Here is a 72,089-nt window from a genome sequence, read left to right as displayed (position 1 = left end):
GAGCACATTCATTTTGTATATTTTTGGGGACTTGTACGTGATCCATGTGATACACTTAGATATGCCCTTTTGAATGAAATTTGGGTCATGATGCTAATATTTTGTAACTTGATTTTGATGAATGACTTGACTATTTTGGGAGTGTCCATGCCCAAGTCTTGTAATATATCAAATTTAGTACTTGTGTCGAACTTGGGAACTTAACTAGTTTGTATTTGAGATTGGGAGTTGAATTTCATGCTTCGTATGAGCCTTGGATGTTGTAGCATGAAAAATATTTCTCTACTAAATGTATGATAAATTCTAAAGTATTGATTTAGCTCAAAATAGGTGTTGTCCATTTTTATGGTTGGATATTTCTATTTTGTTTTAGGTGGTTTCTTTTAGATCCTACTATGTTGAGATGTCATTTTTGGAAACTTATTCACATGGGTCTATTTTCGCTATTAAATTACTGCGAATACCTTATTAAATAAATTTTTTCTGAACGTTGTAAGTATGAAATTTTCTTTTGTTTTGTAAGTGACATCCTCCCAAAGGGGTTGCTACATGACGAGTACCATAATTATGTTAGCTATCTTCATTTCCCTTTTTCTTTCCTTGAGATGACACGAGTTCCATAATGTATTCGGAGGCTACGACCTTACGTCACTTCGAAAGGCCCGATTACTTTTCATTGATTCCTCATGCATTATATATATATACACCGTGTCGCGCTAAAGTCGGCCGGGCAGACAAGTAGATGTGCTCACCACTGCAGTGGGCATGTTATGATGATGTTTCCCCGGATGCGGGATGATGATGATACAATGATGGCATGATGATGATGCTATTATATATATGTATATTTGCATATGATTTTTCAAACGCATACCTTGCATATTGTATGTCCTCAGATGTCCCATGTGGTTACTATTTTTTCTATCCGTTATTTACTTATATTCATGTATTCCTGCTTTACATGCTCAGTACTTCAATCCGTACTGACATCTCATTTCACGGGATGCTGCATTTCGTGTTGCAGGTCATGGCAGAGTATCTCGAAGGCTCTTGGTAAGATGATACAGTCAGCAAGCTCCATTCCTTCGGACTTGCATAGGTTAAGTATATATATGGCATATATGTTATGTATTCATTATGTCTTACGAGTATGGAGGGGCCCTATCCCGATCAGTATGTCACACGTTCACTCTTAGAGGCTCATAGACAGATGTAGGTATGTGTATATTATGTGTGGCCTTGTCGGCCCCAGTAGAGTTATGATGTCATTGTTCTAACCTTGCCGGTCATATGTTATATGTATAAGGATAGTGGCGGCCTTGTCAGCTCGCGTATGTATATGTGTCTATATATGTGTGTGTGTATGTGCGCGTGCGCGCGATGTCTACTGTCATGTTGGGCCTTTTCTGCGGCTGATGCCATAGTATAGTTTTGAGATATAAATTATGCTTGTAAGCACGCCACGTGACGCTCAGTGAGTCAAGCCGGGTGCCCGTTATGCCCCTCGGTTTGGGGTGTCACAAATTGGCTTTCAATTAAGGTCAAAATTGACCATTTCAATTGTAGCCATTATCAATTTTATAATAAACAATTTTAGGGAATTAAGCATTTAATTAATTATAGTAAAATCCTAATAAAAATGGGAAAATCAAGAGTTGAGGGGGTAAAATAATTAATTCTTTTAATTAATCAAATTCCTTGAATTAAATAGAGTAAATAAAATAATTGCTAATTGAATTTTGGTAATTTAAACAATCAAATAAATTAACTATTTAAAAATCGCTTTCTCTTGGTTAAATCTAGAAAATATATCACAATTGTTGCAAAATATGTAAATTGTTATAAATATCCCAAGTAGTGGATATCCATTAAGTTATAAATATCCCAAAATATCTCAAAATATCCCATGTCCTGTTGCTCATATAAATAGGATGCACAGATGCAATGTTGAAAGGGCAGAAGTCATATAATCTGATATCTCTCTACATATTTCTTCTGTGTATTTACTTCATAGTTTTATTTCATAACACGCTATCAGCACGAGCCTCAACCATCTTGAGCAAATACTTTGAAAGCCTCGAAGTTGCTGAAGGCCTTATGCCAATATTCTACTGGAAGGTTAGTTCGCAAATATGAATTGATTAAATGAGTTTATATCCGTGAACATCAGAAGTGGTAATATTTTTACGGGCTTATTGTGTTTATGATTGAAGATGTGTTAGAGAAAAATTCTCCACATTATATGTATGCTTCGATTTGCTCCTGAAGTAGCAATATCTTAAAAGAGGCTATAAGCTATCACGATTTGATATGCTTAAGGCACGTTCAGATAATTATGTTTTTTTCCTGAAGAATGAAAACTTTTGATAAATGTTGCAAATACAGATCCATTCTCTGAAGTGAATGTGATAATATGTAGTAAAGCCTATAAATATAAACTTGCATTTGATTGTGAAAATATCATGATTCATCTGCAGAAGAGATAGAATAATTGAGAAGAAATATTCTTAATATTATATGCTTTACTCTTGAAATACTAAACTCATAAATTTGCTCTTGGAGTAGCAAACTTTGAACTCTACTCCCGAAGTAGTAGAACTTTGAGCTCTACTCACAAAATAGTAAGACTCTGAATTTTACTCCAGAAGTAGTAAGACTCTGAATTTTACTCCTGAAGTAGTAAGACTTTTAATTTTACTCCTGAAATAGTACAACTCTGAAATCTACTCCCGAAGTAGTAGAATTCAGAAATTTACTCCTGAATTAGTCAACCTTTAAACTTTACTCCCGAAGTGGTAAAACTTGAAACTTTACTTCCGAAGCAGTAAAACTCTGAAACTTTACTCCTAAAGCAGAAAGAATTACCAAAATATATAAGAAATACTCTGAAGCAATGTCTTCTTGTGTTTGAGCAAAATAACGAGCTATTGATAAACGTCGTATTTCAAGCACATTTAAATAATCAGGTTTCATTTCCCGAAGTGAATGAACAAATACCACAACTTATCTCCTGGAGGGATAAAATACAAGGAATGTAGATGTTATATTCTGGTGGTATGAAATTCAGACATTGCTACATGTACCTGTCGTACGTCAAAACATATTTCTAAGGCAAAAGGAAGTAGAGTAGAATGCTTTCTCCTATAACCACATTAATATATTATGGTTAGTTGTTATTGATTTCCTTGAAGGAAATAACAATTAATGTATTTATTTATGAAGGATTTGATTATTATGTGTTTGAGCTTAGATACAAAATACTCAGTTAATGATGAATCTCCCTGAAGGAGATGTTTGAAATATTGAAGTCTAGAATTCAATGTTTATTTCGTGACACCAGTAGTGTCGAAATTTGCTTTAATGGTACCAGAAGTATTTAAGAAATATTTGGTAATAGAAATTAATGATCAAAGGCTCCAGAAGAGCTAATTATTTATTTACAAGTATCATGACACTAGCAGTGTCCAAATAATATATGATTAAGGTAAACAAATTGATGTCTCTCGAAGAGCTTATATATGATAGTACCATTCATCTCAGATCATAATTATTTTGATCGGAAAATAAATTATAGTAAACCTGAAGTTTACTAGCGAGAAAAATGATCATCATATTGAGACTACAGATGATTGGAAGATTGAATATCTCCAACTTATTACGGGTAAGGACACGTGTGTAAAGCGTTACCCGAGCATGATGAGATCGCATGTCACAATAAACCAGAAGTTTTGACATAAAATTTCATGCAATAGTAAACCAGAAGTTTATTAAAAGAAATAACACTCGTCATAGTAAACTTGAAGTTTATGGGTACAGATAATTTTATCAGTTGACAAGACCATTTTGATCGTCCTGATTTAAATATGATGTGCTAATTGAGTATTAAAAACATATTGAAGAACTAGAAGATTCTTCAAGAATTTGTTTGTGTTGCTTGTTCTCATGATAAATTGATTACACCAGCTAATGTTGGGACTGAATCCCCAAAATTCTGAAAAATATAAAAGGTGAATGTGGGCCCCTTCACCTGCAATGTGATGTCTTCAATAGATGCATCTATTTAAGACAGTCACATGTATGTTTATTGTCAACTGGCAGTTTGACATTTATAAAGTTGTTTGCTCAAAATAATTGAGTTGGAAGCACAATTTTCAGAATATGTAATCAAGACAATCATCTTGATAATGCTGGTTTATATCTAAGTTGGTTTGGCATTGGATGCCTCCATAATACAGCTAAACCATTGCTTATGAGAACAGAGTTTCAGATGTTGGTCTGAGATATGATATATTGCATACAACAGCACTTGTATGCTTCAGATCAATAAATTTTGATAAATTCTCCCCTCATATTTGGTTCAGGGTCAGGAACTAGATATTTTTCCATCTTTTAGAATTTGATGTGCGGTACATGATTAATGAATATACCATGATGCACACAAATGGATTTTCCCAAAGAAAATGGGGACATATGTCACTAAAATAAGGGGGAGAGAATAAGCAGCTAAGAAATATGTTGTGAATTATCATCAGTATGATCCTCAGATAATTCAAGTCAATTGCTGGAAGCATTTGCTGACCCAACTATTTCATATTTCATCTGCAAAATGCTCTTAATGTTCTTGAAGGACAAAGTCTACAGCGTGCATGGAGCATGGTAGACCAATCGGTTTCAAATATAATAATCCTTGAAAAAGGGAGGAGCAAATGATCATAATAAGAAGGCAATGTGCTCTTGAAGAGCTACGACATAACACTTCATAAACCTTATGGGAGGTTCAGGTACCTGAAAATAATGAAGTGATGAGATCTCAGTAAGTTATGTCGAATTGCAAACCGATACAACATGATATCTTGTCGACAATATAAAATATAACGCACAATATTGTATAAGGTTGTGAGGATTTGATTTCTACGTCTCTTAAAGCATGTTGGCGTAGAATAATTACCAAGTAAAATGATCCATCTTGGTTAACGTAATGTTTATTGGGCCAGCAGTCCAAAAAACAGAAGATGTCACATTATTTATACTGATGGATGCTGTCACGGCCTATGTGGCTTACTTGATGAAATTTATATGAAAATTCATGAAGGATATAAAATGCCTGAAGCATTTGGCTTAAAGTCTCGGGAAATGTATTCAATCAGATTACAAAGATCATTATATGATTTAAAGCAATCAGGGCGTATGTGGTATAATCGCCTAAGTGAGTACTTGATAAATGAAGGATATATAAATGATGCCAATTGTCCATGTGTTTTTATTAATAAAACAAAATCAAGGTTCATTATACTTGCTGTTTATGTTGATGACATAAACCTCATTGGAACTCCAGAAGAGCTCCAAAAGGCGATTGAATATTTGAAGAAAGAATTTGAGATGAAAGATCTCGGAAAGACAAAACTCTGTCTTGGTCTGCAAATTGAACATTTCGCAAAAGGGATCTTTATACATCAATCTGCCTATACTGAGAAAGTTTTAAATCGATTTTACATGGACAATGCGCATCCTTTAAGTACTCCTATGGTTGTTCGCTCACTTGAAGTGAGCAAAGATCCGTTCCGACCTCAGGAAGAAAACGAAGAGCTACTTGGTCCTGAAGTACCATATCTTAGTGCAATAGGTGCACTTATGTATCTTGCTAATGCTACAAGACCTGACATAGCATTTTCTGTTAATTTGCTAGCAAGATATAGCTCTTCTCCTACACGGAGGCATTGGAACGGGATTAAGCATATATTGCGATATCTGAAGGGAACTAGCGATATGGGTCTGTTTTATACTAACAAAGGTAGTACAGATCTTGTTGGTTATGCAGATGCAGGTTATTTATCTGATCCACATAAAGCTCGATCTCAAACGGGCTATCTGTTTACATGCGGAGGTACTGCTATATCATGGCGATCGACCAAGCAATCCATTGTTGCTACTTCTTCAAATCATGCTGAGATAATCACTATTCATGAAGCAAGTAGAGAATGTGTGTGGTTGAGATCAGTGATACATTTCATCAGAGAAAGATGTGGCTTGAAGTGTGATACAAAAATACCCACAATATTATATGAAGATAATGCTGCATGCATAGCTCAATTAAAAGGAGGTTTCATAAAAGGAGACAGAACAAAACACATTTCACCAAAGTTATTTTTCACACATGATCTCCAGAAGAATGGTGATATTGATGTGCAACAAATCCGTTCAAGTGACAATCCTGCAGATTTGTTCACTAAATCTTTGCCAACTTCAACTCTTGAGAAAATGATATTCAAGATTGGAATGCGAAGACTCCGACATCTGAATCTTGGTCTTCGTCAGGGGGAGTGAAATACGCGTTGTACTCTTTTTTCCTTAATCAAGTTTTGTCCCATTGGGTTTTCTTGGTAAGGTTTTTAATGAGGCAACTCTCAAAACGTATTTCTAGATATATGCACTCTTTTTCCTTCATTAGGACTTTTTCCCACGGGGTTTTTTTTAATAAGGTTTTAACGAGGTACATCATCTATTAATGGACATCCAAGGGGGAGTGTTATAAATATCCCAAGTAGTGGATATCCATTAAGTTATAAATATCCCAAAATATCTCAAAATATCCCATGTCCTGTTGCTCATATAAATAGGATGCACAGATGCAATGTTGAAAGGGCAGAAGTCATATAATCTGATATCTCTCTACATATTTCTTCTGTGTATTTACTTCATAGTTTTATTTCATAACATAAATAAATTTCTAAATGATTTATAATATTATAGAAATTATTTTACCAAAATAAGCATGGTAAAATATTAGCTAAATAATTTTATAAAATTATTTTGACTTCTAAAAATACATATTTCACTACCGTTATCATCCAAGGACTCTGGATAATTGAAATAAATTGTAAGAGGTCAAAAATTAGGTGCTAATAACATACACCATTTCCTTTTCCATAGTAGTAGGCTAACTCAATCGAAGGGTTCTATTAATGACAACGTTTTATGTAGGCTAGCAGGCAAGAGATAGACCATTAGATCAGGGGCGGCTCATACTATAAGTTACTGGGTTCTAAATTAAAAATGTGTATATATTCAATGGATTTCTTAAGACAAATATAGGGTTTTGACCAAAGTTACTGGGTTTGACCAAACCCGTAACACGTACACTGGCTCAACCCCTGCCTACAATAGTGGAAGCAGAGGCAGTAGAGCCGTGGTGAAGTAGCGACAGCGGTACCGGGAGCAGGGGAAAGTGGCGGAGGTTAATTTTTGTTTGGGAAGGAAATTTTGTTTTACTAGGAGAGAGATGAGAGAATATCAAAGAAAGAAGCTTTCTAACTTTCTACTATTTTATTCTAAGAAAATTTCTACTTTTATACTTAATTAAACAAATAAAATAGTCAATGTTTATAAACCAAAGAGTGTCAACTAGTATGTGTTGTAGTCCGCAGGTGTATTTGTGTAGAGACTGAAAAGTTATGAAATTTAAAACAATGCTCATCATGCCAAATTCGATCCCTGGTAAACAGAGGAAAACTAGTTCCATTGGCACTACGACTACTTTTGTTATGACGGGTGGCACTCCAATATTTTAAATTGTTTCTTATATAAATATAGATATATTTATAGAGTTTCGGCCGAAGCTTGCAGGTGGCATGACACTTCATACCTCCTTAATACGTAGATTTGCCCCTACTTGTCCCAATTGATCAATCTTTTCATTTTCATTTGGGACATTCTTACAAGTGATATGTATGTTGTCCATGTCCTAGGAAAAGAAAAATTGACCAATAGAGTCTCACATGTTATATAGGGTCTGTCAAGACGAGTTAAAGTTACCGCTTCATCTTAACTCAGAGACGATGTTACATTCAATAAAGGATTTTTAGTTGAACACTATTCACAAAAAAATTACATTATATTTATAATTTAAATATTTTTTTCATACATATTTTAAAATCTTCCAACACCCTTAGAGATTTATAGCGAAACTCCTTAATTTGTCACTTCCGTAAACTGTTTTTGGATGCATCACAACCACCCGGTGTTTTGCCATTTTTCTCGCCCAATTAACACCACTTCAAGACGTTGTTTAAGCCTTGTTTTGGGGGTACAGAGAGGGAAAGTGATGGATATGTGTAGTTGGACCAACTAGTTTACCAATATGTCTGAAATATACACAGCATATACACTATCAGTGTATATGATATGTATAGGTATGTGTTATAGGCTATGCGTCCACCAAATACAATATGAAGAGACCCGGTTGAGTACCAATTCCCTTATGCAATGCAGTAAGTAAAGAAGGCACTGTTTTTATCATGGAAAAGTCCTTGCTCAAGGAATTAAAAATCACGACCTACCCTAGTAGGATTTCAACTCCACTAACCGAGCAACTTCAGATTACAACCTATTGCAAACTAGGAATTAACTCCCATAATCCCTCACCCTTACAATAATTGCAACCTAGGAACTAATTCTCATAGTCTCTCAACCTTTGCAATACACCGATTGCAAATACCTCCACTTAACTAACTCTAGCCAAGGAAATTAATGCTGACTACCTCTAACCAAACCCAAATAATACACCTTAGACTAAACTAGCCAAGGTTACCACTTAATAGATTGAAAAGTAAACTGCCTAAAAACTACTAAGAATTTAAAATACCTACAACAGCTTCTTATAAGAGAAGAGTAGGTTTACAAGTTAAAGCACATGAAACAAAGCTTAAAATAAACTAAGAGAATAAAGCATCTTCAGTGTTGGAAATAGGTCCTTCAGTTTGTGATTAACTTTGTTGAACACTTAGAGAGTCTTGTGACGGCTGCACCTTTTGGGTGATTTTTAGGTTTTCCAAGTGGTTCACAATATGTTGCAACATGTTATATATATAGTGGGAAGCATGTGAGACAAATAGAGACCCCTCATTCAATATTTGACCTAAAGCATGGGCCAGCTCAACTGTCGTACATGTGTACATTGAGTAGCTCGACTTTACAACTATCTCTGCATACCGTGCAAGATGCACAGAGAGTAGATCACAGACTAGGTCTATATCTGGTTCTGAATCAGTTTTACAATCATCAAAACATAATGCACTTGAGCTTATACATTTTCCCTTTTTTGATGATGACAAACTTAGAGACAATGTTCCCCTTGAGAACCATATCCCACTTGTTCCCCTTGCGACGCAAACCATCCATTATTTTGAATGCACCTGAAACATGTTAGCAACAAAATACATTTTCGCTATGAACCAGAATACCAAGTTACCCACTAAATGGTCCTTCAGTTTTGGCACATATCAATCTTCCAGTTCTTCCCCCTTAGTCACAGCATGCCAGCCAACATATCCAATGCATTCTTTCTTACAACACAGTGATCCCATCGCCGCATTTTCACTTCATGTGCACAATATTTATCATCTCTTTCTCCTTTTGGCATCATCAGAAAAGCAACCACAATGCAGCCAATAAGAGGTATAAGCAGAGAATATTACAAGCAAAATCAACACGAGCAAGCAAGCAATAGTGCATAAAATAATTGTAAAAGCCCAAGACTAGGACGTAGTTCAAACAGTACAAGCCCATGTCAAAGTAAACTACTAATATGCCAGTCAGACAAGAAAGATAGAGAACATGGGGGTTAAGACATCAACCAAGGGAAGGGACCAGAGACTTGAGGGAAAAGCTATGAACTGATTACTTGGGGTGACCCAAGGCTTGAAGAATCTTTTATCAATTTTCTCAATATATGTGCCCTGATCTTGGAGCATTTGGTTCCTGAGATCTTCCACTTTGATCTTCAACTGATCCGTCAAAAGAGCATTCTCACCTTTCAGCTGCTTAATTTCTGCATGTGCTGCCTTTAGGGATTTTGTGAGAACATAGATGGTGGAGCCTGCTCCTTTAGGCGCACACTCGCAATCTTCCAGAGTAGCCATAGAGATCATATTCTCTTCTGTTCCAAAGATGACTTTGTCAGTCCTCACATTAAAGCGTCTAAGGACCTTTGTCAGGAAGAAGCCATAAGGAAGATAGGATCATTTTCACTAGTGCTCACTGTATTGATCATGATTGTCGGTAGATTGATCAGTTTAAGAGTTGACAAAGCTTCCATGAGTATCATATGTTCTGAAGTGACACTGACATCCCTTCTACTTCTTGGTATGAGCACTTTGTCCACAAACTCAAAAACCAGTTGACAAGTGGGGTCGAGATCCCTTTTGAGGAGATTTCCTGGACCGACTGACCTGCCTTCCTTAACAATCATATTTTTTAAGGAGGTGGAAGCCTTTCCAGTCACATCACTCTTCAGTTGGTACTCCCAAGATTTCGGCTAGTACTGCTTCAGTCAACACAAAATTTGTCACATTCACTGTTAGGGCCAGAGCACTGTCATCAAGATGAAGTAGATTTTGTATACAGTTTCATTACTTCAGCTTCATACACACAAGGAGCCAGTGGAATAAGAAGATGAGTCCACTTTTAAAATTCCACCATCTCCCACAGTTCTTTCATCCTAGTCTCCTCTTCTAGGTTTACATCAACCATCATCCTAAAGAGAATCTTCTGTGTTTGGAGATGTTCTTTTCTCAGTTCAATTTCATGTCTCTGAACAGCAGTTGTCCTCCATTTCTTTTGCGAAGCAGATTGAGTATTATTTTCTTCTCCCCATCTCCCCCTCTCCTCCTAGTATTCCTTTTGATTTCCTTTTCTTGTTTTCCTTCATACCCCCAGAAATCTAACTGCGCCCTGAACGAAGTATGATATCACCATCAAAGTCAACATTTTCTCTTGAGTTTTCTTTTAAGGCACCAGGTGCTTCAGCACAAATGGGACATCAAGTTTTCTTCTCAGGGTAAGAGACGGGTACGACATCTACATCGTTTTCTTTCCTGTTAAGATTTTTGGCCTGTTGTCCTTGAGAGTTGTTGATGTTATCTCTTCCCATTTCAACCTTTCCACTTGTTTCGCCCAATTATTTTGAAGAGAAGTCTGACGATATCAAGTTTATATCTATATCACTTTCCTTAAGATCCAAGGGTCCTCTTAGCTCGAAAAAGCCAGATAAAGATATAGATAAACTTTGGTTAGAGGAGATTGAGTGCTCTGAGGATGTCGGTCGGGAGTTCATTTTGATTTGGCTTGAAACAGGATTGATATTTGTACTTGGTAAGAGTGATGACAAAAGAGAGAATGAGAAGTTTGACGGTCTGACGATTTTGGTAAGTGAAAAGAGAGAAAGACACGAGAGATGCATTTAAGGTGTCCGAGATGACATTTTAGGACAGGTGTGAGAGACAAGACAGATTGGGTCAGAAGTAAAGCGTCGATTGAAAGACTTAAGGTTTGAAATTTGAATTAGAAGATGCTTGACCGACTTGGAACTTAAATAGTTCAGAACATATGAAGGTATGGAAAGAACTACTAACCTGAGTCACAGAGAGACCGAGTCTCTGGATAGTCTTGACAGTGCTGAGCAGTAGTTCTGTACTTTGTTCATATGTTGTCTTGTACCTCCCATGTGTGCATACCCCTTCTTCTGTCATATCTACCTTCCTTTTCTCTCTCCTCAACCTGCACATGATATCAGTGTTTGGATTTGGGAATCCAAACTAGCTTGTGTCCCTTATAGTTATAGAAGGGATGGATCGAGTTCCTTTTCGCCCAAATAGGTAGCACATTCCCCTTCTTCTTCTGAGTTCATTTCTTTTGAGAAGCAGTTCCTTTCGTTCCCAAACTTAATTTCTTTTTTATGAAGTCTCTGTTCCTCTGAAAAGATTTAATTCTTGCTTTGCAAGACTCTTTGTAGTGACCTGCTTGCCCCCATAAGTGCACAACCAATTTTCAATGGTGGAGACATACTTGCTGTGGGGATTGTAGGGTGTCTTCTTGTAACAAATCCCTTCCCTATCGCTTCTTTTACTCTTGTACATAGAGGTAATTACGTCGGAGGACTAGGTCCACTTGAGAGTTTTACCAAGATCAAACTTAATTCTGTTGAAGTCTTCCTTAAATTGCTTGTTTCTCTCGACTTCAGTAGTGAGACTTAGTTTTTCCTTTTTGATCTCATCTTCAAGATCCAAGTAAATTTTACTAGCTTCACTCTTCCCTTCAAGAGACGCTCTTGTATCCCTTTTATTTGACCTTCCGGGATAATATTCAGCTGATTGGTCTCATCAACCTGCTCTCTCATCTCTCCAATTGACACCAACAGATTATCTCTTTCAAGTTCGAAATTAATCATTTCAAGAGTTAGTGCATCTTTTTCATCAATAAGGGCATGATAGAAATCAATTAACACACCTGACAGTAGTTATACCCCATTCAAACAGGGTCCAAATTGAGTACAACATATTGAAGATTCCTATTTTGCTTTGTTTTAAGGAGTCGCCACCTAATTGATTTTAAGGTGAATTAGGGCACCTAATTATTAACTAAGGTAAAGCTAACTAAACCCCGTTAATGGTCTGCTTAAATTTTAATTCTAGATAAGGGTTCTAATTATCCTAAAGGGAAAGGGTTAGGCATCCTTTAGAATCCGTTAACTACGGTTTACCGGTCAACTTAGGTTAATTAATTAAGACTAAAAATGGCTTACAAATATTGCTAAAGTGTCACACCCCAATTTCGCTAGGGTGTGATGGGCACCCGGCCCCACATCCGAAGCCGAGAGAACCCACAGACCTTTAGAACACACATAATCCTAATGGACTTTCTAAATCAAATAAAAATAAAATACACAATAAACTCTCAAAATATTCTTGTCCGATGTTTTCCAAATCAAACAGAATCTATGATCATGCAGAATTTAACACATAGTACAGAACGACATATCGGTTGATGAAGCCGCATACACAACTGACATACTATACCCACGACTCTGTCTGCAAAGTCTCTAACATCAATCCAGAAGAAGCACACATACAAACTCTGACTCGGTGGCACCCCAGGAACAAATGGAGCTTACCAACTCTGCTGGAACATCCTCTAAAATAACTTCGCATCATCCGGGTGTACCTGCGCGGCATGAAAACGCAGCCCCCCGAAGAAAGGGGGTCAGTACGAGATAGGTACTGAGTATGTAAAGCATGAGATACAATAAACAGAATCATAATCTGAGCAGGGAGTACAGAAAAATAAGTGCAATAACTGGAATATCAAAATGCTTACTCACAAAACATAGGTAATGCATGTCAGAACATATGCCATGTCCGGCCCCATTATGGGACACGGTGAACAGAACGTGGGCGCCACCCCGTCACTGGCGCCACAACACAGCATACTCCAGAGTAGGGAATAGCTCCGTAACATATCATATCATATCAGAATGTGCACAGGTCAAACATGTCAGATGGCCATATCATATCATATCATCATATATCAGAACATGTGTACATGGCACAGCATACTCCACAACCCATGTACATGTATACCTACCCCCTCACATCGAGGCACGGCGAACAATGCAGTGGAACACGCGTGATAACATATCCTGGCCCGAGCTCAGTGAAGGAAACATTGAGGCATCCACGAATGGAGTAGTGAGAAACTAATGCAATATAAAATATAACACATTTACGGAGACTCAATAGCATAATTCAGATGACAAACCATATAAAGAAACTAAACGGTAATCATAGCGTATGCCTTTCAGATATCACAATAGCATATGTCAAAATAAGCTTTCTGAAATCATTTTCATGTTTCAAAATATATTATGGGACTTAACAAAATGAGTCAAACGAATGTCACATAGTAGTTAGAAGAGTAACCAAGAGTTTTACTTTGAAATTGTTTTTCCAAAATAAGTCAAACGGAACAAATCAGAAAAATCTGGGAAAGTGGGCCCACCTCGGGTCAAATAAGGTGGCGCACATAATTTACGTATGTTACACTTCATAACGTTACCGTGAGAGTTCTAAGGTAGTCGGGTCCTATTTGTGCAAGTTCTAGACATTTAGGCACCTTTTCTAACTATTCATAACGTATTCAATTCAATTCTACTAAATGAAAAAGGGGCAAATTCGAACGTAGATTCCGAAGAGTAGAGTCGTCCCCGAGGCTCGTATCAAAGCCTATCATACCTAGGACATGCCAAGAGAAGGAAAGGTAAAGCTTTACATACCTTATTCGCTCCTTACGCCTCTCCAAATTCAAATTCCGTTTCATCCAAAATCTACATTTGGTCACATTTACCAAATATAAATCATAAGGTTTAAAAGTTCAATCTTAACCAATACTTGTCTACAGAAATTTGGGCAGCATATCCCCTATACATATAGCATCCTCGAGAATTTAACTCGGCCAAAATAATTCAACAACAACACCAACAACACCAACAATCATTACAAAACACAATATAGCATAACTAGTCTTCTTTCCAACATAGTGCAATAGCTTTCATTCCAACTTCACATTTTCAATTCAATACCAACATTCTCATATTCATTTACTAATCAAGATCACTCCAATACAATTCGGAATATTTCATATCATTTTACAAAATATTCACAAAATATACAAAATATACAAATTTCCCACCAAACCATAATCCATCCAAAACTTCTAATCTTCAACATACATATTCATAACATATTTTCACCTTCCAATTTCATCAACCATAATCATAATTCACATCTTAACAACTTCATTTCCATAATATCACAAAATCATTCTAAAGTGACATAATCTTCTACATTCCAATTCAATACCAACTTAAACCATTTAACCTTCATTTACATTATAAGAATCACAACAACATAACTAACATATTAAACAAAATTAGTTCATTTCCATTTTTTTCCTCCAAACCACACGGCCACATTCCATATTTCCAACTTCCACCAAATTCATTCAACTTTCATTTCCAATATAAATTTCACCATAACCACAATTAGAATACAACATAAAATTCAACTCATATTATATATACAACAATATACATACACGGCTACACCCTTACATACATACCCACTTTGCAAACTTCCATATTTCCATAATTTCTACTCATTTTTACATACTACAACATAAACAAACCTTCACAACATAAGAAAAAAGAATTGATTCTTATTTTTTTTTTTTTTACAATCTTCTTCACTTGACCAAGTTGTCAACTTGAAGAAACAAGTGCTCTTTCTTCCAAAGCAACTACACCAAGTTGTAAAGGACCCTTAAATTAGTAGGAATACCACAAGAAAATAATTTTTGGAACAAGATTTCAAGGGGTAAATTTTTCTATGCCATGGCCTTTAGTTTTTTTTTTTTTTGCTCTTCTTTCTTTGTTTCTCTCCTTCTCAATTTTGTCTTGAAACTTCTAAGGATAAGACCCCTTATATTTAATTTAGCACATGGAAAATTAATAAATTTTTGTGGGCTTGGGCCATGCATGGCCGGCCACCCTCACTTTTGGGCCATGCATGGCCGGCCACCCTCACTTTTGGGCCTAAATTTTCTCCCCTTTGTTTTGGGCCAACCCGGTTGGTCCCGAGTTGTGCCTAGCCCACTGACCTTTCGACCTTAAAACGTCCATATCTCCTTGTACCGACGTCACCTGGGAACCCACGACCTATGGTTGGAAAGATAATTTAATTATCTACAACTTCTATTTCTTGGTATTTTTCCAAATTTCAAACTTATAATACCGTTTTTGCCCCTAAAAGTCAGGTCACCCGAAAATGTTTTCTTAAAAATATTTGTTTGGAGGACTTCCACTTTGATTTGGCCCAAGGGTCCTTCTTGAATTGTGTTTAACTCCACATATGTGATTCATATGACTTTTCAGATGCTCCAAAAAAAATCTCGATGTGTGGGCCCCACCTCAGCTTACAAAAAAACTGACGTTCAAAAATACGGGATATAACATAAAGTTTTAAAGGAAAATAATGTTGGTCAAAATAAGATTTACGGAAAATAAAATAAAAAAAGACTTTAAAGGCTATTTTAAAACAAGCTTTATAAAGGTTGTTAAAGAAAGAGTATAATAGTGTTATTTAAAATAATACTTATAAATATTGCTAAGGCTTTTTAAAAAAATGCAATTTAGAATAAGGCTTGTACCAAATATAATAATCTTGCATAAAAGAAAACTTCAAATGCCATTTAAAATAAAAATTATAAATATTGCTAAAGCTTTAACTAAAAAATGCTATTTAAAATAAGATTTGCATAAAATATATAAATAGAAGAAAGTGAGTTTATGCAGCGTTTTAATAAATATTTGAGATAATTCAAGTGGCGAGGTATTAATTAGTTTTGCATTTTAGGAATATAAACAAAAATACAAAAATAGCTGATGAGAGTTTTCTTTATTATTTATTAACTATACTTTAAAAATATGCGTAATTGACTCAAAACTTAAAGAGTTATTTATAAAATGTATTTGAGTTTATGTTTACGTATTAGTGATGTTTTGAAATTTCTAAGATAGTAAGAACAAAATATGATTCCCTTAACTCAAAATATGTAGTCATGCCATTTTGCAAATCAATTATTCCAATAAAAATAAATACTATATATGCTATAAATATAAAAAGAAACGTATGGGGCTAATGGTGAATTTCTCTCTTAAATTAACTACCCATTATGCTAAAGTTAACCCACTAATTTTTCTAGAATTCATCTAAGTTAGGAAAACAAAACAAAGTGATGGGTTAGTCAAATAATACAAGTTAAATGCACAAAACAAAATAAAGGCTGAAATAAAATTAAATGGGTTCGACTCATTTTCCAGGACTGCTGCGGATCTGATTGCTATTGGGCTTCGGCCCAGTAACACTCTTATATATTGCTGCTGTTGTCATGCTTATTGAGCTTTGGCCCAGAATTTATGTTTTCCATTTTTGCTGTAGACAGAGGGCTGGACGGAGAGCGGAGTCATGTTGGGCTTTTAGCCCAACGCCAAATGCGGAGGAAACGAGTCCTCGGACTCGTATGCGATAGTCATGCATAAAAACGAAAAAAAAAGGATTAGTACCGTGAAGATATATAAGACGCGTTCTTCAAATAAAAAAAAAAAAAGCAAATGGCCGAAACAAAGCAAGACATCATAATCGAGCAATCTCAACAAACAAGTGATATATATATATATATATTGTGTATATTTAATATACGTATATATATAATTCACGGACAAAATGGCGGATGGTGCACACATATATGTCACTGGGCCTTCGCAGCCCAGCAGGGTAATAAGGCAAAAAAAATGGCATTTCAGCTCCTTTTTATTTCAAAAATTCATGCACTTAATGAAACCTCACTTATGCAAATTTCACATTAGGCAAGGACTTCTAAACTCTATGGTCCGGAAGGAATTCATTCAAGCATTGACATAACACACCAAACAAATAAAAGACTTCACCGAACCTTGTATTTCAAAACAGGGACGAGATGATGACAAAAAGGGGAACAAGAAAGTAGAAGTAGCATTTTCCCTTTTCATTTTTAAGCGTATGAAATGGTGGCTGACCTTTGAACTGTAATTACCATGAAAACTATGGAATCTTTTCTTTATGACATATTAAGTAAACCAAATAGGGGAGAAGAAGATAAGAATAGCTTATACGGAATCGAGAAGTTGAAAGGTTGTGATCATGCTAAGTCCAAAGTTAAAATCCTTTCTCTTATTTTTTTCTTTAAAGGAAAACAAGCTGGATTCATAGCCATTCCTTTTGCTTTCCCAGAACAGATTTTAGTACTAGAAACATATTTCAACGGGGCAGTTCAAAGACAAGGAAACAACAATCCAGTACTCTATAGAATATTTACTAAGTAAACAATCCATTAACATCTTACTAACTCTTAATTCAAACAGGGGACTACCCATAGTTAACGCATTACAACTCCCAAACAAACAATGAAGAAAACTTCAATGCAGCTGTCCAAGATTCAGAACAGTGTCTAATAACGAACTTCACGCTTAGGACAAGACTGTACCCAACTTAGCTTTAAAACGAAGAAACAATGAAGCCACTTTCATCTTCAAGAAACTGACTTTTCAGCCTAGTGATACGAATTCCAATTTCAATCAACATAATGCATCGTTTTGGAGCACAATATCTAACATGTCATGGGATATTCCAACAAAAAGCACAAACCATACTGGGCACACGCATCTTTGAACCAAAACATAATATTTCCAGCATTCATTAACTGATTCAAATCACAGCTATGACAGACTTAATGACATGCTCTTATCTGATTCAAGAAACGCGTCAACACAGGACACATAACATACATGAATGACGAAAGACCATGCTTAAAACAGACCAGACCAGCAACCGGTTATGCTAAACAAACTAAATACCTTAAATCTACTGGACAACAAAATGCAACCAAACTAAAGCATATTGAACTGAACCAAGACAAGAGGGTAACTTCAAAAAAAAAAAAACGAAACTGAACAAACAGGGGGGACTAATTACCACAAATCGTGCTTAGTAAACTTAACAAAACAGGAAACCCACCAACATAATCTGAACATGATAAACTAATCAAAACAACAAAAAGGGCAACCAATTTCCATAAATTAAACAAATAAAACGCGAAATAAAAGAGAAAGGGAAATTACCTTCTTCGGGTGCAGCGAAATGGGTATGGGGTCTCCGATTCACCCTCGAACACTATCAAATCCGAGCTTGTGATACTCGGATTCGAAACCAGCCAATGCAAACGAAAACAAGACAAAATGACTTAGTACTCTTGACTCGATATTCAGCACTGTTACGACTACCAAAAAAAAAGAATTGATATTTTAGGGAATTTTAGGGTAGTTGAAGGGAACTCCTTTTTTTTTTTTTTTTTAAGGGATTGAGATGGCTGGCAGAATTCTCATTTTTTTAGGGGGTTTCGGTGAGGCTTCCAACTCTCTGCCAAAATAGACTCATGCTTTTGTATTTATAGGATAGGATTAGGTTTTCTACGATTCAAGGTTTTTTGGGCGGGATTTTGAATTAAGGGTTCAAATCTTGAATCAAGAATGCCCGTTGGAAGGTTTTTGGACGAACTTGTAGACCTTCACGTGATTTGGCCAGATTTTGCTCAAAAGGACCGATTTTTCTTTTGTCTTTGAAGATCTGTTGTGTTTCGAAGCAAAGAATTGAAACCCTTTACGCAGAACAACGCAGGAGCAGCAGATGTGGTGACAAGCTTTGTGCGAAAATAGGCTAGACCAATTGTTCAATGGTTAAAGGTAATCTGTATTGTAACCAAAATGGAGGAGAGAGAGGAGCGGGAAGATATAGAAAAGGGGAGGGAGGCGGATGAGAACGAGATAGGGTTTGGTTGGTGAAGTAAACCGAATGGGCCGGGGCGGGTCGGATTAATGGGCCGGGTATTGGGTTAAAAATAGTGGGCTGGGGAATTCAGAGTAGGGGCTGGGTCGGGTAGATAAATAGTGGGCTAAGTCAATTAAATGTGGGCTGGGAATAAAATGTGGGCTGATTGGTCCGAAAATATCTATGTTGATTGGGTTCGGATTTGGACTAGTAATTTGGCTGATAAAAGAAATAATTTGCGCTTCTAAATTTAAATAAAGACCCATTTTGATTAATTATATATTAACGGGTGCCAAAATATTATTTGATATAAAAGTCGTAATTATTAAGTGCTCAGATAACAATAAAATTATGACGTCATAATAGCCGTGCAATAATATTTTGAAAGGTTCAACAGTAAGTAAACGCTATTATTTAACTGTGCGAAATAAATGCGATGCGTGTGCATAATGCGGTATAAATGCTGAAATGGTTACACTGCGAATTATAATAATAATAATAATAATAATAATAATAATAATAATAATAATAATAATAATAATAATAATGATAAGGATAAGTAACAAAAATAATAACAGCTAGTGACTGCAATAGAATAATGAAATGCCGGTATTAATAAAAGCTAATAATTATAGTAAAATGTAAACAATTTTTTTTTTGAAGTTGCCCAAAAATGCTAGAAGCGTAAATAGATATTTCGGAGGAAAGGTGGGACAAAATTGGGTGTCAACAATAGTGACATGAGTCTATTCAGAAAGTAGACTATCAGGTTTACACGAGTCTATTCGGAAAGTAGGCTTTCAGGTTTTTCTTTACCTCCAAGAAATTTACCTCTTCCACTTCATCACTATTGTCTGAATCTAACTTTGACATGAGTGCAAAGATAGACTCATACTTGGAGGCATCATCTTTAATGACCACCATGGATGTATCCCTCTGTCGTCCTCATTTTCACACTCAATGGAGGAGTCCCTTAATGCAGCAAGTGCCTGCTTTACTATTTCATCAGCAGCTTCCTTTCTTCTGAACCTTTTGTCAGGAAGTTGGTTTCTCCTTGCAGTTTGTCATAACTGTCCTGTTTACTCAAAGAACACTCTTTGGAGAAGTGACCAAGTCTACCACGCCTATGGCAGAGATAAGTCATTTCCTCTGGAATTTTTGGTAGAGCTTCCTGCCTTCGAGATTCCACCACTTATTCGGATCAGTTTAATAAATCTTTATGTGAGATATGCCAACTCAGATTCATCACCACTTGAGTCTTCTCTGGTAGCTTTGAGAGCAAGACTTTTATCTCTTTTTACTTCATTATTTTCATTATTCTTCAAGGTCATCTTCATCTCATAGGTTTTAAGGTTTCTAATGAGTTCATCGATCGTCAGCTTAGTGAGGTAAGGGCTTCAGAAATAGCACTTACCTTGTTGTCCCAAGAATCCAGCAAAACACCAAGCAACTTCCTCACCAGTTTAGTAGTTGTGATGTCCTCTCCTAGAGAATGAATCTCATTAATAATAGAGGTGAATCTGGTGTGCATATCATGAACATCTTAATTCTCCTTCATTTTAAAAGTCTCATACTCTATGGTGAGCATGTCGATTTTAGAGTTTTTCACCTGCGTTGTTCCTTCATGAGCAGTTTGAAGAGCTTCCCAGATTTCTTTAGCAGTTGAACACACTGAGACTCGATTGTATTCATCAGGACCTATTCCACACACAAGGATCTTTTTTTCTTTATAATTTTTCTCCACTGCCTTCCTGTCAACATCATTGTATTCTTTCCTTGTTTTGGCAGTGACGTTAACACCATCTTCACTTGTGTGTACTGGAATATAGGGGCTATCACAGATGATATCCCACAGCTCTGAGTCTTCAGCCATGATGAAGTCGCGTATTCTGGTCTTCCACCACCCATAGTATTTTCCGTTAAATCTGGGTGGCCTGGTGAAAGATTGACCTTCTTCCATATTGGGTGGAGCAGCCATTTTACAGATCCTTTCTAGGTGCTAACCTTTTAGAAAGCATCTGCTCTGATACCATTTGTTTTAGGCTATGCGTCCACCAAATACAATATGAAGGGACCTGGTTGGGTACCAGTTCCCTCATGCAATGCAATAAGTAAAGAAGGCACTGTTTTTACCATTGAAAAGTCCTTAATCAAGGGATTAAAAATCACGACCTACCCCAATAGGATTTCAACTCCACTAACCGAGCAACTTCAGATTACAACCTATTGCAAACTAGGAATTAACTCTCATAATCCCTCACCCTTACAATAGTTGCAACCAAGGAACTAACTCTCATAATCCCTCAACCTTTGCAATACATCGATTGCAAACACCTCCACTTGACTAACTCTAGCCAAGGAAACTAAGGTTGACTACCTCTAGCTAAACCCAACTAATACACCTTAGACTAAACTAGCCAAGGGTACCACTTAATAGATTGAAAGGTAAACTGTCTAACAACTACTAAGAATTTAAAATACCTTCAACAGCTTCTTATAAGAGAAGAGTAGGTTTAGAAGTTAAAGCACATGAAACAAAGCTTAAAACAAACTAAGAGAATACAGCATCTTCAGTGTTGGAAACGGTTCCTTCAGTTTGTGATTAGCTTTGTTGAACACTTGGAGAGTCTTGTGACAGCTGCACCTTTTGGGTGATTTTTAGGTTTTTCAAGTGTTGCACAATATGTTGCAACATGTTGTATATATAGTGGGAAGCATGTGGGGTGGATAGAGACCACTCATTCAATATTTGACCTAAAGCATGGGCTAGCTCAACTGATGCACTTGTGTGCAGTGAGTAGCTCGGCTTTACTGTTGTCTCTGCTTACCGTGCAAGATGCACAGAGAGCAGATCACAGACCAGGTGTTATATCCCGCATTTTGTACATTCGGATAATTCAAGATAATAGCGGGAAGCTATGAGCAAGGCAATATTTTTGATTTTGTTCAACATATATGTTGGTTATGAAAGTATTGATGCGGAATTACCGAGGAAGGCTAAGGGAAAATTTGAAAATTTGGAAAGGTAGTTTTCATGAATTACAAAAAAATGGCATGAAATAAAATGGGCTTTGAATGAAAAAAAAATATAATGGGCTTAAGTGAAAAGGCCAAGGTGGCCGGCCATGATACATGGCCCAAGGCCCATGTGGAATTAAATTGGTCAAGTAATAAATAGACAAAAGGGCCTATTATTCATCATACATTCAAGAACATTCAAGAAAAAGAATTGAGAGCAAGAAATAAAGGGCCTATTCGGCCAAGCTTAGTGGAGAAAGAACCTTGAGAAAAATTTGTTCAAAAATTATTCTCTACTAATTGGAAGGTCTCTAGCAAGGTGAAGAGGTCGTTCGAACAAGTAGAACATTTATTGTTGCAAGATCAATATTCTAGCCAAGTGGGGTGTTGAAGAAAAAGGGTAAGAATTTAATCTTCCTTATTATGTTAAGAATGGTTTTGTATGTTATGATAGGTGAAAGTGAATGAAATTCATGAAGATGTGAATACTAGGGGTAGCCGTGAATATGTATGTGTAGTTGTGGCCGTGTGTGTGTGTGATGTGTTGTGTAGGAAAAGTGAATGAATTTCTATATAGCAACTTGATTGTTGTGATATGTAGAAATGAATGAAAAACATAGAATTAATGTGTGTTGTGTGTGACCGTGTGGTGTTGTGTATTGGAGAAGGGACGAATTAATTTTATTTAGTGTATTAGTTGGGTTGTTGTGGACTTTATAATGCAAATGGAAGTTTAATGATTCAAGTTGACACTGAAATTGGTTGTAAGTCGTTGTAGGAAATTATGTGATTTTATTATAGTTATATGTAATTATAGAAGTGGGTCGCTAAAGTGGAGTTGTGGTTGTTGTTGATGAATTTGAAAAAAGAAAAATATGTCGTCGTAGTTTCGTTGTACTTATAGAAGTTTTGGGTGGAAAATAATGTTGATGGGATTGTTTGAAATATTCTTGAATTGATTGTTGATGTTATTGGCATAATTGTTAGTAATGTTGTCAATACTTTGGCCGAGTTCCATTCTCGGGTTTATTGTTGTGTTTTTGGCCGAGTTGAAATCTCGGGGATGGTATATTTACAGGGGAAATGTTGCCGAAATTTCGGTAGAATATAAGTGAACTCATTTGAAAGTCTAAAGGCAAGTGAATGACAATGAATCTAATGGTTATGTGAAATCTTTTGTATGTAGACTAATGAGCTTGGATAAATAAGGCGTGGCACAGGTATGTAAGGCTGACCCTTTCTTTCTTTTGGCATGATCTGTGTGAAACTAACATGATAAAGTATATATATGACTTCAAGGAAACTCTTATTCTTAGAGCCACTAGGATGGCCAACGTTCTTGATTTCCATAAGCTGGTTCATATGGTTTTGATACATATCCATGATTTCCGAAGTTCTATTCGATATGTTCCCGAGTCTGTCTACGATTCTCCCATGCTTCTGGGTATGAGTATGCTTGATATGTTCGAGCCCACTATATGATTGAACAGTGAGATGTGCATAACGGGTTTGGTTCCTAAAAGAGTTCTGTAAGTTCCAATGAATCTTTGGCATGTTCTGATACGTACATATGGTTCCAAGAGATATATTTGATTTGACCCATACGATACCCGAAAGGTACTTGATATGATTGTTGCTTCGGTTTTCCAAAAAGGGCTCCTGAAATGCTCGTAGAACGTTCTGTACTTCAAACGACCATAACTTTCACAAACGGAACCGGATTGCCCCGAAACTTTCGTAGATGACTCCCTAAGGAAAAATGTTCATGATTTATGTACGCCCCCTCGACTTGATCCGAGGTGGGCCCACGATTCCCGAGACCTATTTGTACTGCCCTATCTGACTCGTTTCTGTACAATAATTAAGGAAAACTTTTGGGCTATGGTTCTGAGTTTGTTATGATTCGTATGCATTCTCTGATATGAGTATCTGGAAATTCTGATACGAGTATTTGGATAAAAGCATTCGGATATGAATACTCTGATATAAGTATTCTGGTAAAAGTGTTCTGATAAAAGTATTCTGATCTGGGTATGTTATAAGAATTATGAGAAGAGTGATCTGTCATGAATAATTTGCCACGAACATTCTGATAGGAATATCTTCTGTAAACTCTGATGCTTTGGTTGTCATACGACAGCACGTACGATTATTCTATTGAGTCGTCGGATGTCGGTAAGTGTGTATGTATTGAGTCTTGATTTGTATGCATATGTTATCATGCGCACTCATTTGCATTATCCACCGAGTCCCTTTACGGGTCGGGTACGGTATATGTGTGTGATGATATGATTATGGCACCGAGTCCCTAATTGGGCCGGGTACGATATATGTGCACATGACTTCATTTACCGAGTCCCTTAATGGGCCGAGTACGATATGTTTAAATTTACCGAGTCTCTTAATGGGCCGGGTACGATATACTTACATTTACCGAGTCCCTTAACGGGCCGGGTACGATATGACTACATTCACTGAGTCCCTCACTAAAGGGTCGGGTACAGTATGAATATGTATATGTATATGCATGCATGATGATATGGAAGTACGATGACATGATTTGATCACCGAGTCCCTTAACGGGCCGGGTACGATATGTGATAGTGATATGCATGATTTATGTTCTAAAGGTAATAACTTTGGTATTCTGGACACTGTGTATGTTTCTGTACTCCACATGTCAATTACGATTCTTTTATTATGATTCTTGCCTTACATGCTCAGTACATTTTCCGTACTGACCCCCTTTCTTCGGGGGCTGCGTTTTCATGCCACGCAGGTACATACAGATGAGTAGAAGGTTTGTTAGAAGATGTTTTAGCAGGATTGGCGAGCTCCATTTTCTTCTGGAGTGTTGCCAAGTCAGAGTATATGTATGCTTGATTTCTGACGTTAGAGACTTTGCAGACAGAGTCGTGGTATTGGTTGTCAGTTCTGTAAGCGGCTCCATCAGCCGATGTGTCATTTGTGTTACGCTCTAAGTTTTATATGATTTACAGATTTTGGTTGATTTGAAGACAAAGAAAAAGAATATCTCTGAAAGCTTTGTTATGTATTTCATGTTTATTGGATTTAAAGGTCCAAAGGGTTATGTATGTAATAAGAGTCTGAGGGTTCGCTCGACTCCGGATATGGGGTCGGGTGCCCATCACACCCTAGTAAGGTTAGGGTGTGACACCAGGTCTCTATCTGGTTCTGAATCAGTTTGACAATCATCAAAACACGAATGGGCTTGAGCTTATCAGTATGTATATAGTATGTATAGTACAGTATATTATATGTATAATATATGTAATTATAGTATAAGTGTACACAATCTATATATGTTGTACATACTTTGTAAAGTAGGTCGTCCAAAGGTATAGATCTGTAATTTTCCATATTAAAAAACCTAAAGAAGTTGATCTTAGCAGTGACACCATCGAGGAAGGAAGAGAAACGAATAATTAACTAGTACTAATTAATTAGATTAATTTAGCGTTCATAGTCAAGTTAAACATATATTTTCGCCTCAACGACCAACTTCGTGTCTTTGCTTTATTTCTTGTAGTGAAAATGATCGAAATATTTTTAGAACTTGAAAGTTAGGTGGTAATTGTGTATTTTTAATTAATCTTACTTTTTGGGTTGATGGCTTTTTGGTGTCTCGGTTATTGGTAGATTTTAATTTTGGTCCTTGTGATGTTTGATTAAACATATTTTATTTTTAATTTATAGAAATGTGCACTTTTAATCTTTTTTCTAGTGAATATTCATAAATTTACCATAATTATTAATTGTTTAAATGCTTAATCACTGTATTATGATAAGTTTGCGTTGTTTACTTCAAATATGACAATAATATAGTTTTATAAATTATCAAATATAACATATTGTCTACATGAAGAGACACAAATTACACAAAATTGAAGGTTAAATATGAAGTTTATTTCTCAAATGGTCTTCAAACTTACGGATTTTTCTTATAAAAGTAACTAAACTATTTTTTATAGTGCCACTCTAAACTATAAAGTCACTCAACACTTTGGTAACTTATTTGCTCAAAAGAGAACGACTACTCCTAATGTTGCATTAGTATTAAATAATATCTTCTTTAACTAAAAATAATTAACTTGGCTAAAGAGGTTTAAAGAGTAGCGAAAATTGTGACAAAGAAAGCATACACATACGGCAGGAGTGGCATATAATAGTTCATTTTGCAAAAAAGTACTGAGGTTCAAAGTAAGATGGTCAAATAATTTTCATCTTAATCCAAACAATTTTCTTTCTTGTTTGTACAATTTAAGTTTAAAAACAACAGTACTTGCAAAGTGTTACCAGTAACAATTTTTATAATTAAAATAATTTTAATTTGTACAAACAATCTTAATCAAAGAAGACATTTATTTGACCCTCCAAAAATAAATAATGGACTATTATTTGACTGTTGAGGAAACATAAACAATCTTCAAAGGGAAATACACCTTTGCTCCAATATTTTTATTAAAATTAAACATGGCCATTGACTTTACACACGTCCAAATTTATCATGCGTGATAATAGTGAAATGACTTTTCCAAATACAGAATAACTAGCTTGAAAGTTATTCCCTAATTCTTTCATGAAAGAGCATTTTGATGCACCTAATGCCGTTGCACTTGCGGATTCACCATTTCTTTCTCCTTTGACAAGTGGCGCAAGAAACTCTCCTCTATCCAAGAAGAACTCTGCCTTAACAATCTTGTTACTCTCTTTGTCCAACTGTATAAAACACACATTCAATTATTTCAGAAAATATAATTAGAAAAAGAATAAATAAAGGACTTAAAAAAGGAAGATAGTTTTTGGTAAGTACATACTTCAAAAATGCCAATTCCAAAGAGCTCTACAAGTTCTCCTGTTGGAGCATGTCCTTTAAATGGACCTTCCATGTAACCCCAATGCCTAAACTTGTACACAATTTCTGGTGGTCCTGAAAATACATGGAGGACTTCGATGGCGAATCCTCGTATGAATATTGATCTGAAAACTCTCTGTGATGATTCAAATGTTTCCTCATCTGGATTGTAGACTCGAAGATTCTCCGGCAATGAAGTTTGGAGGAATGTATTATAGCCACCACCAAGCTTCGCTGATTCTTCCGGTGTTAATCCTTTCCTTCCTATAAAAATTATTAGAGAAAATTCTCTCAAATAATCAAGTTTCGGGAGAAATGGGTTTTTTGGCCCTTTACAAACTTTTTTTAGTTTTATGATTTTTTTACAAGAGATCTTCATTTTTTCACATAAGAGACCTGGAAAAAAAAAAATTCTATTGAGATCTTATTTTCTCGAGAAAATATTGAGAAGCAACAATCAATATAATCAAAGAACAAACAACAGTAATAACAATTACGTCTCAAACCCAAATAAATTGGGGCCATCTATTTAAATCTACTTCAGTCTAATATTATAAAAGTTTAGTTTTTCTCGCTCTATATTTCCTACTGACACATAAATTTGTGACACGACTAATAAATTTGTGACAAGTGTTGACACCCAATTTTGTCCCGCTTCTCCTCCGAAATACCTATTTGCGCTTCTAATATTTTTGGAAAATAAAAATATATATATTATGTTTTACTATAATTATTAGCCTTTTATCAATACCGGCATTGCATTATTCTATTACAGTTACTAGCTATTATTATTATTATTATTATTATTATTATTATTACACCCCCAATATTTTCGGATTAACCCAAAACAATTTTCATAGCCCACTACCCATTTTAATTCACCCCAACCCAATTTTCAGACCAGTCCACATTTTATTTTCAGCCCACATCTTCAAACCACCAGCCCATTATTTTAAAACAATACCCAGCCCACTACCCGAATTTACCCGACCCGGTCCAGCCCATCCCCTTATTTTTTTAAAACCCTAATCCCTAATCTCTTTCTCTTTCTCCTTCATCAGCCGCCTCCCCCGCTCCCTTCTCTCTCCTTTCTCCTTTTTCCCGATCCCTTCTCTCTCTTCTCTCCCGCTCCTCTTTCCCCCCCATTTTCATCTGTTCCCCACTCCTCTGTCCCCCACTTCTCTTTGTCCCCCGCTCCCTTCCTCTTCACGCTCCTCTCTCTCTTCTTCACAACAAACCCTAGAATCGCCCTATAAATAATCGTTTCCAAGTCAGTTTGAAGGAGGATCTTTTGATTCATGAAATTCCCCTAGAACCTGGAGGATTTTGGATTGGTGAAAACCACCCAAGAACCGAGAGGTTTTCGATTAAAAAATTCCCCAAGGAAACTGAGGTTTTTTTTCGATTCAGAAACCCCCCTAAGAAATACCTTAATACTTCTTGATAGTCATTTCGAAACACAAGTCTTTAATTGTTCCAGTTCCCCTTCGAAATATCGGCTTTTAATTTCTCGATATCGTCACAAAATATTAAATCCTGTTCTGTTTTTGCTGTGGGTGTTCGTTTGAATCCGAGCATACGCAAGTTCGAATTTCAAAGTGTTTCGAGGTACATCGGAAGCTCGAGCCCCATTTCGCTGCACCCGAAGAAGGTAACTCCCATTTCTCTTTTAATTTTGCATTTTTCTGTTTCTTTGGTGGCCATGTGTTAGCTTAGTTTTGTCATTTTTGCAATTAAGAGTGTTTATATGATGAATTAGTTAGTTAAATAATGTTTTTTCCTGTGTCGGTTTAGTTTAATGGTTAAGCCTATTTATATGTTTAGTTTTAGTTTCGTATACCAGTGTAGCTTAGCTTAGTTTTAATATGTCTTATAGGTTATTATAGCAATGTCTGTTCTCAGTTGAGTATGGTTTAGGTGTTAATATAGCTTGTTTTAGCTGAAAATGCCTTGGGAGCTATTTGGATTAATCTGCTTATGTTAACCACGTATTGTATGTTAATTTTTGTTGGATTAGTTATGATCTATAGGCTATTTTGTTAGAGTTGATTAGGTTAGTTGTTATATGGTATGATTGGAGCATTGTTAGCTTTTAAATGTTGTTATTAATATGTGTTAACTCAATCTTTATTTTTATCATTTGAACATATGATTTAATCCTGCACATTGTCAGATATGGCCCTTGGTTGATTAAAAGTGATCTCGCAAATAATCTAAAAGTGCTGATGTTAGGTGTCCTGCCTGTTTTTTCTATGCCGTTTTTCCCTGTTAAGTTAATTATGTCTAAAACTTTAGCCATTTTGCCTCATTTTTTTGCTAATTTGAACCCTTTTGGCAAATGACTAATAAGAACTCATGTTGTACCGATTTGCTCCCATTCTGTGCGCTAATGATCCTGTTCTAGCTTTGTTTGTTTATCTAAAATATAGGACTGAGAGATCTGTTTGCTGTGCTATCGGATTTACGTTAGGTTTGATCCACATGGTTGAGAATATACTAAACAATACATTCCATTATTTATCTGTCTTAACCAACATATGAATGGATTCTTCTGACTGTTTCAAAACATATCTATATTGGTTTGAGTTAAGACTGGAGTCATTTGCGACCTGGGATGTCTAAATACTTCGAACTGGCTTTAAATGATGTCTGTGGTTATGTGACAGAAAATTTGCTTAGTTATGTTTAAATCCAGAAACAAGGTTTAAGGGTCGTACCATAAGAAATCAAAACTTCCTTGTGCACTGAGTTTTCTGTGTGTTAAATTTCACACCAAAGTGGTCTAATTCCTACTTTTATTAAATATCTAAAACACTGGTCCTATAAATAAGTCAAATGATTACTCTTGTTCTAAAATATTGAAGGGATAATCAGGTTGTAACTAGGTTTCAACTCGATTAAGTTTCAATGTTCCAAGTTTGGAAGAATTATTCTGTTGAGTTAATCTTTCTGTTGAGTTCCTTTTTCCTTTTTGTGTCACTAATTTAAACCAGCTAGCTAAATACAACAATGTTTCCTTCCCAGTTTCTTCATTGTACTGTTTAAGGGAGTGTGATTATGGTTTGGTGTGATTTTTCAAAGCCTTTACCCCTTGTTATGAGGTTTGGGAATTTTCTTTGCCTACGAAACTAATGTGTTTAAATTAGCTGTTTGCTGTCCTTTATCTATTTGAAATGGTTGATCATTTTATAAAGGGTAAGTCTAGAAGTCTCAACTGACAACTTATTTCGAGCTGGCTCTTCCTTTCTACATTTTTATTTTGATTTCCTTCTATTTTAGTTGTGCTGAAAAGGTGTTAGAAATCTGGTTAGCCGTCAGCGACGATGTGTATTTGGTCTCTCCTGAATGAGTAGTACTATTTTTGCATCTTAGTGTTTTCAGTTCTAAGTATTGTTGTTAGAATGGCTGCTAACTATGATAATTATATGCCTATCGCCCCCTCCTCTGTTTTTTGGAATCAGGAAAGGATAATTCAGAAGTTAGAAAACATCCCTTTCTTTTGAAATGAAAAAATGATTTTAGTGCCTAGTATTTGTTCAAATCTTTGATGAAGGGAAAAATTAACACTACCTTTTTTTATGGTTTGCGATGGGTTACAAGGTCTTTTTAAAAAAAAATTGCTGTAGCATTAAGAATTAGTTTTCTTGACTGGATTTGAGATTCAAAAAACGTACATTAGTGTTGGTATTGAAAGCTTATCGGAAGACTGGAAATAGGCTTCTGTTATGTAGCTAAAGATCTCTTTGATTTAGCTCTAATGGTGTTCTTCTCATGTTTATGGCTAATAATATATCTTATTTGTAGCAAACCGTGCTCTTGATATAAAAAATGCAAAAAATATATATAAAAAAATAAGTATCTAACAGAATACTTTGAAAAAAATGAGTTTGATTCATAAGTGCATATTTGTCATCCTTGATGATGCGATACTTGTTCATTTTCATCTCTATTTATTTTGTCTTTTTTTTTAGATAAGAATTTCTTATTCTAATCCTTTTCTTTCTCCTTTCGTTTTATGCATGACCATCGCATACGAGTCCGAGTGGCTCGTCTTCTTCCGCACTCGGTGTTGGGCTAAAAGCCCAACGCAATCTCCTCTCGGGTCAATCTACGTCCGCAACAGATAAAAAAAATATTCTGGGCCAAGCCCATACAGCAGCAGGCCACAGCAATACAATGAAATTACTGGGCCGAAGCCCCACAGTAAACAGTTTCCAGCAGTCCCAAAACGGGCTGGACCCATTTGACATTATCTGCTCTTTTATTTTGTTTTCTGCATTTAATTCATATTATGCAACTGGCTCTTTGTTTGTTTTGTTTGTTAGCTTAGATGAACCTTAATGAGTTAATAAATTTAGTTTAGTAATGGGTAGTTAGTTTAAAGAAGACTAATAATTAATCCCATAAGTTTCATTTTCTTCTTTTCACATTAAAGTTATTTATAGAATCTATAATATTTACTTCTAGAATAATTGATAGTATAAATTAATATTTTTTTTAGTTAAAGAAATCATATTTTATTTCTTGTTATCTTAATTTCAAAACACCACTAATACGCAAATATAAATTCAAGCATATTTTATAAATAATCCTTCAAGTTCGAATCAATCACGCATATTTTTAGCTAAGCATAGTTATCATAGTTAATAAGAAATGATAAAGAAAACTCACTTCTTTTTTAATCCTATTTATAAGCTTAGATTTTTCTACATTGCTATAATCAAATGATATGATTTATTCAAAGTTTAAAATTGCCAAATCTCTTCTCAACAACTATTATTTATGGGCAAATTATCATATTTTATACAAATCTTATGTTAAACAGCATTTTACTTTAAAGTTTAGCCACATTTATAAGTCTTCTTTAAATGACATTTTTTATCTTAACAATGCTTGTAAGTTTTATTTCATGCAAATTATCACATTTCCTATAAATCTTATTAAATATTATCTTTCATTTAAGGCCTTATCAATATTTTCAAGTCTTATTTAATATTTAGAATCTTCTTTTACGCAAATTATTATGTTTTCTACAAGTATTATTTTAAACAACACTATTATACTTTCGTCTAAAACCTTAACAACATTCATAAGTCGTGTCTTCAAAATGGCATTTAAAGTCTCTTTTATACAAATTATTGTATTTTCTGTAAATCTTATTTAACTAATATTATTTTTCTTAAAAAACCTTAGCAACATTTCTTAGCCCTTTTCTTAAAATTAGAAGCACCTTATTTAGCATTAATTAATTAACCTAAGTTTGGTCAGATAACCGTAGTTAACGGATTCTAAAGGATGCCTAACACCTTCCCTTTAGGATAATATAGAACGCTTACCTAGAATCACATTGGTTAAGCAGACTATTAACAGAGGTTTAGTTTTAACTTTACCTTAGTTAACATCTTGGTGTCCTAATTCACCGTTAAATTAATTAGGTGGCGACTCCTTAAAATAAAAACAAAATAAATAGGAATCACCTAATTTAACCTCCGGGTTAAAAGGGGTATGACAGCAAGACTAATAGATAGCAAGAAGACAATGTTCCATTAAGAATATAAACTTACATTTAGGATACTCTTTTTTCCCCTGTACAATGAAAGCTACTATTAGAGAAACTACAGAAGAGTACCATTGTCAATCTTCTTGAACTTTGTTGGATCAACAGTTTTGAAGTCATTAGGGATCTGCTTTGTGGACCATTTCCATTTCCCAAGTCTTCAATAGCCTCTACACCTTCTCTTCAGGTGATCCTTCAGGCCATACCTAAACATAAAGAGGGGCAAATCCAGTATCTATTAGTAGTATAAAGTTAAACTTCCAAAATTTGATCTTACTTTCTTTAGTTTATGAGGGAGTAAAAGAAAGATACTAGCAAAACAAAAACATGGCAAATTCCAGTAACTACTCATAAATAAGCAAGTGTAATTCCCTATAAACAATAGAATTTATGAGGAACTACTTGCAAACAAGCGATAAAATATATGGGGAGAAACGTATTTACTAGTTATATCGTCCAACCAATCAAAAGAATTTAGATGTATCAAGAAGTGGGGTGAGGAATTGATAAAAAGAACATACATGAGTTCTGTCTTGTTCAAAGAGCTTATCAACAAGATCATAAGTAGGAGGACCATTTCTCCATTTTGTGTTTCTGACTTCTTCATCACTCAAGTTGTCTCTGTATTTTTCTCCTCCTCCTGCTAAACTTGCCATTTTGATTTGATGCTAACTGAAGAAGCCTTCTGGGAGGTATTATATAATCAAAAAGCTAATCCAATACAAGTCTTGTTCAATGGAGGAAATTTTATGTGTTTAATAAAATTTCTCCACTAGTACTATATTGGTTTTTCCATCTTTTATTTTGTCTTCTTACAATGAAAGTCCACTAATATGATGTTCCTCCGTGGTCCCATACTACTCTTCGCCCATTCAAAATCTTTTTAAATATATGTACTATATTAATGTCATGCTTTAAATATAGCTGGAAAGTGGAATCAAATTTGGACTTGAATTGCGACCTCTCGATATATAAAAATGAAACAAATTTTTAAATCTTTCATTATGTCAAACTAATAATGGAAAACCATTGACGTGGTTGGTTCTAAACTAAACCCAAAAAAAAAAAGATCATTTAGCACCGTTCAATTTTGAAGCACAATTTATTTAAAGTTTAGTGTTACAGATCGATGCTTCAAACATGAAGATATTAGACACACCAAGCAAGGGACTTAAACTTTAAAGTAGTACAGTTTGATAAGATACATGGAATAAAATCCAAGCATCTATATTTAGGTGCATGGATCAACCACAAATTCCTCCATCTACAATCAAAATGTTACTCCAGGCATGGCTTGTTGTGACGGGCTTTGATGGATCAAACACAAATGCCAGATGGGCTACCCAAAGGAATACAAGTAGAAGGGCAGCCAGCTGGGCAATCCCCAGCCCAAGGCCCACTACATGTACAAACAGCATTGGGCAATTCTCAGAATTGCCCATCTTTTGGGGTGGTCTTTAAATTTTGCCCCTCATATTTGAAATCTTTAAATTTTGCCCTTCGACTAAACTCCATGGGTTCCAGGTTCGAACCCCCACACAGTCAAAATTTTTTAAAAAAATCGCAAGGCAGAGTTTAAATTTCGCTATGCCACCAAAGTTATGCCGGACCCGGCATACTTATGCCTTATGGGCAGACTTGGCATAAGTATGTCGGGCTCGGCATAACTTTGGTAATTCCTTCACAAGTTTATGCCGGGTCCGGCATAAAAGTTTGCCCATTAAAAGTATGCCCCCACCGGCATAAACTTGTTAAGGAATTACCAAAGTTATGCCGAACCCGGCATACTTATGCCTTATGGGCAGACTTGGCATAAGTATGCCGGGTCCGGCATAACTTTGGTAATTTCTTCACAAGTTTATGCCGGTGGGGGCATACTTTTAATGGGCAAACTTTTATAGTATGCCACATAAGGCGAAATTTTTCCTTAAGACATAACTAAAAGGCAAAGTCTATACCTTAAGAAAAAGTTCTGCCTTATGGGGCATACTTTTGGTTATACCTTAATTAAAAGTCTGCCCCATAAGGCATAGTTCCTTAAGGAAAATTTTTTCCCCATAAGGCATAACTAAACTATGCCTTGAGGAAAAGTTATGCCCCCTCCGGCATAACTTTAGTTTTTCCTTAACGACTTTATGCCGGATCCGGCATACACTCCCCCCAGCCCTGCCTTGTGAAATTATTTTTTTATTTTATGCCTGAGCGGGAATTCGAACCCAGAACCTCAGATATCCAAGCGAAGGGCAAAATTTAAATACCACCCAAAAGAAGGGCAATCCGTGCAAAAAAATGAACAGCACTCACCTTCCTTCCTAATATCGCTGCTGCTTCTTTCAACTCCTGGGCTTGGCCACTTGAATATGGATCCACTACAAGAAAATCATATTTTATTAGTTAGTCCATTTACTCTTAATTAATGTTTTTGAATTCGAGCTGTGAGAATGAAAATCATGTAAGGAAGGTTTTCCCTTGTGGGGACTTATCCAGCCAAAAATAAAATTAGTCGGACTGGTAAATTTCAGATACTGAATGGAAAAGTTATTACTTTCTTTTTTAGCTTTTCGGAGACGAAATTTAGCTATTACTTATGATACAGACACTACTATTAGTAAAAATTTAGAACAATATTGATACAGAAACAGTAAAAGAAGAAAATAACTTATCAAATCATGGCTGTGTCGTGGCAAGCCACTACCTTGAAAGCTATTTCGGACCGACTACGGTGCAAATCTTTTAGCGCGTTATGCTCCCCAAGGTTCCACAACACTTCCAAATACTTACGCTAATGGCTGAAAGTTTGAAGTTTGCACAAATTATTGCCCAAAAAACAGAAAAAAAGATTAACTTTTAAGTAGAAGGAGATATGTATTTTCGGTGTATATCCAGGAAACCTCTAAACCTCTTTTTATAGATAGATGACAATATACCATTAGAACGTACCATAGCAAATTATTTTTTATTTTTTTTGGTTACTTCAAATGCAAAACAACCCCATTGTGTTCAGTAAAATAAATTTTACTTCTAGCCGTTTAGGTTCGTGAAAAACAACTGTTAAATATTTTGATTCTTGATATCTAGGAAAGGAAAATAAAGTAGAGATTTTTTTTCTCGAACTGTGGCTATGGAGTAAACATAAATTAGAGTGATGCATACAAAATTGTTGTCCCTGTACCCTCCAGTTCATGAAGTGTGATTGTGTGTGTGTGTGTGACTCTTTCTTCTTGAAAAATATGAGTAGAAATTGCAATAATTCCACACTACATGGCCCACGAAAATGATAGAGCTCTTGACAGGCATGTCCATATTAGACGACTTTGAATAATTCTGGAGAAAGTGCCCCACTATTTATTTCCATGGATAGTAAAGAGGACATTGACTCATTGACTCCCGAGTCTTTCTAATTCTACGCGTATTTTACAAGCTGTGAAATAAATGCCATTGACTTGCAAGACTTAGTAATGATTCATTACAATATAAATTAAAGCTCTACCCTGAACAAGTTCATCACAAACCAAAACAATCAATTGAAATCATTTAGCAACGATGATAGTTCCCTCAATATTTTATTTCCTTCAGTTTTTTACTATCTTATATCTCTCACAGTTTCTTTTGCTTCCATTGAGGAAGCAACTGCTCTACTAAAATGGAAAGCAACTTTCCAAAATCAGAATAATTCCTTATTGGCTTCATGGACACTTAGTCCTGTTGGTACCAAGAATTCCTCAAGAATTGGAGCCGATGCATGCAGAGACTAGTATGGAGTTAAATGCTTAAATGGTAGGGTGAACATATTGAATATGACAAATGTTGGTGTCATTGGCACACTCTATGATTTTCCATTTCCATCACTTCCTTTTCTTGACCATGTTGATCTTAGCATGAACCAGCTCTCTAGCACCATCCCACCCGAAATGTCACGACCCAACCCCGTAGGCCGTGACTAGTGCCCGAGTTGGGCACCCTAACACACTCGTCCAGATCGAATCACATACGGGTAGCATATGCGGGCACAAATATCCCACACGGCCCCTAATTATATCAAACTGTCTCAGACACATTTCAAGCACAACCATATATATATATATATATATATATATATATATATATATATATATCAAAAGCCGACAAGGCTATCAAATGGCGCAACGACCCAGAACATATACAAATGCACGCCGATGAGGCTGCCATGGGAGTGGGATCATACAAACACACCTATACAAAAGTAGGCACAACCCACATATACGTCTACAGACCTCTAAACAGACCAAACGGATCATATGGCGGGACAGGGCCCCGCCGTACCCCTGAACAAATATATACATATGCATCGAACAAGTATATATATATCAAAATGTAGGCTCCGAAATGAGAGGAGCACTCCAAACAGCAGAAGAGGGCGTCCTAAACTGATGGATCACCAAACTGTGCGTCTGTACCTGCGGGCATGAAACGCAGCCCCCGAAGAAAGGGGGGTCAGTACGGAATATATACTGAGTATGCAAAGCAGAAGATACAGAAACAAATCTGAGGCATAAACAAAATAGTGGTACAGAAAATAAGTACAAATCCAATATATCAAAATGTTTAATTTAAAAATATAAGTCATGCATAGGGTACAGAGGAATATGGTCGCCCGCCCGTCGATGGCGCCAGAACATAGCATAACACCGGAAGGTTTCGAATCTCCGTCTCCCCGTCACATATCATAACACAGCATAACGCCATACACAGCATAACACCAAATATAAGTGGAACCTGGCCCTCTAACGAGTGGCTCGGTAAATCATAAACACAGCATAACTCCGGAGTACATCAAAGTGCGCACGACAACAGAACCGGCCAGAGAACCGGTGAAAGATATAACAGAACGCACGAGCAGAGTCATGAGTAACCATATGCATGAAATCATTATCATAGACTCAAATATAAGTAAATGACCATACTTGAGATTCGAAATGATAATCATACCAAATTCTTTCAAAAGTCGTCCAAATTACATAAAGGAAAGTCGCGGGACCCACGGACGGGTATTGACCCGAGCCGGGCCCGCCTATGGAAAACATACTTATCATACGCCATGCAACTCCTACGAAGATATCGGAGCAATCCGAGCCTTTCTGTGAAAGATACGGTGTTTCGTAGTTACGGAATTCTTTAAAACAACTTTTTGTACAAAGTTTGGAAATCAATGCTTTCGAAGACATAATGGTTCATACTTCATCACATCATACATAAGAATGCCAAGAAATATATAAAAGGATCATAACGTGCTCAGATTTCGAATTTAGAATTTCCTCGAGGCTCGTAATCTAGCCTATTTAAAACTAAGGCATGCCAAAAGAAGGAAGGTTTGAGCTTTACATACCTCGTACGCACTCCAAGCTAGTCCAACTAAAGCTAATCCCGACTACGTCTCGGGCTCCCCAAGGTCTACAAATACGCCAACGAACATCAAACATTAGACATAGGCACTTAGGCGATTTATTCCAAACTAACACTAAATTCTACGGAAATTTGGGCAGCATTTCCCCTGTAAATAGGCCACCCCGAGAATTTAACTCGGCCAAAATCAACAACAACAACAACAATAACCAACCTAGCAACATCGATAACCAATTCGAAAGGCAATATAGCAATAGTAACTCTCTTTTACATCATTCAACAACTTTCAAAATATTCAAATCAACGGCTTACCTTCAAGCCAACATCAACGCTTATACATTCAAATACTAACCCAAACCCATAACAACAACATTCAAGAACATTCTAAACAGTTCACACAATATTTCCAACAATCCAACAATGGTTCCAATTTATCCGAAAACTGTCCCCAAACCCGAGAACCTCCCTTTAACACACTCCTCATTTTCAAGTCATGATTTGTATCAACAATCCACACTATAACGATATAATTCTCATAAATATACAAATTACATCAAACGCACAATAACCCTCAAATCAGTACATACAATTACATCATCAATCTTGAGTCATTAAATGCTCATTTCCAAACTAGAATTCATAACGACAACAACTAAAACACTAAGCAATATTAATTCATCCTTTGCCAAACATTGGAGGCAATACACGGCCACATTACACATATACATATATTGATGGTTCTTATTCATTTCTTCACCCTACAACAATCAAACATGCTACATAGCATTAATTCATCAACCCAACACCACACAACATACACACACCTCACGGCTAACACACCAAACACACGACCCAACTTCAACATACCATATTTCATGATTTTCATCCATATTAACATACTACAATATGCATAAAACATTCACAATACATAAACAAGATCAAATCTTACCTTTCTTCTTCAATTCCACAAATAGGCTAGGGTTTGCAATTGACACAACGAATAGTTGGATGACCCAAACAATACTCCCACGCTACTTAGGGACCTCAAATTAGTGGGTTTACACCAATGAATTATTTTTGGGGTGGCTAGATTTGGACTTGATTTTCCATGGTCTTGGCCGAGAGGGTGGTTGTTGGTGTTCTTCAATTTCTTGATTTTTCTCTAAGTGTAGAAATGTGGAAAGATGACTTAGAAGTCATATTTTAAGTTCCCACAATAATTCTCCAAGTGTCCATGGCCCACACATGTGTTGGACCATTTAAAATTGGCCACAACAATGTGTGGGACCCACTCCACACCACACGACCAAAAGGCCTTTTTGTGCAAGATTTTTAACTTCCAATTTTATGAATTTTGGTCCCAATTTTTCCTAAGTTTTCCATGCTAACAATTTCATGTACAACTTATGTCTCAAAGTAAAATCAAAAGTCAAAAGTCCCGACTTCAATCCTGGAATAGTCTTGGCCCTAACTTATCATAGTTAATCCGGGTTGTCCTAATGTATAAAAATACGGGACATAACACGAAATAGGAAAGCTCACTAATCTTGTCTATCTTGACTTGTCGATGAATCAGATTTCAGGAACAATCCCACCACAAATCGGCTCAATAAAAAAGCTTGAGGTCTTCCACATCTTTGTCAACCAATTAAATGGTTCCATTCCGGGAGAAATAGGTCACCTAAGGTGTCTTACTGAGCTAGATTTTAGTACTAACATTCTTAATGGTTCAATTCCTGTTTCATTGGAGAATTTGAACAACTTGTCTTATTTGCATCTTTATGAGAATCAGCTCTCTGGTTCCATTCCTGCAGGAATAGGAAAACTCGTCAATCTTGTTGAACTTCATCTTGATACAAACCAATTAACAGGTCATATTACTCCAGAAATAGGTAACTTGATCAATGCCAAATCGTTCTTTGCTTCATCCAATAAATTGTCTGGTCCTATTCCTGCTGAAATAGGTAAGATGAAGTCACTTAAGGAGTTAAGCTTATTCGAAAACAATCTCTCTGGTCCAATTCCCAAAACAATAGGTGACTTAACTGAGCTCAAACTCTTGCACCTTCATGCCAACCAACTTTCTGGTCCCATTCCTAGTGAGTTAGGGAATTTGAAAAAACCTGAGTGATATGCAATTATCCATTAATCAACTTACTGGTCCAGTTCCTCCTTCCTTTGGCAATTTGAGAAACTTGCAACTTCTGTATCTTCGCGACAACAAACTTTCTGGTTCTATTCCAAAAGAACTTGCATATTTGGATAACTTGGTTGTGCTGGAAATGGATGAAAATCAATTTTCAGGCCATTTGCCTGAGAATCTCTGCCAAGGCCGGAAACTTGAAAACTTCACGGTGAATAGTAACAAGCTGACCGGGCCAATACCTAGAAGCTTGTGCAAGTGCTCGAGTTTAAAAAGGGTTTATTTTGATAACAACAGCTTCACTGGGAACTTATCTGAAGCTTTTGGTAACAATCCGGAGCTTCAGTTCATCAATTTGAGCGACAATGATTTCTATGGTGAACTTAGTAGCAACTTGGGGAAATGCAAGAATTTGACTGATATGCGGATTTCCAGAAATAGAATTGGTGGTTGCATACCACCAGAGATTGGAAACCTCAAAGGGCTTCACAGATTTGATCTTTCATCAAATCATTTGATTGGGAAGATTCCTAAAGAATTTGGAAAATTGACCTCCCTGGTTAATCTTTTGTGCAAAACAACCACATTTCTAGCAATATACCTGGGGAACTTGGGTCACTAACAAAGTTAGAGTCCCTTGATCTGTCAGACAATAGATTGAATGGGTCAATCCCAACATTTATAGGAGATTACAAGAACATGTTTCTCTTGAACTTGAGCAACAACAAATTTGACCAGAAAATTCCAAAGGAGATAGGGGGAACAACTCAACTTAATGTACTCGATTTGAGCCATAATCTTCTTGTTGGAGAAATACCCTCTCAGTTAGCCAATTTGGAGGTCTTGGAAATCTTAAATCTTTCCCACAATGGCCTTTCTGGCCGCATTCCAGAAGAATTTGAAAGTTCGATGGGTTTGCGGGATGTCGTCTTGTCGTACAATGAGTTGGAAGGTGCAATACCAACTAATAAAGCTTTCATGAATGCCTCATTATAAGGTAATAAAGGTCTTTGTGGCAATGTAACAAGATTCCAACCTTGCGAAAGGCCATCTTCGAAGAAACACTCAATGGCGAAGGAAAGTAAACTCATTCTCATCACTGTACTTCCTATTCTGGGAGCATTAATGCTTTTCTATGCTTTTGCTGGTGCTCTCCTTATGCGTGACCAAAGAAGCAGAGTTAGAGACGTTGAAAGACGGGATTCCATTGACAAAGATGATGGTTTGCTTTCGATATCCATGGTACATGGAAGTTCATTATACTGGGATATCTTAAAAGCCACAGAGAAGTTTGATGCAACATTTTGCATTGGGCGATGAGGGTTTGGAAGCGTTTACAAGGTAAACCTTCCATCATTGGGGAATGTTGTTATAGCCCGTATTTTTTACGTTCGGATATTTCAAAGTCGTCGTGGAAAATTAAGGGCGAGACCATTTTCAAAAATTATATTAATGTAAAAGTTGTTATGAATATTATTTACGACTATTATTAGTATGAAAATATTGTGAGAGGCTAAGGGCAAGAAGATAAATTCGCAAAATGGGTCATGGAAATAATGTGGAAGGCTAGGGGAAAAATGGTAATATTGAGGAAAGTCGAGGGGCAAAACGGGAATTTCACATAAGTTTCTTGAAAGTTCAAAAAGGGCCATATTGGCCATGTGAAAAAAAGAAAAGAAAGAAAAAGAAAATGATGACAAATAAGTCATCTTTGCTAGAATTTTTAAGAAAATTCTAGAAATGGGGCATGTGCCCCTCACATGCCTACAATAACTATATATATATATATATATGAGTTCCTCTTTTAATTCAAGACAAAAGAAAGAACAAAAAAAAAAGAGGAGAAGGAGCAAGACTAAAGGCCTATTCGGCCATAGCTTGCAAAAATTTCAAGATCAAAAATCTTAATCCAAAAAAATATTTCTTCGTATATTCCTACTAATTCAAGGGTCCTCTTCGACGTGGTATAATTGTTGGAGCAAGAAAATCATTCTTTGTTGCAAAATCACAACCTTAGCCAAGTGAGGAGTTGAAGGAAAAAGGTAAGGAACTAATATTCTTTTATGTGTTATGGATGTTTGGTACATGTTGTGGTATGTAGAAGTGGATGAAAAACATGAAACCTTGCATGTTGAAGTTGTGGTCGTGTGTTGTATAGTTAGCCGTGGGTGTGTGTGTGTTGTGGTGTGGAAAGATTGAATTAATTTCATGTAGTGTGTTGCTTGATGTTGGAATGTATAGAAAAGATGGAAATTCATGGAAATATGTATGTAGTGTTGTGGCCGAGAATGGTGATGTTTTGGTAAGCTATGATAAATTGATGTCATTTGATATTCTAGTTGATGTCGTTGTGAATTCCATGATGTAAAATGAGAATTTAATGGCTAGAAGTGAAGTTGTGATTGTTTGTGGATTATGGAAAAAGTTAGTGTGACATTAGTATGGTTTCTTATATGTGATAATGTGTAGGATATAAATGTAATGCATGAACTTGGAAGTGAGACATTTGTTTGGAAGGTTGTAAGTTGGGTTGTGGTGATTAAATTTGAAAGAAGGAATTAAGTTGTTATCGTTTTAGTTGAATTTGGAAGGTGTTGGATGAAGTAGTATGTTGATTGGATCGTTTTGAATATCATATGATTTGTTTAAATTGAATTGAATTGAACTGAATTGAATTGTTAGTATTGTCATTGATAATGTGGCCGAGTTCCATTCTCGGATTGTTGTTGAAATTGGCCGAGTTGTATTCTCGGGGATGGTATATTTACAGGGGAGATGCTGCCGAAATTTCGGCAGACCATAAGTGAATGAACTTGAAAGGTTAAGACAAGTATATGTCGATGAATCTAACGATAATGTCAATCTTCAGAAATGTAGACTAATAAGTTGGACGAATAAGCGTAGCTAGTAAGGCGCGGCACAGGTATGTAAGGCTCGACTCTTTTCTTCTAAAGGCATGATCCCCACGTCATAATGTCTTGAATGTTTTTATATCTTCCTTACTTGCAAAAGCTAGAAGTCTATGACTCCAAGTTATAAGTCTTTTTCCTAATAGTTCTTAATTTGTTTTCTTTCAAAGTGTCCATATTTTCCAAAAACCAAGTTTTAAGCGATCGAAAGCTCTTATGACTAAGATGATGAATATGATCTTATAATGACAACGATGAAGTCAAATATGAAAAAATGTCTATGATAGATATGTTGACGATATGTTCCCACCATGAATATGGCAATATGAAAATGTTAAGTTATTTCTTGATTTCTCAACTCTATTATGGATAATTACTACTTTAAAGGTTCCAAGTATATGTTTTCTCATGATGACACTCTTCATTGATAGTCTCGCCTTATATTAATTGTCCCTCATGAAACAATGCCTCATGATCCATAATAGACTTGATTTCTCATGATGACACTCTTCATGGATAATTATGTTTTCTCATGATGACACTCTTCATTGATAGTCTCGCCTTATATTAATTGTCCCTTCAAGGCGAGACGCGACGCCCATGGTTATTCCATAATATAATCGGAGGTTACCGACCTTACGTCACTCCGATGGATACATGATTTTCTTTGGGCTCTCCTGCATGCTTATATGATATATGTATATGTACATGGGGTGGGGGAAGGGATATATGGGGGAGGGGAAGGGACATATGTTGCATTGCCACCTGGTCAGCTGGTGTTATCATCCCGGACGCGGGATGCCCGAACGCGGGATATATGGGCGAGCCGACGTATTTTGGCGTTATGTGGGCGAGCCGACGTTGTTCGGCGCTATGACATGACATGACATGAAATGACATGATATGACATGACATGACATGACATAACATGACATGATATGATATGATATGATATGATATGATATGATATGATATGATATGATATGATATGATACGATATGATATGTATGATATGATATGATATGATATGATATGACATGACCAGATAAGCATGCATGGTATCCGCCCTTAGGGGCACTCACATGTACAAGTTACTCCCTTTATCTTATGATATATACTATATTCCCATACAGTTAATATTCGTATGTTCATCTTACTATGTTACTATTAATGCCTTACATACTCAGTACATTGCTCGTACTGACCCCTCTTCTTCGGAGGGCTGCGTTTCATGCCGCGCAGGTACACCCAGATGAATTGAAGCTAGCACAAAAGATGTTCCAGCGGAGTTGGTAGGCTCCACTTGTCCTGGAGTGCTTCCGAGTCAGAGTATATGTGCCATGATGTTTTGTTCGATGTTAGAGACTTTGCAGACAGAGTCGTGGGTATCGGGAGTCAGTCTGTCAGCGGCTCCATCAGTCAATGTGTCAGTTTGTATAATGATATAAGTTTTACACAGTTACAGATGTTATTTTATTTGAAAGCAACAAAAGAATAATTCAGTAAGCTTTATTATGTATACTTGACTTAGAGGTTCAAAAGATGATATATGTAATAAGAGTCAGCGGGTTCGCTCGGCTCCGAATTTGGGGTTGGGTGCCCATCACACCCTAGTAAAGTCGGGGTGTGACAAGTGTAGCTGTGAAGCAACTTCATTCTTCATTTGAGATTAATCATCGCAAAAGCTTCATGAATGAGGTAAGGGCATTGACAGGGATTAAGCATCGGAATATTGTGACACTCTATGGCTTTTGTTCAAATGCACAACACTCGTTCTTGGTTTATGAGTACGTGGAGAGGGGGAGTTTGTTGAGTATTTTGAGCAACGAAGTAGAGTCCAAGAAATTGGATTGGCTTAGAAGGGCGAATATCATAAAAGGTGTTGCTTATGCTTTATCTTACATGCACCATGATTGTTCACCCCCAATTGTTCATACATATCAAGCAGTAATGTTTTGCTTGATTCCGAGTTTGAAGCTCGTGTTTCAGATTTTGGCATAGCTAAGCTTCTCAAGCCAGACTCATCCAATTGTACTGCGCTTGCAGGGACATATGGCTATGTAGCACCAGGTAAGTTCCAACTTCTTATCCTATTTTTGGTTCATGAACTATATTTGTACATTCTATATTGTTTCTATCTCACTTGGAAGTTTAAATTGTTATACTTTTTTGGATACTGTATTGTTTCAGAGCTTGCCTATACAATGAAGGTTACGGAAATGTGTGACGTCTATAGCTTTGGAGTATTAGCATTGGAGATAATCAAAGGAAAGCATCTTGGGGAATACCTTACTCTTCTAGCAAATTCATCGACAAGAGATGTGCAACTTAGCGACTTGCTAGATGAACGCCTTCCACATCCTGAGGATGAAGTAAAAGAGGGTATGGTTTTCATCATCAAGCTAGCAAGCTCGTGTTTGCTTGAAAATCCAAAATCAAGGCCAACGATGCACTTCATCTCTCATATGTTATCAATCGATCCACCAGTTCATCAGATTCCATGAAGGTGAGCTTCCGAGATGTAAGGTGTCCTTGTATGGAAAAGATTATGCTTGGCACCAAGTGGTTGTGAATTGAAAAGTTTGTTGATAAGAACTTTCACAGCAAAGTATTGCTGGGACTAGCCTTTTCTGTATTGTTTGTTGCTTATATAGATTATTACTTATTTCAATCTGAAAGATTCAGAGCCTTTGTACTAGATTATTTACAAATTACATATACTGTAGAAGGAAATTGTTTAATATCCTTGTACCAGTAAGTAATAAAAGCAAGTTCCATGCTCGCTAAGTACTACAGATGTTATTGCCACAGCTTTGCATGTTTTTTTAACTCGTGAAAAATCTTGAACCATGAAAACTTCTATAATTTGAAACAGACTGCAATGCATGTCAAACAAATGATATTTCAACGATGAAAATAGAGAAGATTATGTATCAAACTAAACATTTACTAAACATGTATGCATCGATTCCTCTTTTTGTTGAGTAAGGTAATCAGAACAGTTAAGCAAGATATAGGAATACAGTGTTTGATATCTTGTATGTGTGTGTTGTTTTCAGTTTTTATGACTGCCTTTTGTGACTGCCTTTTTCATAAACCAATAGAACCATGCTTGTTGTAATAAACATGTCCTTAAATCTAAACACGTCTCTTCATAATTAACCACATTAAAGAATATATTGTAAACCAAAATGTAGTTGTTAATTCCATATTATTAACTATATTATCTGTCTTTGGATTTAAATATCAAATTTCAAACTGTACGAAAGATGACCTATCAGTAAGTTGCTGATAGTGTCTAATTCAAGATAGTCTAAACTAAGCCACCTTACTATGTTTCAAAGTAAGTTGATTCGCTATCAGCAAATACAATCATTATACCTAAATATCAAGTTAGTTGAAGTCGGCTATATGAGTCCTCAGTATCCATATCCATCCATTTAGATCTGCAATCACTACACCAAAAGAGGCTTTTAGTGGCAATATATTTTCCTTTTAGCGGCAATAGTTATTGCAACAAAAATATTTACTCGCAATTGGTTAATACCATTAGATCCAAGGTCGCTAAAGCCTTTAGCGGCATTTATTGTTAGGACTAAAGTTTGGTATTGCCGGTAATAATTGATTCTAGAATATAATTAGTGGGAATTAAGTTATTGCCGCAAATTAATTGCCGCTAAAAACATATTTTGTTGTAGTGAATCCAACTTTCTAATAATTTGTATCCATCATATTGATATAACATCTTCTTGAAATTGATCAAACTAGAGTAGTGAAGTACCTATTTGTTGCAGAAAAGAAACTGTCACAGTTAGTTGATGCAGAATAACATGGAAAAGAGAATAAATCCTAACTTTGTTCTAAAAGCTTGCACCGAAAATCTTGACCAAGAATCACTTCTAATTTACTTCTTCCAGTGTTATAAGTGCTGGAACTTTTAAAAAATATTAGTGTTGGAATAAACTATACTGTATAGCTGTTTGTTGGAAGCTACTGATCCAAATATTTTCCTCCTGACTTTGACAGCATATTGGGAGTATTATCATAGTTGAAAAGTCACTATGCACTTTACTAAATGGATAAAGGAATATACAAGAGGATCTTGTTTTTGTTGGGTGTGCGAACAATGTACCCCTTATAAGGTGTTAGATACTCTTAATGATGTGAGGCCTTTTGCAGAAAACCGTGCGAGTTTGGCCCAAAGCGGAAAATATCACATCATGTTAAGAGTGTATTTGGGCCGTTTAGTCCAACAACTGGTATCAGAGCCAATGATTTGGCGGGACGAGTATGAAGATGGCAGAGTGTGGCGTGGGGCCCGGCTTAGTGCCTTTGCCTGTCTATGGGCCGGTTAACGACCTTTACCCATAGCTTTGAAGACGTATACACAGCCTTTGAGCTTCGGTGACTGTAAATACTCTAACGATGTGGGTGGCACACAGACATGTTTAATCTCTGACCTGTTAGTTATGGTAATGAGCCATGTGAAACTTAGTTCGAGGGAGAGATTGTTCGGTGAGCGAACAAAGTACCTCCTTAAATGGTGTTGAATACTCTTAATGATGTGAGGCCTTACCGTGTGGGTTTGGTCCAAAACGGATAATATCACATCATGTTAAGAGTATCTTTGGGCCGTTTAGCCCGACAGTTTTTTGTACAGGTAGTTGTAGTTTTTTCTGGGTAAAGGATGGATAGTAACATCCTCTTTTCTTCTAGGAAAGACAGTGAAAGGAAGTTAGTACTGAAAATGGATATCAGACAAAAGAACATTTTAAAAGCATCTTGATATAAGTTGAATTTCGTGATCCAAAAAGAAGTACTTGACACAAGCTGAGCATGAAATCATAAGAAAGATCAATTATCTTCAACCTATTGAACATCAATGAATACAAATAGTACAACTAGGAGAGTGCTTTGTCATGTAAGTCACTGACTTATCCTTTTCTTGCTTTTATTTAATCTCAGAGAAGAGAAACCGAAGAAGTATCTAATTCAAACTTAGTACTGTTAGGATTCACCGGCTGGTAGCATAATCTATATATCCCTTGATAATGATTAGATGTCAACCATATCTCTATATGCAAGATGGGGAATTGCATTTGGAGCTACTCATTAGGTTGCTTTCTCCTTGCGTTGCCGATAAAGTGGATCTTAAATTCTTACTTACATGGCGTCTTTATTAAGCGAAGGCTCGTGATAATGCTCTTGTGGAACTAGACTCTATTAAACCCTACGAAAGAGCTTTTTACCAAGAAGATTGGTATGATAGAAGAATTGTGTGAAATAAGTGAATTTATCTGGATGAAGCATTCTTTAGCAATTGAAGACAAAATGATTCCACGATGCAGCTTAACTCTAGAGTCTAGACACAATCGAGGAGTGGCCTTCTGAAGAAATTTTGACTAAGATAAGCCAGAGATTTTGCCATCTTTTACAATCTTATACATCAAAGGTTTGAGCAAAAAGACAACAGCATCATACAAAAGCGGATCAGCCAAATTTTTGTACAACGTACAATAATATAAGATGCTGCTAATTGTTAGAGTTTTGCCCTGATTTTCTTACCATATTTGAGTTTTACTTTTCGTTGGAAGGAAAGTCAAAGTATAACCATAATTATTTTACTTTTTCTGAAAGAAAAATATAATTCTCTTCCTTATTTGACTATTTCTTGTCTTGGAAAAAAAAATTGTACATCTATAAATTGAAGACATCCTTCCCACAACTAGAACACAATAGCATCCACAATGTAGGCTCTAAAGAGTCTCGTTTAAGGGAAATTATTCTCTCAATAGTTTATATGTTTTTTTATATTAGTTTTTCAATATGTAGGCCAATTGGCCAAACAATATAATATATTATGCATATTTTATTACAGTTTTTTGTGTTGTCTAATTTATCGTCGTTTAAGGTTTGCAATTGTTAAGCTTCTGCATGACGCCCTGTTATTTCGATCCCCAACACTAATCACCTTAAGAGGCATAAAAAAATCATATCGTATAAGATAAGTCCACATCCGGTTCCCTAAATAGAGGAGGTAATAGTAAGTGAACAACATTTTACGTAGAACGATAATTTTTCAATAGTCGCCAATAAAAGAACTTATTGCAGCATGCATTGGTATGCAGTAGAAGCATGTGAGGCCTCACAGTTTCGACCAACAAAGCATGAACCTGGTGGAACGGAAGTCTGGTATGGATAAGACGAACTTGGGCACAAGTTGACAAGCTCTAGAGGTAAGATCTTTATTAAAATTGGAAAGGAAAAGCTTTTCTTTCAGCTAGGAAGGAGAGTAAGGCTCAAAGAGATAGCTATTTGGACATTATCCAGAAAATCACGACTCACTAGCTCATCAGAAATCTATCTTACCTCCTGTTTTATCACGAGATATATATACATGCTTAAAAACATTACTCAACTACTGAATTGTTGGAAATCTTACGGAAAATACTTCATCACGAACACTTGTAGGAACTTCTTTTACACTTGAAGAAAATGCTTGATCACGAACAATTGTAGAGAATTCTTCGTAGCTTGAGGCATGCCAATGGCACCGTCCTTAAGGATATTTCACCCGGTATGGGTGTATCCCCCAGGATTCAACAAGCTCTTCTAGTATAAAACTAGGAGCCAGAATCTAACAAAGATTTTACAAAAGTAGAAAACCCAGCACTCTAATAGAATGAGGAAAGAAATAATTTTGATTCGAGTCTCCATCTTCAACGTGAAACAATAAAATTATATAGGGACTGATCTGCACCAAGACTAAGAGCTCAAACGGTCCAGAAGTATTATAAAAGCCATTCATTGCTGAATTATATTCATTAGCCATTAAAGCTCTATTAATAATATTATTAATAGAATAAATATGAGTAAAGAGCCAACAATTAATTTGATAACTAATGGTGGCTGGAAAAGAATAGTCCCCTTCAAGATAACGGCTAATAAAATGTAGTTAGAAATGTTTTGAACAATAAGTATTTGACTGACATTAAAACAAAATAAATATTAAGAAAATAAAGATTGTGTTCTTTTTGAGATATTAAATAGAAAATATTATTTTTCTAACATGAATGACCAGCAGTCCAGCACAAAATGGTTGGAGCTGAAACTAAGAAATGATCACATTTTGCCAGGTCCAAAACTTGTTTGGAAGATGCAGAGAGGAAACAGAAATATTTAACAAGTCAGCCTTTTGTTGGGACAGCATGTAGAAAAAGAAAATATTTCTCATTAAAGAAAACGTATGTATTGTGCAAACTTTGAAAATTTATCTTCAGGACTCTTTTCTGAGCCATACATGCTGTCATTTTCCATACCATTAGGTGAAGAATCATACTCTGAATTGGACAACATAATTCATATAACATGAGTTAATTAAGAAACAAAGTTTCAGCATGTAAAGTAGCATAACCAAAATCAGCCACAGAATGATTATCCTGGCAGGCCCTAAAGGCAGTTTTAGTGAAAAGATAAACAAAGACAGAACAAATCATTTTCTTGAAGTAATTAGGGATGTTTATAGGTTAAATACATACTAAGTGCAGGAATAATAAATTTACGACCATCAAAGATATAATTAGAAAAGAGGGAATAGTTTCCTCTCCGTGCTGCACTTGAGACTGAAAGTGTCACCATTGAACTCCACTACCAGGGAAGTGAAACGATCAACAACTCACATTCCTTAAGCAAATAATATCTCAGATGGTCACTCAACTATGGGTAGTTCACTCAAAAAGTCACCCAACTTTGTTTTCTAACCAGAAAGCCAATCAGCTATTGGTGTTTCACTCAGAAAGTCACTCAACTATTGGTGTTTCACCACAAAGTCACTCAACCTATTTAAGTGATTTTTAATTACATTTTGCTGATTTTTATTTAAAACCAAAATTGTAAGAAATAAGAAAGTACCATTTTATTGACCAGCCCACTTGGTCCGACCCATAAAAAATAAATTGACCAAGACCTTTTATTTTACCACTAGAAAACTAATGTAATTGATTGGAGCTGTTAAGGAAACTAATGTATTTAACTATTGAAAACTTTTTTGCGGTATGTATCATAACTGACGAATGAAGCTACATACATGAGCCAATAATTTGGATAAGGTGTAAAAATTAAAGAGATTTTTACCCATTAAATCAGTTAGTAAGAAGTGAATACAAGAATAACATATCTATTCAAACATTATAAATATAGCAAGTTTTATAACAAATATAGGATTTAGAAAAATAAAAGGAATCAATTTCCATCAATGTGTTTTTTTAATGCGTTTACACTCTTCCGTAATTTCTCCCTCTTCTATAAATAAAAAATTTACTCAAATATTTTAAAGATTATGAAAGGAATAATATCTCAAAGATCCTTCCCTCTTTAACGAGGTTTCTACCTAGGAAATTTGTGATAAAAAAAATTTCTTCAAATTTTATTTTTATGAAGGACAACATTTTCTGTAAAATATACTTTAAAATATTTCAACTATATTATATTATTACCATTTTATATAATGTAAATATTCTCTTAATGTTAAATATATACTATTTATAGGTATAATGTACAACATATATGAATTTTATATATACACAATGTAATACATGTAACTAAACAAAATTTATTATACATAGTATTTAAATATGTGCAGTATATTTGATAATACCGCTAATATATGGTTTATCGTACATTCCTTTGAAACAGGAAATACAGAAGCACAGCACTAACCAAATATATAATATGTTAAAATAATATTATGTGTGATATCCAAATTTGGATTTTAAAGAAGTTGCTAATATAAAAAAAAAAAACAAAGACAGTAGGAAGATAAGGAAAACAAAAAAGAAATTTGATAATATAAGAAGAATATAAGAAACAAAGAGTTTTTTTTTTTTTTAAAAGGGAATTTATGATTCAACTGTTATTAACGTTTTTGAAAAATTGGTTGAGAAAAAAGGGGAATTTATTTGTGTCAGATATTTGTTATAATTTGGGGGAGAGGGTAATGTTTTTTAAGGAATTAGTTGAGACCAAAAAGGGGATTTATTTGGCTACTTTTGATATATTTATATTTATGCTAAAAATATATAATGTCACTTTTAATGTTGTATAATTATATAAAGTTCTCTAAATTAAATGGTCTTGGTCAATGTATGTTTAGTAGGTCGAGTCAAGTGGGCGGGCCAACAAAATGGGTATTTTGTATTTTCTTACAATTTTGACTTTAAATAAAAATAAGCAAAACATAATAAATAGGTTGAGTGACTTTGTAGGTAAAACACCAATAGTTAAGTGATTTTCTAGTTAGAAAACAAAATTGAACGACTTTCTGAGTGAAACACCTATAGTTAAGTGACTTTTTGGTCAGAAAACAAAGTTGACTGAAACACCCATCGTTGAGTGACATCAGAGATATTATTCTCATAATATCTAGTAGTCGAATACCTGGCAACGTGGGAAGCAACTTGTATAAGATCAAATGAATTTAGCTGGTACATATGTTCCGTTTAAAAGTTGTTCTCAATTAAGATGGAAGTACTAATCTTCTCTGGACTTTCACAACAGATGACATTTAACATTGTCAATTAATACATGTTGCTAAAAGTTGAAAGCACATAAATATATTAAAAATTGCTCGAAAAGTTTAACAAGCACACACAAGCAGAACCGAAGAAGCAGACAACTATATACAATCAGAAAGAAACAATTACTACTACAATATAAGGCTCCTTTTCATTAACTTCAAAAGGAAAAAAAATCCGCTGAGTCAGTTAAATGAATTTGATTTATAGGTCTGTGAAAGTTGAATACAACTGTTAACATTTATGAATTAATTCCATTGTTGAAATTTATTTTAGGAAACTTAATTTATGAAATTAGAATAAAAATTCTACAATCAAGTATGCAGATCTGCAATGCAAGTCTGTGACATTTATTCTTGAGAAAAACTTGCAATAATTCCACCCCATATGACCCGCGAAGAGAATGAAACTTTTGACAGACATGTCCATTAGTTTGTTAAGGCTAACGACTTTTGAATAGTTCTGGAGAAAATCTCCCAGTATTCCAACAACTTTAAGGCTTGGCCAATTGAAATTAAATGTATTCACAAAAGACATTTTCGGTGGAATTTATTTCCATGCATAGAGAGATATTGACTCGAAGTCCTTCTTACAAGTATTTAACAACCTGAGACTCAGAAAGACTTGTAATGATTCATTACAATATAAATTAAAGCTCTACCTTGCACAAGTTCATCACAAACCAAAACAATCAATTGAAATCCTTTTAGCCGGCAATGATGATGGTTCCCAGAATATTTTATTTTCTTGCGTTTTTTACTCTCTTGTATCTCTTTAGAGTTTCTTTTGCTTCGACTGAAGAAGCAACTGCTCTCCTAAAATGGAAAGCAACTTTCCGAAACCAAAATAATTCCTTACAGGCTTCATGGACACTAAGTCCAGTTGGTGCCAAGAATTCTTTCAGCCTTGGAGCGGAAACTTCTGATGCATGCAGGGATTGGTATGGAGTTATATGCGTTAATGGTCGGGTAAACAAGTTGAATATTACAAATTCTAATGTTAATGGTACACTCTATGATTTTCCATTTTCATCTCTCCCTTTTCTTGAATATGTTGATCTTAGCATGAATCAGCTCTCTAGTACCATCCCACCTGAAATAGGTAAGCTAACTAATCTTGTCTATCTTGACTTGTCCATCAATAAGATTTCGGGCACAATCCCACCCCAAATCGGCTCACTAACAAAGCTTGAGACCCTCCACATCTTTGACAACCAATTAAATGGTTCCATTCCTGAAGAAATAGGTCATCTAAGGTCCTTAACTGAGATAGCTCTGAATACTAACTTTCTTGATGGCTCTATTCCTGCTTCATTGGGGAATTTGAACAACTTGTCTTATTTGCATCTTTATCATAATAATCTTTCTGGCTCCATTCCTGCAGAAATAGGGAAACTTGTCAATCTTGTTGAAGCTTATCTTGATACTAACCACTTAACAGGTCATATTCCTCTAGAAATAGGTAACTTAGTCAATGCAAAATTGTTCTATGCTTTCTCCAATGAATTGTCCGGTCCCATTCCTGCTGAAATAGGGAAGATGAAGTCACTTCAGAATTTGAGCTTCCAGACAAACAGTCTCTCTGGTCCAATTCCCAAAACAATAGGTAACTTAACTGAGCTCAAACTCTTGCACCTTTATTCCAACCAACTATCTGGTCCCATTCCTACAGAGTTGGGGAATCTTAAAAACCTCACTGATCTTGAATTATCGGACAATCAACTTACTGGTTCAATTCCTGCTTCCTTTGGAAATTTGAGAAACTTGCTAACTTTGTCTCTCCGTGACAACAAACTTTCTGGTTCCATTCCAGAAGAACTTGCATATTTGGATGATTTGGTTAGGCTGGAAATGGATGAAAATCAGTTTTCAGGCCATCTGCCAGAGCATCTTTGCCGAGGTGGGAAACTTGAGAGCTTCGAGGTGAATAGTAACAATCTGACAGGGCCAATACCAAGAAGCTTTAACAAGTGCTCGAGTTTAAAAAGGGTTCGTTTTGATAACAACAACTTTAGTGGGAATTTATCTGAAGCTCTTGGTATCTACCCAGAGCTTCAGTTCATTAATTTGAGCAACAATGATTTCCATGGTGAACTTAGTAGCAACTGGGGAAAATGTAAGAATTTGACTAATCTGCAGGTGGCTAGAAATAACATTAGTGGTAGCATACCACCAGAGATTGGAAAAATTAACAAGCTTGAACGACTTGATCTTTCGTCAAATAATTTGGTTGGACAGATTCCTAGGGAATTCGAAAAATTGACCTCTTTAGGTAAACTTTCTGTACAAAACAACCACATTTCTGGCAATATTCCTGTAGAACTTGGGTCACTAACAAAGTTAGAGTCCCTTGATCTGTCAGACAATAGATTGAATGGGTCAATCCCAACATTTATAGGAGATTACAGGAACATGTTTCTCTTGAACTTGAGCAACAACAAATTTGACCAGAAAATTCCAAAGGAGATAGGGGGAGCAACTCAACTTAATGTACTCGATTTGAGCCATAATCTTCTTGTTGGAGAAATACCCTCTCAGTTAGCCAATTTGGAGGTCTTGGAAATCTTAAATCTTTCCCACAATGGCCTTTATGGCCGCATTCCTGAAGAATTTGAAAGTTCGATGGGTTTGCGGGATGTCGTCTTGTCGTACAATGAATTGGAAGGTGCAATACCAACTAATAAAGCTTTCATGAATGCCTCATTAGAAGGTAATAAAGGTCTTTGTGGCAATGTAATAGGATTCCAACCTTGTGAAAGGCCATCTTCGAAGAAGCACTCAATGGCGAAGGAACGTAAACTCATCCTCATCACAGTACTTCCTATTCTGGGAGCACTAGTACTTCTATGTGCTTTCGTTGGTGTTCTCTTTATCCGTGATAAAAGAAATGGTGTTGGAGATACTGAAAGACGGAATTCCAGTAAGGGTGTTGATGTTGATGAAGATGATGGTTTGCTTTCCATATCCACGTTAATTGGAAGTACATTATACCTGGATATCCTAAAAGCCACTAAGGAGTTTGATGCAATGTATTGCATCGGGAAAGGAGGGTCCGGAAGCGTTTACAAGGTAAAGCTTCCATCGCTTGTGAATGTAGCTGTGAAGAGACTTCATGCTTCCTTTGAGGTTATACACCACAAAAGTTTCATGAATGAGGTAAAGGCATTGACAAGGATTAAGCATCGAAACATTGTGAAACTCTATGGCTTTTGTTCGAATGCACAACACTCGTTCTTAGTTTATGAGTACATGGAGAGAGGGAGTTTGTCTAGTATCTTGAGCAATGAAGTAGAGTCCAAGAAATTGGATTGGCTTAAAAGGGTGAATATTATCAAAGGTGTTGCTTTTGCTTTATCTTACATGCACAAGGATTGCTCACCACCGATTGTTCATCGAGACATATCAAGCAGTAATATTTTGCTTGATTCCGAGTTCGAAGCTCGTGTTTCAGATTTTGGAATAGCTAAACTTCTCAAGACAGACTCATCCAACTGTACTACACTTGCAGGCACATACGGCTATGTTGCACCAGGTAAGATGTTCCTCCTTTATCTTTTTTTCTTTTTTTCAATTCATGAACTCAAGGGCAAGTTGGTGCTCATTCTACTCTTATTTACATGTTTAAATAGTTATACCTATTCGAAATTATATTATTGCAGAGCTTGCATACACCATGAAGGTTACACAGATGTGTGATGTCTATAGTTTTGGAGTATTGGCATTGGAGGTAATCAAAGGAAAGCATCTTGGGGAACATATTACTTTGCTAGCGAATTCACCAACAAGAGATGTGCAGCTTAGCGATTTGCTAGATGAACGTCTTCCATATCCTGAAGATAAAGTAAAAGAGGTTTTGGTTTTTATCATCAAGTTAGCAATCTCTTGTTTACTTGAAACTCCAAAATCAAGGCCAACAATGCACTTCATCTCCCATATGTTGTCAATGGATCCACATGTTTCTCAAATAACCTCCATGAAGGCTAAAAGCTTCCCCCAGATGTAAGGTGTCTGTGTATGGAAAAAGAGCAAGTTTTTACACCAACTGGTTGTGAAGTAAGAATAAGAGTGCCATGACAAAAATATTAATTGGACTAGTATTTGTGTATTATATTATTAGTCGTGCTTATCTAGTTTAGTGTTTCAACCAGGATTCTGACCCCTTGTACTAGAGTGGATACAATATCAAGTAGAAGGTACTAATACTTTTATACCAATAAGTGCTGATAAAAGGATGTTTCATGTTTATTAAAGATGACATGTTAAAGATGTAATACCTCTTATATTTGGCATACACTGCAATGCATGTCAAAGAATGGTATGTTAAAGATGAAAGTAGAAATAATTATGTATCAAACTAAGTCTAATCAAACTAAGTCTAAATAAACATTTCTTTTCTATTTCTTTCTACTTTCTATATATAATAAGTGCCAAGGAGGGACGAACACAGCAGTCCCTCCTTGTACCCACTGCTTTTCAAATTGTACCCACAGTGAATATTTGTACCAAAAGCTATATAACTTGTACATTTTATTCAATTATTTTTATATCCCACGTAGACATATGTCAATACTTAATATTTATTCCCTTCTCATGTATAGACATATGCACTTCAAATTTAATTCTCCAACATATTGATTTCCTCCGTGCACTTTTATTTGTTCACTTTTGACTTTTGGTGTTCTAACTGAATATTTATTCTCTTCTCATGTATAGACATATGCAGTTCAATTTTAATTCTCCTACACAAATTTATTTTCTCCATGCACTTTTGCTTGTTCACTTTTGGCTTTTTCCATTCTTATAGAAAAAGTACTAAAAGCTATATAACTTGTACATTTTATTCAATTATTTTTATATCTCACGTAGACATATGTCATAATACTTAATATTTATTCCCTTCTCATGTATAGACGTATGCACTTCAAATTTAATTCTCCGATATATTTATTTCCTCCGTGCACTTTTACTTGTTCACTTTTAACTTTTCATGTTCTAGCTGAATATTTATTCTCGTCTCATGTATAGACATATGCAGTTCAATTTTACTTCTCCTACACAAATTTATTTCCTCCGTGCACTTTTACTTGTTAACTTTTGATTTTTTACATTTTTATCTATATTATTTTTCTATATATAATAAGCGGCTTGGGGGGGGGGGGGGGGGGGGACGAACACGGCTCCCCAAGCTTGTACCAACAGCTTCACGAATTGTACCCATATTAAATTATTGTACCATGAGCTATATAATTTGTACACTTTATCCAACTATTTTTATATCTCATGTAGACATGTGTCATAGTACTTAATATTTATTCCCTTCTCATGTATAGACGTATGCACTTTAAATTTAATTCTCCGACATATTTATTTCCTCCGTGTACTTTTACTTGTTCACTTTTGACTTTTCGTGTTCTAGCTGACTATTTATTCTCTTCTCATGTATAGACAAATGCAATTCAATTTTAATTCTCCTACACAAATTTATTTCCTCCATGCACTTTAATTTGTTCACTTTTGACTTTTCACATTCTTTGAAAATTAATAAATCCCACGTGGATATATGTCATAGTACTGAATATTTATTCTCTTCTCATATATACACGTGTGTATTTCTTTTTTAATTCTCCAACACATATTTATTTCTTCTGTGCACTTTTACTTGTTCATTTTGACTTTTCACGTTAGTTAAGAATTAATAAATGAAGTACTCCTTCCGTCCCATATTACTTGGCCACGTTATTATACTTGACTTTTCACGTTATTTAAAAATTAATAAAAATGAAGTACTCCCTTCGTCCATATTAACGTAGACATGTGTCATAGTACTTAATAAGCGGCTTGTGGGGGAAGAACATGACTCATAAGTGGCTTGGGGGTACGAACACAACTGCTCAAACTTGTACCAAAAGCTTAACAAATTGTACACGCAATGAATGCTTGTACCATAAGCTATATAACTTGTACACTTTACCCAACTATTTTTTAATCCCACGTGGACATTTCTAATATGTCATAGTACTTAATATTTATGCCATAGACATATGTATTTTAATTTTAATTCTCCGACACATTTATTTCCTCCGTGCACTTTTACTTGTTCACTCTTGACTTTTCGCGTTCTTGAAAAATATAATATGTGTGTGTCCAAATTACTTGTTCATTTATAAAACCAAAATAAAATTAATCCTTTCTAATCAATATTCTTGAAAATAGTCTATTGGAGAGAGACTATGACAAATGGCTAAGCGGATAAAAAAGTAGTTGGTTAAAGTGTGCAATTTATATAACATTTGGTACAAATTTGCATTGCTATTGTTTGTCATCTTTTTACGTTTAAAGTATTAAGAAAGAAAGAAAACTCTTTGTCAATACTTTACTTATCTTACTCTCTTTTGTATTCTCTGATTATTGTTTTTTTACATTTATAAAATGTACTAGTTTATATTTTCATTTCGGAATTAAAATTTAGTGATTTACGATATAACATATCACATTTCTAATATGTCATAATACTTAATATTTATTCCATAGACGCATGCACTTCAATTTTAATTATCCGACACATTTATTTTCTCATATTTTTTAATTAATTTAATAAAAATATTTTATTAGTTTTGCTTTTTAAAAAATCAATATATACGACAATGGTTCTTATGTTTGGATCTGAACAGTTAATTGATTGAGATGAATATCAACTTGTCAGTATACATATAAGATATTAAACAATTTAAAAGAAAAAATCTAAAATCTAAATATTAATTTTTCCTCACCTTCTTACTAATTTTCTTTTTCACATTGATAAATAACTTTCATTGTCATGATTATGACAAATTTTTAAAAATTATTTATAAAATATAAACTTTAAAGACAGACTAATTAAAGTGAATAAATATGTGCACAGGCATATATGGCTAGTATATAGAAATGAGATTTGGGGGTGTACGAACATAGCAAAGAATAGTTGTACAGAAAGTAAAGTGGATGGTACTATAAACGTGGGGCCCACTCTTGATTGTGAATACACTTTTTGGTGTTCTCCTGTGAGGCTATAAGCCTATAACACGTGTATTACCTGTTAAAACACGTTTACTTCCAAATGTTGCTCTTCTTTCCTTTCATTTTTCTTTTGGCAACTTTTCCCTTAACCCCACCCAGGTAGGGGTGGGCATGGTACGGTATGGTACGGTATTTGAAATTTCGGTTCGGTAACTTCGGTATTCGGTTTTTAAAAATACGATACCATTACCATACCAAATTAATTCGGTACGGTTCGGTATTTTTAAGTTCGATTTCGGTATTTCACGATACGGTAATTCGGTAACCATAGTTTATTTGACTTCGACTTACGTATATACTCATGTAATAAAGGATTATGACTTCGAGATTTCTCAATTATATTAAACTAACACCATACACAAATAAAGGTATTTAAAAGAAAGTACAAGCAATTTTCTTCGTTAATCAATTGCACAACGGACATTTGAATCACGATAGAGTAGTCAAAGTTTCAAAGTCTAAACAACATTAGCCAAAATTAAGCATAATCTTCGGTCCTAAACAATTTTACACCAAAAATTTCATTCAGCAGCAGAGAGAATAGGCCATTTCCACCATTTCAAGTCTTAATGTATTGAAAAAATAGCAGAGACAAATTAAAAGCTGCTTCTAGGCCTCAGCATATGTGAAAGACTAAAAGCATGAAAATATTGGATAAAAAGTAATTAGCTTTGATGGTACAATTTTCTATTAGATACAAATTGGCATTAAATGAGATGTGATGTAATTTTTTATACGAAAACTAGTCTATATATTTAGCAGTAGTAAATATAATATATATGGATTGTATATATGTAGTATAAACTTCGGTATGGTATACGGTATTTCGGTATGCATTTTATAAATACCAAATACCATACCGAATACCAAAGAAAATTTAAATTCATACCAAATACCATACCAAATACCATAATACTAAAACCGCGGTATTAAAAACTTCGATATCGGTATGGTATTCGGTATATACCATACCGTGCCCACCCCTACACCCAGGTTGCTTTGCTTTACCTCTGCGGGTAGGGGTGAGTGTTCGGGCCATCGGATTGGATATAAAATTTTCGGTTTAGATGTTTGATTGTCGGATTGAAGAAATTACAATCCAAATTCAATTCAAATAAGTTCGGATTGGATTGGATATTTTAAGTTTGGTTTCAGATTATTCGGTTTGGTTATTTCAGAGTTTCGGATTTGATTCTTGAAGCTTAAGGCAAACTTATTAGGAATGAAATTCATGTGATAGTTCCACAAAGGTAAATTTAAATTATAATTGCTCAGTAAAAAAAGCCTTCCAGTTCAAATTAAGATTAACAAATCCAAGTCATGTCCAATATAGTAAATCCATACCAAATAAAAACATTTTGGAAAAGTGAAAATGACCAAAATAAAATCTAAGTAGTCATCTGGAAAAATAACAAAGAACTCTGCCATGGGTGACACTAACGTGAGACTTTTGAGACTTGAGAAGTAAGAAACCTTATATTATATTTGATTTAGTAGAGAATTATATATTGGACTTAATATTTTAATGGGTAGGGCCTTAGGTATTAATCTATTGGATCTTTAGAAACTAGACTTATTAGTATTGGGTACATATGATATACGTTGGGCTAGATATGAGGTATAAAAATTTCGGATTTTCGGATATCCAAAAATCCGTAGTACTAAATCCATATCCAATCCGAAATTCATAAATTTTAAAAATAAAATTCGAAATTCAATCCACAATCCAAATATCCAAACCAAATATTTAAAAAGCTCGGATTTCGATTTGGATTTCGGGTTGGCCCAAACTGAGCCCATCCCTATCTGCGGGACTGCTTTCTCTCTTAGAGCATGTTTGGATGGACTTATGCTTATAAGCTGCAAACAGCTTTTAAGCTAAAAAAAAAGTTGGATAGTCTAATTTATTTTTTTTGGCTTATAAGCTGTTTCCAGCTTATAAGCTGCTTTAGATAAGCTAAGTCAAATGGGCCCAATTATTTTTTTGAGCTTATTTTAAGCATAAAATGACTTTAAACTGGCCAGCCAAACACTCAAAAAAATTGAAAATAGCTTATAAGTAACTTATACGTCAATCCAAATGGGCTCTTACTCTCTTTCACTGTTGCTCTAAATACAAGAACTATCGAGTATAGGAAGAGAAATTGATTTTTCTAAGAATACGAGAACATAGGCTTAGAAGGGAGATAATGAAATTATTTACGAGAAAGTGCTTCAGTAACATTAAGCCATACGGATGCAAGTACCTCCATTCTGGATTGGCATGGACAAGATTGAAAGCCTGATAGCCAATTACAACTTCGTTATGATTTAATTGAATTACTATTTCTCTTTATTAATCCTATTGGCATGATTCATTTACTTTATAGCATATTCATACTCCTTTTTCTTCTCATTTTGTCTTTAAGGACATTGTATATAGGACGAAGTGGTCCACCCTTTGAAAGTTGAATTTGTTTTAAAACTGTGATTTATAAGTCCTTAAAGTGAAGTGATGTTCATGTTAATACAGGGGAGTCTTCATGATTTTGTACTAAAGCAAATATAAAAGCTCTCATTTGGCAGCATGTGCGAGTTGTAGTATAAACAACTAAATTATGTTGTTTTTGAGTCCCTAATCTGTGTGTTTGTTGGTTTCATTGGCCTTAATCATATTCTTTTTTCCATCCCTACACCAAAACCTGTTAGAGAACCCATAAAAGTAACGAAGGAACTAGGGGTGGGCATAATTACCGAAAACCGAAAAATCGGACCGAACCGAATTAATTCGGTTTTTCGGTGTTCGGTTTTTCGGGTTTTCGGTTCGGGTTCGGTTTTAATTTTCAAAAATTTCGGGATTCGGTTCGGTGTTCGGGATTTAGTATTCGGTTTTTCAGGTTTTCGGTTTAAACCGAAATATTATGTATTAGCCCAAAAATATTAAATAGTTAGGCCCATGCCCACTAAATTTAAGTCCAAAATAAATGAAACCCAAGCCCACTTTCATTATCAGAGGTTAGATAACTAAGATAAGTACAAAAATAAAAAAAGCCCACTTTCATTTCATTGTTTTGTATCAAACCTAACGTATGACGTATCCATCTTCATTCTTCCATTCTTCCATCTTCAGTACGTCACAAATCTGATCTAAGTTCTAACCTAACGTATCCCTATTCCTAATTTAATTTTCACTTCTCAGTTGACTGTCTCATTTAATTTTCACTTCTCACTTCACTGTCTCAGAGCTTCAAACTTCAGAGCTTCACTGTTCACAGCTCCGGCGGCGGCTGCTCTTCCAATCTCGCCGGCGACTTCTCTTCCAAGTTCTGGCAGCGACGGAGTAAGTATTTCTCTCTCTCAGTTCTCCTAATTTCAGTCCTGACTAATCACTTCTGGCGGTGAATTCTCTCTCTCACACTTCTCCTAATCGACTTCATTTGTTCTTTCACTAGTTGATGTGAGTTTCTTGCTACTGTTTTGATTGTTGTAACATGATATGTGGTGGTTGTGAATTTGTTGTAATTAAATGAGTAATTGTTTGAGATCTCTATGTATATGGAAAAAAGAAAAAGACTTTTATCATACCTGGTGGCTGGTGGTTGTGCTGTTATTTTTCGTTGAGGTTTTGGTTTTTAATGTGCTGGCCTACAAATACAATGCCTTATATTTTCTCTTTAATTTTCGTAGATGGCGGATGAAACTAAATTAAGTGTTGTCGATTCAACTGGTAGCATACCTAATACAGATGATACTGATAGCAATGATAACTCACTTGACACCCAGGTAACAAAGAAAAGAAAAGAAATGCAATCTAGATCTATTGTTTAGGGTCATTTTGAGAAGATTGTTGTACAAGGAATTGATAGAGCGAAGTGTAAGTATTGTAAAAAAGATCTTGCTGCTGCAACTGTAAATGGGACAACGGGTTTGAGATAACATTTATTGAGGTGCAACCCATATAAATCCCTTATTAAACCTCTCACTCAGAAAAAGATACATTTTCCATCTAAGGATAAGAATGAGATAGAGGACCATTGGGAATTTGATCAACAATTAATTAGGAGGGCTTTAGTTGAGATGATAATTATTGATGAACTACCATTTAGCTTTGTAGAAAAGGAAGGCTTCAATAAGTTTATGAGTGTAGCACAACCCCTGTTTCAAATTCCTTCCCGTAGAACAATAACAAGGGATTGTTATGAACGTTACAATGAACTGAGACAAAATTTGAAGAAGTCTTTTAGAGAAGCATATTCAAAAGTTTGCCTTACCACAGACACATGGACATCATTGCAAAAAATTAATTATATGTGTTTGACTGCTCACTTTATTGATAAAGATTGGAAGTTGCATAAAAGAATACTGAATTTTTGCCCTGTCACTAGTCATAAGGGTGAGCACATGGCAGAGACTATTAGTAATTGTCTGCTTCATTGGAACTTGGACAAGGTATTTACTATTACTGTTGATAATGCTTCTTCAAACGATGTTACAGTTAGAGAATTGTCTAAACAGTTAAATATGTGGGGAACTAATATAATGGATGGTAAGCATCTTCACGTGAGGTGTATGGCTCACATACTTAATCTAATTGTGCAAGAGGGTTTGAAGGAAATTGATGCTTCTGTTAAACGTGTTAGGCAAATGGTAAGGTATGTTAGAGGATCTTCGGCAAGAACAAGAAGCTTTAAGAAATGTTGTGAAGTTCAAAAGGTGGGATGTGCTAAAACATTAATTCTAGATGTGCCTACTAGGTGGAATTCCACCTACGCGATGTTGAACACGGCACAAAATTTTGAGAAGGCATTTGATAGGTTTGATTTTTTTGATGAGAATTTTAAAACTTATCTTGCTACTTATGTTTGTGAAGATGGAAGTGTCGCAGGTACGCTTGAATGTGATGATTGGGTGAATGTAAGGAATGTGATACTGTTTCTTGAAAGATTTTACAAGCTCACCGTAAAGGCTTCAGGTTCACATTATGTTACTTCTAATGTTCATTTTGAGGATATATGTGAGCTTGATGCATATTTGAAAGCGTATGTAGCAAGTGAAGATCTTAGTTTGAGTAGAATGGCTGAGCGGATGAGAGAAAAGTTTAGGAAGTATTGGGGTGATCCTGAAAAGATGAAAAAAATGTTTTTTATTTCTTCCGTATTGGATCCTCGCAATAAGTTTGTGTGTGTTAGCTTTGCACTTGAAGAGCTATTTGGGGAGGAAGTTGGAAATAAAGTAAGAGAAGGAGTGTACGATTATATGAAATATTTGTTTGGAGAGTATCTTAAAAATTATTCAAGAGCATCTCATCATCAATCGTCTCCTTCTCTATCTACTTCATCTCATGATACATCTGATGTAACTTGTAGTTCGGGGTCATCTTCAAGTGTGAAATCAAATGCTTTGAGAACTAAGCTTCACTTGAAGAAACAAAAGGAAGATTCTGGAAGTGGGTGTGCTAAATCCGAGTTGGATAAATACATTGGTGAAGAACAAGAGCCAATAGATGAAAGTGAAACCGCCGTTGAGTTTAGTATCTTAGGTTGGTGGAAAGTTAATGCTCCTAGATTTCTTGTTCTTTCAGAGTTGGCTCGTGATGTGTTAGCTATTTCGATTTCTAGTGTGGCATCGGAATGTGCATTTAGTACCGGTGGTTGTGTACTTGATTCGTTTAGAAGTTCGTTGACTCCTAAATGTGTGCAATCTCTTATTTGTGTTCAAGATTGGCTTAGGAAAGAGACTAAATCTATTGGTGTGGAAGAAAGTTTGGATCATCTTGAGGAAATTGAACTTGGTAAGATTTTGTATTTTTTTTTATGTGTTTAGTGAAAAAATAATATACTTATTTATGTTGTATGACATATTTGATTAAATTATCTTTAGACATGGCAAATAGTGGAAGAGATCCTTGCATTGTTGATGTATGATTGCAATTTGCTTCTTTGTTACTAGTGGTAAGTTCAATACTTTATTTTGTAGTTTTATTCTTTTATCTTGAAAGTTATTTTCTAACTTTTGGTTTTATCTATTTTTTGTTATTTTCAAGTTCAACCATGCCTTCTAGAGCTCGCTCACAAGTTTGGCAACATTTTGTGATGGTTCAAGACAATGAAGAAGGGCGTAAAGCTAGGTGCTTAACATGCGGTGCGATACTTAATTGTAATAGAGCAAATGACACATCTAGCTTAATGAAGCATATTAAGAGATGTCTTGAAGATAGGCGGATTCACCTTCAACTTTAAGCTTATGTTTTGAATTTGGTAAATTTCGGACTTAATTATGATTGTTATGTGAGACGACGGATTTAACACTTGGTGTTACAACTTATGTTTTGTATTTGGAGCTAAAATTTAGGACATTTATGTTGTTTGGCCGTTTGGCTGCTGCTCATTTTATCGTTATGTTGTTTGTGTTGCTTGTTTTTGTCTTGTACGTTGTTTGTTGCTGGTCACCGTAAAGGCTTCAAGTTCACATTATGTTACTGCTGAACTGCTGAAAAATACTGCTGCTGAAACTGCTGAAAAATATTACTGCTGAAACTGCTGAAAAATGCTGAATTGTTGAACTGCTGAGCTGCTGAAACTGCTGAACTGAAAAATGAAAATTGCTGAATTGAAAATTGAAAACTGTCTGCTGCTGTCTACTGCTGAACTGCTGCTGCTGCTGAAACTGCGCAGCTGCTGCTGCCAATTGAAAGCCTGAATTGAAAACACCGAATTGAAAAAATCGAAACCGAACCGAACCAAACTTCAAAAAACCGAAACCGAAAGAACCGAACCAAATTAGTTTGGTTCGGTGTTTGGTGTTCACTTTCAAAACACTGAAACCGAAATAGCTAAACCGAAGTATGAGAAAACCGAACCGAAGAACCGAACGCCCACCCCTAGAAGGAACCACCTAAGTTAAACTTGTTTACCCCGAATTCGGGAAACTAATTGAATTTGTACGCGGGTGTGGGATATGTGCTTGGATCTTGATGTATATTTGATAGTGGAAAATAAGTGTTTGAGTACGTAGTAATAAAACGGCTAATAACGATAATTTGCTTAGTTTGCTATGGACATGGACGTTTAGAAGCTATGTTGAATACTTGATGGAAGAAATACAATATAAATGGAAACAAATGGCCTTGGCCGAATCAGATATTGAGAGAGAGATTGTATATATGAGCTCTTCTATTATAAATGTTCTTGGAAAGTAAAGGAGCCAACCCTTACAAAGGAGGGAGATGTGCTTTATTTATAGCGTGACCTCCATGGGTTTCATACAATGTGAACTAATAAAATAATAGTAATAAAGATAGCTCTGAACAGATTTGGTGGGATTAGATGACGGCGCCATCTGATACACGCATGGTGGGTAGTTGACCATGACAGGACGCTACTGGCGCGTGGCCCGCATGCAACGGCCATACGGACCAATGGCTATGCGGACCAACAGCTATACGGACCAATGGCCACGAATGCTCGGGTCACCGGACTTGGCCGTTTCAATGACGAAGAAGGCAGATCAGTCGGTGTCACTCGCTCAGCTCCGGTCCAAGTGTTACCTCGGTCAAGGGCGAATAGTATCCGGCACATTCTCATTCCTTTCTTCCGCCAGCTCCTCCTTCCATCGGTTTGCCTCATAACCGGTTTTTACAGTATACAGATAGCCCCTACACTTCCCGAATCTCCGATCTATCGGAGTAACGGGGAGTGGATAACGTCTGAAACCGGTGGTTCTGTCAGCTCATTGTTATCTTCTCATTTTGGCGAGAACGGTTGCGTAATGCCTCCCTTTTAATTGGCCACGTGTCTCACCCTGGGTGGCCTGCTTCTGCCAACTGCCCTTTGCACGTCGTTTTGAGTCGCTTCGCATTAATGATGGGGGCACGTGGCGCGTCTTGATTGGTCGTACTCGGTAACCGTTTCTCTTCCATGCCTATATAAGACTCTTTACCTCTTCATTTTACAATGTTTACGCCTTGCTCTTCTTCAACTCCACTCTATTTCTGCGTTTCTTTCATCTGCACCACACACAATTAACTTCATATTTGTTCTGTTGTTGATTCATCGCTTCATACTACGTGCAAAAGAACTAACTCTGTCACCATTTCTGCCAACTATTTTTGCTCGAGTGTTGCTGCTTCTTACTTTGTGACCCCTCGAATCACCAGTTCCTTCATTTTTCTTAAATTCCTCTCTTGAATCTTCTTTCCTTCATATTTCCGAGATGTCTGAAACCACTTCCCATGATGCTCCACTGGTGTCATCCCCGGGGGCCGAGCCTGCGTCTCCAGCTAAATTCGAGCCCACGGCTTCGGATATCATACCGGCTAAATTCAACTTCAATAAAGATCTCGAGGTCGAAAAGCCTTCCTCCGTTTCAGACAGGGGATTCGACGTGAGGCGGTACCTCTCATCTATTACTGATGAGCAGCTCGATATAGTCCGGGCCGATTGTGGGTGGGACACTTGTCCAGTTCGGGTTTTCGTCCCCGGACCAGATGAATCTGTTACTGACCATCGTGAAGGGTTTCTGTACGTTTACACATATCCTTTCACTCTCAAACTCGACCCTCCGATGGATCCGGTCATTCTCGACATGTGTCGGAATTACGGCGTTTCGTTGGCTCAGGTCGGCCCAATTATTTGGAGGGTCGTAGCGTGTCTTCGGTTGTTGGCCAACAACGCCGAGAAGGAGTTCACACTAGCCCACTTGATACGCCTATACTCCCCGAGGCTGTTCCGGGGTGGCATAATGAAACTGGCCAAGCGCAGCCGGAATCCATTTTTCTCAAAAATGGATGAAGACAGAGACCGGGGATGGTTGGAGCGATACGTCCGGGTGAAGACCGAGGACATTATTCCAGCCGATTGTATGAATTTCCCGTAGAAGTGGAATAACAAGCGTAAGTCCGGAACCTCGAATAATTGCTTTAGCACGCTTCGTCAAATTTTGATTCCGCTTTCTCACCGTTTCTTTCTTACTTTCATCAACCAATGGGTACGTTCCTCCGGTCATTCGGAATCTGAGTGACTGGGTCACTGTACTCCTCGACCAGCACCCTTATGGGAACCGAACATGGGCCCACCTGTCACGTGGTCGATGGGTCGCCCAGAATCACGGTAGTCGTCTACTTCTATTCTACTGCATCATTCTCTATTCGTTCCGTCCTTCGACCTTCACTAACATCTTATCTCTTTAGGTTTGCCTAAGTCTTCTAACTTGTTTTACCTGCAGAGTGTGGTGCTGGTCAATGAAGCCTTCATCCGTGCTCAAAACGAGATAGACGATCTTCGAGGCCAACTGGATGCCCAGGGCCGAGAAATGGAGAAATACCAGCATCTTCTTCGGGAGAAAGAGAAAGAGTTGAACCGGGAGGCCGTGCTGGCCAACGTCCGTCCTGAGCTCGATGCGGCTAAGGATGAAAACCGTCGTTTGAAGAGTGAACTGGCCGCTATGACCGACTATAACCGGAGCCTTGAGGCTGACAAGAGCGACCTTAGCGGAGATAAAGCCCAGTTTTCCTTGAGGCTAGATGAGCTCGAGACCACGGTTTCTCGACTCTGGGGGAATTGGACTCGGTGAAGGCTGATGCTACGGGCTTGGCCGAGAGGAACCGGCGGCTCGAGTCCGAGGCTGCTTTGTTCAACGAGCGTAGGAGGGTGTTGGAGGAGAAAGCCGAGGAGCGGTCTCGGATATGTGAAGGCCTAAGAGCTGAGCTCGAGGAGGCGGTTATTGGCAACGACGACCTTAAGGCCGAGCTAGAGGCGGCCACCCGTAGGAGAAGTGTCCTTGAGGAGAACCAAGTTGATCTGGAAGCCAAACTGGCCAAGGATGAGGCCGATTTGGAAGAAACCTGGAAAAGTGTGGAGGCGGTCGAGGCTCATATTGCTATTGTCGCCGAGTATGAGAAGTGGAAGTCTCGGCGGATTACCCTCGAGCAAGCTGAGCACGGCCTTTTGGATCTTCCAACCCTGATACTCGAAGCCAAAAGGATGGACGAGGAAGCCAATCGTGCTCTCGGGTCCGAGTCAAACGACTCCGAGCGGACCGAGTCCGAGCACTCATCCACCTCTAGCTATGCCGGATAGCATAGGGCTTGTGCTTCGTCTTTGTTTTTGTTCTTTGCCTTTGTAGGATTTTAATTTTTGATGTAAAAAAGCATCCCTTGTATATATAAAGAATGTCTTTTTCCTGTTTCTTCGTATGAATGTTTGCTGTTATTTTTGCCATGACCGTTGGTCCGTTTTAGGGCAAGTCGTCCCATAGTCGTTAATTAACCGTGACCGTGGGACTTATCCGATGCTTCATAAGTTCAGACGTCTCCGAATTACGATAGGCATTTTCTTTAGGGTCGGTATTTTTTTCAGCCTTGGCAAAATTTTTGATGTAGCAGTCCTCGTTTGGGGGAGTTTGTCGAATTTTGGGCACAATCCTCGGTATAGAGTATGTGAATGAGGCAGTGCCGGAATATGGTGGTTACCATCGGGGCAAAGTCCTTTTAACAGAAAGACACCCGAGATTTTGCTATCCAAGCTTTTGATAACATTGTGTTTACAAAATGTTTGTACATATGAGAATTTTAATTCCTTCTACCTTTGCTGTAGCAAATATACAACGGGACACGATTCGTTATGATCGTTTGGTCCTTACATCGAAGGCTATGGCCGGTGGCCGGGCTTTAGTAATGCCGTAGCAAATGCTAAATGGGACACGATTCATTATGATCGTTTGGTCCTTACATCGAAGGCTATGGCCGGTGGCCGGGCCTTAGTTTTGCCGTAGCAAATGTTGAGTTTCCTCATCTTCTTTGACCGGGGTCATCTCCAGCGCGGCCATGGTATTCCCCTAGCACTTATCCGAGCTGCAAGGTCGGGTGAGTGCTATTAAGTCCCCAATCGGAGGGTGTGACCTCGGATTTCCGGGTGCTGGTCTTTCATCTTTGTCGAGTAACACGTTGTACTTGTTGCCTCATTAAAAACCTTGTCGGAAAATCCATTTTGGGACAAACCGTACTAAGGAAAAGAGTGCAACACGTGTTTTCTGGCCTAAATTCTAGTTTTACCCCGTTCTTGACTCTCTGCAAAAGAGAAAGGTTAATAAGAGAATACGGGGAGGCCATACCTTAGCAGTAGTATCTCTTCAGATAGGCCACGTTCCAGTTATTACGCAGACCCTGCCCGTCCATGGACTCCAATTGGTACGATCCTTTGTCCGTTATACCCGTTACCTTGTACGGGCCCTCCCAGTTCGGACCCAGCTTTCCCTCGTTGGGGTTCTTGGTGTGCAAGGTAACTTTTCGAAGCACTAAGTGTCCAACTTGGAAATGTCTAAAGTTGGCTATTCGATTGTAGTATCTTTCCATTCTCTGTTTTTGGGCCGCTATGCGGACCAACGCGCTTTCGCGTAGTTCATCTGTGAAGTCGAGCTTCACGGCTATGGCCTTCTCGTTTGACTCCTCGGTGGTATACCTGAAACTGAGGGTCGGTTCGCCAACCTTCACGGGGATAAGGGCTTCGGCCCCGTAAACCAATGAGAATGGGGTTTCCCCCATGCTCGATTTGGATGTGGTTCTGTAAGCCCACAGCACCTCCGGCAATATCTCCCTCCAATGGTGCTTTGATGCTTCAAGTCTTTTCCTCAGATTTTGAATTATCGTTTTGTTCGTGGATTCTGCCTGTTCGTTTGCACATGGGTGATATGGGATTGCCACGATTTTCTTGATCTTCAATCCCTCGAGAAAATCGTTGACCTTCCACCCACGAACTGAGGACCATTATCACAAGTTATCTCGGCAGGGATGCCGAAACGGCAGATGATATGATCCCATATGAAGTCGATGACTTCCTTCTCTCTTATCTTTTCGAAGGCCTGCACTTCAACCCACTTAGAAAAATAGTCAGTCATAAACAAAATGAAACGGGCCTTACCTGGTGCCCAAGGTAACGGACCCACAATATCCATTTCCCACTTCATGAAAGGCCAAGGTGAGATCACCGAATGTAGCAACTCCCCGGGCTGGTAAATCATCGGAGCATGCTTCTGACACACGTCACATTTTCGGACAAAACCTTTTCGAGTCTTCGTCCATCCGGTTCCAGTAATAACCGGCCCTGATAATCTTTCGAACCAGAGATTCTGCACCGGAGTGGTTGCCGCAGGTTCCCTCGTGTACCTCTCTCATCACGTATTCCGTTTCACCGGGGCCCAAACATTTAGCCAGGGGACTGAGGAAAGAGTGTCGATACAGTTGGTCGTCCACTAGGTAAAAACGGGCTTCGTCCGTAGTGACCGTGAATCCTTCGGGTCATTTGGGAGCTTGCCATCACGCAAGTAGTCGATGTGCTTATTACGCCAATCCCA

General features: G+C 36.4%; 3 protein-coding genes, 1 long non-coding RNA gene and 2 pseudogenes across 5 annotated transcripts in view; 4 read left to right on the top strand and 2 right to left on the bottom strand.

The window, feature by feature from the left end:
• The window catches only part of LOC132627271 (uncharacterized), a 9,717-nt gene extending 8,379 nt beyond the window's left edge, over positions 1–1,338 (top strand). The window contains exon 3 of one of the 2 annotated variants that reach the window (XR_009577821.1): positions 1,025–1,338. This is a non-coding gene — a long non-coding RNA (uncharacterized LOC132627271). Of the gene's footprint in view, positions 251–1,024 lie in introns of those variants that run through there. The other variant, XR_009577822.1, reaches the window with a different exon arrangement.
• A 25,259-nt stretch (positions 1,339–26,597) lies between these two features.
• On the bottom strand, positions 26,598–28,041 carry LOC132627269 (pathogen-related protein-like). The gene is made up of 2 exons (XM_060342525.1): positions 27,107–28,041; positions 26,598–27,008 (listed from the first exon to the last, which is right to left on the bottom strand). Exons 1-2 carry the CDS (start codon positions 27,521–27,523, stop codon positions 26,757–26,759), a joined length of 669 nt encoding a protein of 222 aa, XP_060198508.1. The 5' UTR covers positions 27,524–28,041; the 3' UTR covers positions 26,598–26,756.
• Positions 28,042–32,667: 4,626 nt separating this feature from the next.
• LOC132627270 (pathogen-related protein-like) lies at positions 32,668–33,605 on the bottom strand (annotated as a pseudogene).
• Positions 33,606–39,650: 6,045 nt separating this feature from the next.
• LOC132628917 (MDIS1-interacting receptor like kinase 2-like) lies at positions 39,651–40,214 on the top strand. Its single transcript, XM_060344666.1, has one exon. The coding sequence runs from the start codon at positions 39,651–39,653 to the stop codon at positions 40,212–40,214; it is 564 nt and encodes a 187-aa protein (XP_060200649.1).
• A 1,080-nt stretch (positions 40,215–41,294) lies between these two features.
• On the top strand, positions 41,295–45,915 carry LOC132628916 (MDIS1-interacting receptor like kinase 2-like; annotated as a pseudogene).
• Positions 45,916–53,423: 7,508 nt separating this feature from the next.
• Positions 53,424–56,925, top strand: LOC132622338 (MDIS1-interacting receptor like kinase 2-like). Its single transcript, XM_060336939.1, has 2 exons — positions 53,424–56,238; positions 56,366–56,925. Exons 1-2 carry the CDS (start codon positions 53,424–53,426, stop codon positions 56,707–56,709), a joined length of 3,159 nt encoding a protein of 1,052 aa, XP_060192922.1. The 3' UTR covers positions 56,710–56,925.
• The last annotated feature ends 15,164 nt before the right edge of the window (positions 56,926–72,089 follow it).

This window comes from Lycium barbarum, chromosome 2 (genome assembly GCF_019175385.1).
Source record: "Lycium barbarum isolate Lr01 chromosome 2, ASM1917538v2, whole genome shotgun sequence".
Classification (NCBI taxonomy): Eukaryota; Viridiplantae; Streptophyta; class Magnoliopsida; order Solanales; family Solanaceae; genus Lycium; species Lycium barbarum.
Note: the sequence above shows the minus strand (reverse complement) of the source record. Positions and strands in the feature narration are given on the sequence as shown.

What these genes read in the sequence shown, in the direction of transcription:
- LOC132627269 (XM_060342525.1), bottom strand. Translation starts at nt 27,523, where the DNA reads ATGAAGATCTCTTGTAAAAAAATCATAAAACTAAAAAAAGTTTGTAAA. An exon ending in TTGGAATTGGCATTTTTGAA is followed by an intron (nt 27,009 to 27,106) that starts GTATGTACTTAC and finishes TGTTTTATACAG; the next exon opens with TTGGACAAAGAGAGTAACAA.
- LOC132628917 (XM_060344666.1), top strand. Translation starts at nt 39,651, where the DNA reads ATGAATCAGATTTCAGGAACAATCCCACCACAAATCGGCTCAATAAAA.
- LOC132622338 (XM_060336939.1), top strand. Translation starts at nt 53,424, where the DNA reads ATGATGATGGTTCCCAGAATATTTTATTTTCTTGCGTTTTTTACTCTC. An exon ending in ATACGGCTATGTTGCACCAG is followed by an intron (nt 56,239 to 56,365) that starts GTAAGATGTTCC and finishes ATATTATTGCAG; the next exon opens with AGCTTGCATACACCATGAAG.